The 72,089-nt window shown below is 39.8% G+C and overlaps 2 long non-coding RNA genes across 2 annotated transcripts; one reads left to right on the top strand and one right to left on the bottom strand.

Moving 5' to 3' along the window:
• Nucleotides 1-15,100: 15,100 nt before the first annotated feature.
• On the bottom strand, nt 15,101-21,391 carry LOC129449086 (uncharacterized). Its single transcript, XR_012359074.1, has 2 exons — nt 21,265-21,391; nt 15,101-15,273 (listed from the first exon to the last, which is right to left on the bottom strand). It is a non-coding gene; the product is annotated as an uncharacterized lncRNA (long non-coding RNA).
• Nucleotides 21,392-25,831: 4,440 nt separating this feature from the next.
• Nucleotides 25,832-29,945, top strand: LOC129438333 (uncharacterized). The gene is made up of 9 exons (XR_012359075.1): nt 25,832-26,640; nt 27,018-27,116; nt 27,206-27,260; nt 27,361-27,432; nt 27,560-27,640; nt 28,149-28,227; nt 28,380-28,443; nt 28,843-28,943; nt 29,316-29,945. It is a non-coding gene; the product is annotated as an uncharacterized lncRNA (long non-coding RNA).
• The last annotated feature ends 42,144 nt before the right edge of the window (nt 29,946-72,089 follow it).

Here is a 72,089-nt window from a genome sequence, read left to right on the forward strand (position 1 = left end):
AAAAAATTCTGTCAGTAATGTGATACTGAAGTATGACATCTGGCACTCTCATATCAGTTTATCATTTTAAAGAAAGTTGAAATACTGTATAGTTCAAAGTTAACTGCTGTCCAATTTAGACACCCAAATATAATCTGAGTATGGATCTCAATAATGGTGACCATAAAATGAAAAGCTTCATGCTGCAATGCATTCTGCGTATCAACAAATCTTATCCAGAACTCCCAGAATGCACTGCGGCATGAAAAAAAACATGAACATTTTGGCATTTTTCTTTGTCACCATTGTTGAGATTCATACTGTGAGACTTGATGTTCGTGTGTTTAAGTTACAGCATGGTTAATCTATGTACACATTGTTTCAAAATCTTCAGAATGACAAACCGCTTTGAGAGTGCCAGGTATAATACTGTAGCATCACACTACTGAGAGAGACCAATACATCTGCTAAATGAGCAAACAACAAATGAATAAATACATTTTCTTGATGTTCAACATTACATATCAACCACCATAACAGAATTGCAACATGGTCTCTTCTTTACCATGACAAATATAACACACAAAGTTATAACAGGCAGAAAAACTAAACAAAGAGTCAAGAGTCCAACTAAAACAACCAATGATCACAATAATGGTGACTTTAAAGTTAATAAATAACTCTACAAGCAAGATGCAAGATGCAAAACGCTTCAAGTGTTACTTTTTTAACACTCTGTAGTGTGGATCTATATAAACATTAAGCAGTGTTAATGTTAATTTAACATGGGGGATTTTGCAGTCTACATTAGCTCCACCAAGAAATGTTTATTTATTTTTTGTAGTTGTGGTTCTGCTGGTATTTTGTCTTTATTCTCTTCTTGTTCGTCTTTCTTTAGTGATTCTGTTTATTAACAGCAGGTGTTTATCATTAATGGTCAATCATCACTTCCTTCATCTCTTCATTATCTAATTAACTTCATCACTTCTTCAACCCAACCACACCCATACTTGACTTTGGTTTAGTCCACATTGGCTTTAGTTTCTACAGAAGGTTCATGTGGGCTAAGTCAGATGGGGCCAGCATAAAAGTCAATTCAATCGCTGTCAAGTCAATTAAACAAGAAAAGAAGAAGAGAGAGAGAAAACCATTCACTGCTCCCGACTGAGTAACTTCTTTAACTTTGTAGAGAAATATTAAATGTTTATTTTCTGCCAAAAATCCTTTGCGCTAAGCTCTGCTATTTGAAGAAAGTTTAAGGTTTATCACGGAATTCAGATTTCCTGAACCACTTTTTCGAAAGTTACTGCATTGGACATTTTGGCTCATTAACAGACAGTAAATCAGATGTTAGAAATAGACAGCTTTAAAATTCAACCCGTGTTAACATCTAGTAATGCGTGCAGTTAGGAATAAGTATCTTATATGAGGTGAATATGTTCATTCGTGCTTTTTTGATACATGGTTACACGTAGTTCATTTTCTTTCATGGACTTTGGACCACCTAAAGTACAGCCTTGGCCACCCGATTAAAAAACGCATGTTTCCGCCACCGCGCACGGTCTCCCATCCAGGTGCTAACCAGGCCAGAGCCTGCTTAGCTTCCGAGATCGAACAACCGCAGGGGTGCTCGTGGTGGTACGGACGCGGACGAAGGCGCCAGGCGAACTGCCGCCTTTTAAAGAATGCACGTTAGCTGAGCCAAGGCATGTACTGACCATCGGTCCACCGCTTGCCGCGTGGGCCGATGGGAATGTTAAAGGGGTCATATGATGAAAATGTTAGCATTGCCACTTTGTAGGTTTGAGCAAAAATGTGTCATTTTGGGTGTGTTTTTTAAAATGCAAATGAGCGGATGAAGTGCAAACACTGATCACAATGATGGTGGTTTGTTGTAATTGAAACTCTATTGTGCTGTCAAGTCCAAAAATGTGTCGTTTTGGGTGTGTTTTTTAAAATGCAAATGAGCGGATAAAGTGCAAACACTGATCACAATGATGGTGGTTTGTTGTAATTCAAACTCAATTGTGCTGTCAAGTCCTTCTTTTCTCTCTCTTTCTCTCTGCACTAAACGGCAGTGCAGTGGTTGGAGAGTTCAGATTAAGGAGGCGGTATTATTCTAATAAGATATCCTTATGACATCATAATGAAAGCCAAATTTCAATGACCTATTTTTGCTCACACCCAGCAAACATTGGTCGGACGGCAACGTCGTCTCCCTGGCCAAAAGAGGTGGCGGCAGGACGCCACAAATGGTGTACTATTGGTCCGAAATCAACGTCGTCTCCCCGTCCAAAATTAGTCGGTGCTGGACGGCACAAATGCACAACATGTCCTAAAATGCATTTATGTAGTCCTTGTGAAATATGCAAATGCTGTGCGTACACCTTGGTTAATACTGCAATAATTAATTTAAGTGAACAAAGTATATTTTTAAGCGGTTATGAATAGACGTCCACTCACGTCTTTTACACGTCTAGACTAGACCTCTAGGAAAAAAAACATAATAATCTTTATGAAATACACGATTTGTATGCAAAGTAAATATATTAACTTTATCTTGTTTAAATAAATTATAATCACAAAGTGCCCAGTGTGATTGCAAAGCCACACTGCATTTTAGTAATTATTTCACCTGTTTTATTATTGAATGTATGCAAATAAATGTAAAACAGATACATATCCGGTCACCATTTAGGTGTGAGTTGGATGTAATTTCAAAAACTGTGATTCCAATATTATTTTAAGAAATATATTACAAAATCCCGCGATAGGACAGATTATCTCGCAAGATAGTGGTCACGTCACGCGTTCTTCCGGAAGTTCACATTCAAACACGAGGAGCGATTACGAGGGAGTTTTGTCTATGTATTATGCAAAATCTACTGTTGGGTAAGTACTAGAGATGAGCCGGATACTCGGCTGAAACGAGTATCCGGTACGGATAAAGCACTTCTGCCGAGTACGAGTATTATACGAGTAATACGAGTCAATATCTGTGCTCGGATTAAATGAAAATCATCATTGGGTAGCTGATTGTGTCAGCGTTCTGTGATAGGCTAGTAGTAACAGCGCCGCCCCTCCCCTACACAAATACAGATGTATTGTGTTGCTGTGAGTCCCGCAGCCAGTGTTGCCAACTTGGCGACTTTGTCGCTAGATTTAGCGACTTTTCAGACCCCTTTAGCGACTTATTTTCAAAAAAGTGACTAGCGACAAATCTAGCGACTTTTTCTGGCGTTGCTGGAGACTTTTGGAGACTTTTTACGTGACATTCACTCTTCTCAATGAGCAGCTACCGCTGCTTCTGTGGGCTCCACCCCTGTCCCAAAGCATTCACAGGCGGTCTAGTCCTCGCGCAGCAGAGCAGAGTCTCTCCCAGTTGCAGTCAGGGCACGAGAAGTGGATTTATCGTGCACGCGGGAAGCCGGAGCAGGCGGATCCCGCGATGGCTTACATTAATGGCGAGATGTAATGTAAAATGGTCTTTGAATAAAATGAATCACTGTACATAAAATAAATGTACTTGAGGGAGCTGAGCAGCAGCACATTTAGAACAGACAAACTGTACGGAGCTGACGCGTTAATGGGCTATTTACCTACAAAACAACGTTTCCCATCATTTATCAGTGTATGTTTTGAACCTGGACTGTTTGGCCATATAAACATGAACATACACACATTTCGTTTTATGAGAACATAAGCAGATAAACAAAGAAAACATTTTCAAGCATTCATGTGTATTAAAATAACATTTTTGACAGTTCAGAGAGAAAGAGAAGCGTGAAATAATGTAGTAAGCCAATGTAGTAAAAATGCAAATGCGACGTGATGACGTCACTGTTATGCAAATGACGCAATGACGTAATCTAGCGACATTTAGCGACTTTCCAAGCAAGCCTTAGCTACTTTCCATTGAAAATAGTTGGCAACACTGCCCGCAGCTCCGATCTGGTCATTCACACACAGAAAAGCTCTCTGTCTCTCTCCCTCAGTCACTCGGGTTCGCGGTTCTTTTCTGTTAAAGTTTAGGGTTTCTTTAGCTTTTTACTTCGGGTTGTAACGTTCAAGTACGTACTAACCAGCAGAGTTCTGGTAAACGTGGGTTCGTTCAGACGTGAATGGGACGCGCATCGCGTCTCTGCCTGTCGGAGATTTTTTTTTTCTTTTTTTAAACCTTCAGCTGGGAGCTGTCTGTGTCCCGCTCTGCACACTCACACACAGAACAGCTTTCTGTCTCTCTCTCCCTCAGTCTCTCGGGTTCACGGTTCTTTTCCATTTAGGGTTTCTTCAGCTTTTTACTTCGGGTTGTAACGTTAATACATACTAACCAGCAGAGTTCTGGTAAACGTGGGTTCGTTCAGACGTGAATGCAACTCGCATCGCGTCTCTGCCTGTCGGAGAATTTTTTTCTTTTTTAAACCTTCAGCTGTCTCTAACCAGTAACCAGACACTGAGTGACTGACACGTATTTGCTGTATTTCATACAAAAATAAAGGTATTAAGCTAATATAAATATTACAAATTAATTTAAGCTACTCTCTCTCTCTCTCTCTCTCTCTCTCGTCAGTTTTTTCTCTCTGACACTTTTTTGCTGTATTTCATAAAAAATAAAGGTAGTAAGTTAAAGTTAGTGTTATAAATATTACAAATTAATTAAGCTACACACACTCTCCCTCTCTCTTCCTCTCTCTGCCAGTCATCTAAGTTTTTTCGTTTTAACCATCAGCTAGCTTTAACCAGTTTTTTTTTACGCTGACACTTTTTGCTGTATTTCACAAAATATAAAGGTAGTAGTGGTATAAATAATAAATAATATTACAAATTAAGCTACACACACAAACAAACACTCTCTCTCTCCCTCTTATGATCAGTGATACAGAAATATAACAATTTCTGATCAACCCATATATTAATTGCATGCTTAAAATAACATACCGGTTAAAGCCCCGCCCATTTCAAGACAAACCCGCCTACTTCCGGGTTAGGCCACACCCACTCCGAGTACAGATACAGATACAGATAATTCATATGGTTTACAGATACAGATACAGATACAGATAATGCTGTACTCGCCCATCCCTAGTAAGTACATTGTGTATTATTTAATTAACGTGCTTAAGTTTTACTTGTTTGACACGAAGGCTCCGAAATTAACGTTGCCAGAATTGTTGTCCACACTGAGTATGGCGAAAATTAGCTAGAAGGCTAAAAGCTAACGTACTTTGAAGTTATACATGGTATAAAGTATGTTTAAGGATACAGTCAAAGTTATTACTGTAACTTATTAATATAGCCTCTTGAAAGTCTCTTTCAGAAACTAATTTATCTGAAAAATAAAAGTTATTTGGCATTAATGGAATTACAATGATTTGATTGCATAAACATTGCACATGCAAAATATTAAATACTGTTTTGCATTAAAAGTTCAGCATAAGTGTTTGTTTGATTAACTTCCTTTAAATGTAATTATACTGTTGCATCAGTAAAACTTTATACCTTCGCGTCTCTCACCGGACAAAGGAATCTAATGCAAGCTGCCAGACCGACAGGTAAACAAGCGTGTTGATTGCATGACGAGGGCATGTGACACCGGCCAATCGGAATCAAGTTATTACAAACAGCTGGCCTGCCTTCTACTGAGATTGACAGGTGGATGACGTCATAGAACTGCTAGAACGATTCGAATGCGGTCCTCTCGCCCTATAGCTACAGCCGTTGCACTGCATGTAAAGTAGAGGAAAACACTGCGGAGCGAGCGCTGTTCAAAGACAGACATTTACTGAAACCTACTGACAACGTCTCTGAACATAATAACGGAGAAATGGAGAATAAATAAAAAGCCGTGCACTCGTGGTGTAAAGCTCCACATGTTTGGAAACCAAGATCATTTTTCCTCGACCGCTCAGACTACTTCAAAGCAGCTAGCGTGTGCTAAAGCCCTTGTAATTGGAAATAAAAAAGTGCCGCTTTTATTCATCTAGCTTGTTGACGTTTTAGATTTCATAGAAAACAACAACTATGCTGTGAAAATGATATACCCCAATGTATAAGGCCTTACTAAAACCTCGCTCGTTTCAAAGCTATAGGTCAGTGGTATTAGCCCAACAGGACTGTCAGTTCCCGGCGTATTCAATACAACGTATTTAAGTAAACGATTCACATAAATAAATAAATAAATAAATAAATAAATCAGTTGTAATTATTCACAATTAAGGCTGATTTTATTATGTTTATTCATAGAAAGTTTTCTCTGTTATTTTCACGTTGTAAAAAACTAATATTAAGTGAATATTAACGAACATTGCTAATACAACATGATTTCAGCGTAAGCTGGAAGTGTGAATGGCGGTAGGCTTATTGTCTTTCTGTGGACTGAACAAAGTCTGAGATTAGCCTGTCTTATCCTGATTTTGAGGTTTTTTTTACAACAAAACCCAACGCCGTGTTTTTGTTCTTGAAGTGATCTTTATAGGCTATATGGAACATGGCAGGCAGCTACTATTATAGAGCGATGGTATTAGCCGACGATCAGTTGCCAGCGGATTAAAAAAAATTAAAATAAAACCAATGATTCACATAAATGAATCAATAAATCATTTGATATTATTTACAAATTAAGACTGGTTACATTATATTTATTCACAGAACGTTTTCTTTTGTTAGTTTCACATTCTAAGAAACAAATGTTAAGTGAATATTAACGTGCATAGCTAATGCTGCATGATTTCAGCTTAAACTGGACGTGCGAATATAGTAACTTTCTTCTCTGGACTGAAATGCGTCTTAAGATTGGTCTGCCTTTTCCTGATTGCGCTGGTTTAACAACAAAACCCAACGCCGTGTTTTTATTCTTGAAGTGAACTTTATAGACCGTCCTGTCCCGTGCACAGCTAGAGCTTAAACAAGTTCGTGTTCGCGTCTTTTTTGGCTTAACTGAAAATGCTCACACGTCAAAATAGCTGTCTTTGTATACAACTGGTCACTGCATGTCTTAAACGAATAAACATTTTATTGCATTCGGTCTTCTAATACGCCCAACCCGCGGAAGTCTCTGTCATTAAAGTCAACTAAACAAGAAAAGAAGAAGAAGAGAGAGAGAAAACCATTCGCTGCTCCCGACTGAGTAACTCCTTTAACTTTGTAGAGAAATATTAATCCTAAATGTTTATTTTCTGCCAAAAATCCTTTGCGCTAAGCTCTGCTATTTGAAGAAAGTTTAAGGTTTATCACGGAATTCAGATTTCCCGAACCACTTTTTCGAAAGTTACTGCATTGGACATTTTGGCTCATTAACAGACAGTAAATCAGATGTTAGAAATAGACAGCTTTAAAATTCAACCCGTGTTTACATCTAGTAATGCGTGCAGTTAGGAATAAGTATCTTATGTGGGGTGAATATGTTCATTCGTGCTTTTTTGATACATGGTTACACGTAGTTCATTTTCTTTCGTGGACTTTGGACCACCTAAAGTACAGCCTTGGCCACCCGATTAAAAAACGCATGTTTCCGCCACCGCGCACGGTCTCCCATCCAGGTGCTAACCAGGCCAGACCCTGCTTAGCTTCCGAGATCGAACGACTGCAGGGCTGCTCGTGGTGGTACGGACGCGGACGAAGGCGCCGGCGAACTCCCGCCTTTTAAAGAATGCACGTTAGCTGAGCCAAGGCATGTACTGACCATCGGTCCACCGCTTGCCGCGTGGGCCGATGGTAATGTTAAAAGTGATTAAATGTAATTATACTGTTGCATCAGTAAAACTTTATACCTTCGCGTCTCTCACCGGACAAAGGAATCTAATGCAAGCTGCCAGACCGACAGGTAAACAAGCGTGTTGATTGCATGACGAGGGCATGTGACACCGGCCAATCGGAATCAAGTTATTACAAACAGCTGGGCTGCCTTCCACTGAGATTGACAGGTGGATGACGTCATAGAACTGCTAGAACGATTCGAATGCGGTCCTCTCGCCCTATAGCTACAGCCGTTGCACTGCATGTAAAGTAGAGGAAAACACTGCGGAGCGAGCGCTGTTCAAAGACAGACATTTACTGAAACCTACTGACAACGTCTCTGAACATAATAACGGAGAAATGGAGAATAAATAAAAAGCCGTGCACTCGTGGTGTAAAGCTCCACATGTTTGGAAACCAAGATCATTTTTCCTCGACCGCTCAGACTACTTCAAAGCAGCTAGCGTGTGCTAAAGCCCTTGTAATTGGAAATAAAAAAGTGCCGCTTTTATTCATCTAGCTTGTTGACGTTTTAGATTTCATAGAAAACAACAACTATGCTGTGAAAATGATATACCCCAATGTATAAGGCCTTACTAAAACCTCGCTCGTTTCAAAGCTATAGGTCAGTGGTATTAGCCCAACAGGACTGTCAGTTCCCGGCGTATTCAATACAACGTATTTAAGTAAACGATTCACATAAATAAATAAATAAATAAATAAATAAATCAGTTGTAATTATTCACAATTAAGGCTGATTTTATTATGTTTATTCATAGAAAGTTTTCTCTGTTATTTTCACGTTGTAAAAAACTAATATTAAGTGAATATTAACGAACATTGCTAATACAACATGATTTCAGCGTAAGCTGGAAGTGTGAATGGCGGTAGGCTTATTGTCTTTCTGTGGACTGAACAAAGTCTGAGATTAGCCTGTCTTATCCTGATTTTGAGGTTTTTTTTACAACAAAACCCAACGCCGTGTTTTTGTTCTTGAAGTGATCTTTATAGGCTATATGGAACATGGCAGGCAGCTACTATTATAGAGCGATGGTATTAGCCGACGATCAGTTGCCAGCGGATTAAAAAAAATTAAAATAAAACCAATGATTCACATAAATGAATCAATAAATCATTTGATATTATTTACAAATTAAGACTGGTTACATTATATTTATTCACAGAACGTTTTCTTTTGTTAGTTTCACATTCTAAGAAACAAATGTTAAGTGAATATTAACGTGCATTGCTAATGCTGCATGATTTCAGCTTAAACTGGACGTGCGAATATAGTAACTTTCTTCTCTGGACTGAAATGCGTCTTAAGATTGGTCTGCCTTTTCCTGATTGCGCTGGTTTAACAACAAAACCCAACGCCGTGTTTTTATTCTTGAAGTGAACTTTATAGACCGTCCTGTCCCGTGCACAGCTAGAGCTTAAACAAGTTCGTGTTCGCGTCTTTTTTGGCTTAACTGAAAATGCTCACACGTCAAAATAGCTGTCTTTGTATACAACTGGTCACTGCATGTCTTAAACGAATAAACATTTTATTGCATTCGGTCTTCTAATACGCCCAACCCGCGGAAGTCTCTGTCATTAAAGTCAATTAAACAAGAAAAGAAGAAGAAGAGAGAGAGAAAACCATTCGCTGCTCCCGACTGAGTAACTCCTTTAACTTTGTAGAGAAATATTAATCCTAAATGTTTATTTTCTGCCAAGATCCTTTGCGCTAAGCTCTGCTATTTGAAGAAAGTTTAAGGTTTATCACGGAATTCAGATTTCCCGAACCACTTTTTCGAAAGTTACTGCATTGGACATTTTGGCTCATTAACAGACAGTAAATCAGATGTTAGAAATAGACAGCTTTAAAATTCAACCCGTGTTTACATCTAGTAATGCGTGCAGTTAGGAATAAGTATCTTATGTGGGGTGAATATGTTCATTCGTGCTTTTTTGATACATGGTTACACGTAGTTCATTTTCTTTCGTGGACTTTGGACCACCTAAAGTACAGCCTTGGCCACCCGATTAAAAAACGCATGTTTCCGCCACCGCGCACGGTCTCCCATCCAGGTGCTAACCAGGCCAGACCCTGCTTAGCTTCCGAGATCGAACGACTGCAGGGCTGCTCGTGGTGGTACGGACGCGGACGAAGGCGCCGGCGAACTCCCGCCTTTTAAAGAATGCACGTTAGCTGAGCCAAGGCATGTACTGACCATCGGTCCACCGCTTGCCGCGTGGGCCGATGGTAATGTTAAAAGTGATTAAATGTAATTATACTGTTGCATCAGTAAAACGTTATACCTTCGCGTCTCTCACCGGACAAAGGAATCTAATGCAAGCTGCCAGACCGACAGGTAAACAAGCGTGTTGATTGCATGACGAGGGCATGTGACACCGGCCAATCGGAATCAAGTTATTACAAACAGCTGGGCTGCCTTCCACTGAGATTGACAGGTGGATGACGTCATAGAACTGCTAGAACGATTCGAATGCGGTCCTCTCGCCCTATAGCTACAGCCGTTGCACTGCATGTAAAGTAGAGGAAAACACTGCGGAGCGAGCGCTGTTCAAAGACAGACATTTACTGAAACCTACTGACAACGTCTCTGAACATAATAACGGAGAAATGGAGAATAAATAAAAAGCCGTGCACTCGTGGTGTAAAGCTCCACATGTTTGGAAACCAAGATCATTTTTCCTCGACCGCTCAGACTACTTCAAAGCAGCTAGCGTGTGCTAAAGCCCTTGTAATTGGAAATAAAAAAGTGCCGCTTTTATTCATCTAGCTTGTTGACGTTTTAGATTTCATAGAAAACAACAACTATGCTGTGAAAATGATATACCCCAATGTATAAGGCCTTACTAAAACCTCGCTCGTTTCAAAGCTATAGGTCAGTGGTATTAGCCCAACAGGACTGTCAGCTCCCGGCGTATTCAATACAACGTATTTAAGTAAACGATTCACATAAATAAATAAATAAATAAATCAGTTGTAATTATTCACAATTAAGGCTGATTTTATTATGTTTATTCATAGAAAGTTTTCTCTGTTATTTTCACGTTGTAAAAAACTAATATTAAGTGAATATTAACGAACATTGCTAATACAACATGATTTCAGCGTAAGCTGGAAGTGTGAATGGCGGTAGGCTTATTGTCTTTCTGTGGACTGAACAAAGTCTGAGATTAGCCTGTCTTATCCTGATTTTGAGGGTTTTTTTACAACAAAACCCAACGCCGTGTTTTTGTTCTTGAGGTGATCTTTATAGGCTATATGGAACATGGCAGGCAGCTACTATTATAGAGCGATGGTATTAGCCGACGATCAGTTGCCAGCGGATTAAAAAAAATTTAAATAAAACCAATGATTCACATAAATGAATCAATAAATCATTTGATATTATTTACAAATTAAGACTGGTTATATTATATTTATTCACAGAACGTTTTCTTTTGTTAGTTTCACATTCTAAGAAACAAATGTTAAGTGAATATTAACGTGCATTGCTAATGCTGCATGATTTCAGCTTAAACTGGACGTGCGAATATAGTAACTTTCTTCTCTGGACTGAAATGCGTCTTAAGATTGGTCTGCCTTTTCCTGATTGCGCTGGTTTAACAACAAAACCCAACGCCGTGTTTTTATTCTTGAAGTGAACTTTATAGACCGTCCTGTCCCGTGCACAGCTAGAGCTTAAACAAGTTCGTGTTCGCGTCTTTTTTGGCTTAACTGAAAATGCTCACACGTCAAAATAGCTGTCTTTGTATACAACTGGTCACTGCATGTCTTAAACGAATAAACATTTTATTGCATTCGGTCTTCTAATACGCCCAACCCGCGGAAGTCTCTGTCATTAAAGTCAATTAAACAAGAAAAGAAGAAGAAGAGAGAGAGAAAACCATTCGCTGCTCCCGACTGAGTAACTCCTTTAACTTTGTAGAGAAATATTAATCCTAAATGTTTATTTTCTGCCAAAAATCCTTTGCGCTAAGCTCTGCTATTTGAAGAAAGTTTAAGGTTTATCACGGAATTCAGATTTCCCGAACCACTTTTTCGAAAGTTACTGCATTGGACATTTTGGCTCATTAACAGACAGTAAATCAGATGTTAGAAATAGACAGCTTTAAAATTCAACCCGTGTTTACATCTAGTAATGCGTGCAGTTAGGAATAAGTATCTTATGTGGGGTGAATATGTTCATTCGTGCTTTTTTGATACATGGTTACACGTAGTTCATTTTCTTTCGTGGACTTTGGACCACCTAAAGTACAGCCTTGGCCACCCGATTAAAAAACGCATGTTTCCGCCACCGCGCACGGTCTCCCATCCAGGTGCTAACCAGGCCAGACCCTGCTTAGCTTCCGAGATCGAACGACTGCAGGGCTGCTCGTGGTGGTACGGACGCGGACGAAGGCGCCGGCGAACTCCCGCCTTTTAAAGAATGCACGTTAGCTGAGCCAAGGCATGTACTGACCATCGGTCCACCGCTTGCCGCGTGGGCCGATGGTAATGTTAAAAGTGATTAAATGTAATTATACTGTTGCATCAGTAAAACTTTATACCTTCGCGTCTCTCACCGGACAAAGGAATCTAATGCAAGCTGCCAGACCGACAGGTAAACAAGCGTGTTGATTGCATGACGAGGGCATGTGACACCGGCCAATCGGAATCAAGTTATTACAAACAGCTGGGCTGCCTTCCACTGAGATTGACAGGTGGATGACGTCATAGAACTGCTAGAACGATTCGAATGCGGTCCTCTCGCCCTATAGCTACAGCCGTTGCACTGCATGTAAAGTAGAGGAAAACACTGCGGAGCGAGCGCTGTTCAAAGACAGACATTTACTGAAACCTACTGACAACGTCTCTGAACATAATAACGGAGAAATGGAGAATAAATAAAAAGCCGTGCACTCGTGGTGTAAAGCTCCACATGTTTGGAAACCAAGATCATTTTTCCTCGACCGCTCAGACTACTTCAAAGCAGCTAGCGTGTGCTAAAGCCCTTGTAATTGGAAATAAAAAAGTGCCGCTTTTATTCATCTAGCTTGTTGACGTTTTAGATTTCATAGAAAACAACAACTATGCTGTGAAAATGATATACCCCAATGTATAAGGCCTTACTAAAACCTCGCTCGTTTCAAAGCTATAGGTCAGTGGTATTAGCCCAACAGGACTGTCAGTTCCCGGCGTATTCAATACAACGTATTTAAGTAAACGATTCACATAAATAAATAAATAAATCAGTTGTAATTATTCACAATTAAGGCTGATTTTATTATGTTTATTCATAGAGAGTTTTCTCTGTTATTTTCACGTTGTAAAAAACTAATATTAAGTGAATATTAACGAACATTGCTAATACAACATGATTTCAGCGTAAGCTGGAAGTGTGAATGGCGGTAGGCTTATTGTCTTTCTGTGGACTGAACAAAGTCTGAGATTAGCCTGTCTTATCCTGATTTTGAGGTTTTCTTTACAACAAACCCCATCGCCGTGTTTTTGTTCTTGAAGTGATCTTTATAGGCTATATGGAACATGGCAGGCAGCTACTATTATAGAGCGATGGTATTAGCCGACGATCAGTTGCCAGCGGATTAAAAAAAATTAAAATAAAATAAATGATTCACATAAATGAATCAATAAATCATTTGATATTATTTACAAATTAAGACTGGTTATATTATATTTATTCACAGAACGTTTTCTTTTGTTAGTTTCACATTCTAAGAAACAAATGTTAAGTGAATATTAACGTGCATTGCTAATACTGCATGATTTCAGCTTAAACTGGACGTGCGAATATAGTAACTTTCTTCTCTGGACTGAAATGCGTCTTAAGATCGGTCTGCCTTTTCCTGATTGCGTTGGTTTAACAACAAAACCCAACGCCGTGTTTTTATTCTTGAAGTGAACTTTATAGACCGTCCTGTCCCGTGCACAGCTAGAGCTTAAACAAGTTCGTGTTCGCGTCTTTTTTGGCTTAACTGAAAATGCTCACACGTCAAAATAGCTGTCTTTGTATACAACTGGTCACTGCATGTCTTAAACGAATAAACATTTTATTGCATTCGGTCTTCTAATACGCCCAACCCGCGGAAGTCTCTGTCATTAAAGTCAATTAAACAAGAAAAGAAGAAGAAGAGAGAGAGAAAACCATTCGCTGCTCCCGACTGAGTAACTCCTTTAACTTTGTAGAGAAATATTAATCCTGAATGTTTATTTTCTGCCAAAAATCCTTTGCGCTAAGCTCTGCTATTTGAAGAAAGTTTAAGGTTTATCACGGAATTCAGATTTCCCGAAGCACTTTTTCGAAAGTTACTGCATTGGACATTTTGGCTCATTAACAGACAGTAAATCAGATGTTAGAAAAGACAGCTTTAAAATTCAACCCGTGTTTACATCTAGTAATGCGTGCAGTTAGGAATAAGTATCTTATGTGGGGTGAATATGTTCATTCGTGCTTTTTTGATACGTGGTTACACGTAGTTCATTTTCTTTCATGGACTTTGGACCACCTAAAGTACAGCCTTGGCCACCCGATTAAAAAACGCATGTTTCCGCCACCGCGCACGGTCTCCCATCCAGGTGCTGGTGTAGAGGAATGGAATTTAGTTGCCTAGTACTTTATTTTATTTATGTTCAGCAGATATAAATATAAAGAATGTTTAGCTTTTTCACACTTGCTATTTGTGCATTTTAAAATATCATTGAGATCTGTGTGGGTTGGCGAGTGACGCTAGGGGGCGATAGAGAACAGCCTTATGCTTCATAAAACATATGAAGAAGTCACACTGCCAGCAGTATAGAAACATCCAACAACTCACAGTTTTGCCTTTGTGTTTATTGTTTCTACAGGTGAGATCTGTGATATATATCTGCACAAGTCATGGTTGAGATAACGTTCCTGTGTTTATATAATGTTTTACTGTGTATTAATATGTAAATTAGAGCGTAAATCTTCGCATCAGCGATTCAAAGCAATATCGCGTGTGAGTTGGCCACGAGCCAAGATCGCACGAGTGAGATGAAACAATGTAATGTGTTGGTATTTGAGAGTAAATATATATATGCAGTTCAGTATATATGTATACAGTTTAATTGTTAAATAATGGATGTTACAGTTAAGGATAAATATTATGCAACCATTAATTGTTTAATGGGTTTGAGTTGGAGGCTATGTAGCAACATAATATTAGTATGTGGCATATGCATTTCATACATTTAGTGAAAATACAAGTGTTTTTGTTTTTACTTTATCTATAATTTGTAAAATCAGTTTGTAATTAGTGAAATATATGCAACGTCTGTTGTGTAATATATGCTTCATAAAACATATGAAGAAGTCACACTGCCAGCAGTATAGAAACATCCAACAACTCACAGTTTTGCCTTTGTGTTTATTGTTTCTACAGCTGTGACAACAAAAATAAAAACTGCTTTATGTGACACCAGAAATCTCTCTTTTCTGTGTGGGTAACATAAACATGGCGAGCCAGCCAGGAGGCGCTGTTGAGTCAACAGTGAGAGGGAAACAGCTCCTCCTTGAGACGAACCTGTAAATAAGAGAAGATTCATCAATACAGAGAGCAGATTTAAACAGATAAGACGATTTAAAATCAAGATTGAATTTAACATAAAGAGAGAAAAATGGAACAACTTCAAGACTGTGTAAGCTCCAAGCTCCTAATATTAGACAAATCACAGCTCATTAAGGTATGCCTCTATCTAAAATGCAGTGAGCCAGCAGAAAAGGGATTTTCTGGCATCTCGAGGCGAGCATTGATACGACTAGCAGAGAGAACACTGGAGGAAATTGAGGAAGGTGAAACAGAAGAAAATTATGAAGGATTTCTAAATGAACTTCTGTGTTTCCTGGAGCAATATGAAAAGCCTGAAGACCCAGAGAACCCACCTGCAGAACCTGATGAAATCGGGGAACTGAAAAAGGAGTATGCAGAGCTACAAAAGAGACAAGATGATGTTCGACGTACGCTGGAGGAAAAGATTGTGGCCTTGGAGGCGAAACTTCAGAACAGCAGACAAGGAACAAGCAGGAGGGAGACCATACTCCGACAGTTTGATTCGATGCCTGAGATGACCCTGAGAAAAGAATTCAGAATATTTGGACAGATTGGAGAAGCAGGCCAAAAAGAGAAGCTGTCATACACCAGTCTGACCAATCAAATAGAGTCTGGATTAAAGAAGGGTTACTCGGAGGCTGAAATCATCGAAGCAGTCGTGAGAGCTGTGAGTCCGGGCCTCCACCTAAGAGAGCTGCTGGAGATAAAAAGAGACCTTACGCTCCCCACACTGAAGACGATTCTGAGAGGGCACTACAAAATTGACTCCTCATCAGACTTACTGCACAGGCTAATGAACATATCACAGGAACCCAAAGAGTCTGCCCAGAGTTATTTGTTTCGAGCTATAGAGCTGAGAGAGAAATTGCTTTGGAAGTCTGGAGATGAAAAGGATGGAGAACAGTTTAGCCCTGAACTCATTCAGCGAAAGTTCCTCCGTTCACTTGAGACTGGACTTTTTAGTGATGCTGTCAAGTTCCAGATCAAACCATACCTTGAAGATCCAAAAGTGACAGATGAGGTGTTAATTGAGAAGTTAGGTGAAGCTGCTAACTTAGAATTAGAAAGACAAACCAAATTGAGAAAGGCTGTGACACCAAAGCCCCTTAAGCTAAGTGAAATTCAGGCAGTCGAGCACCCTTGTGAAAGTAGGCAGTTTGGAAATGAGGTTGAAGTCAGGGAAAAAGATAACACAGTAGTCAGGGACAAAAAGAAACAAGGACGAGGTAAAGATGCTGACACTGATACTACCAAAGCCATTGAAGACCTCAAGGCAAACGTCATGGAAATGACAAAGATCTTTCGTGAGACAATGGAAGCAACCAGGTCACATTCACAATCAGCTGCATTACCACAAAGAGCTGAGAGGGCCAAGGGACTGCCAAGAGGTTGTCGGTCATGTCAGGAAGCACAGAGAGGTGAAGAATGCAGACACTGTTTCCGGTGCGGGCAAGAGGGACATCTGTCTCGAGGCTGCAGACAAAGACGACCAATGTCGGGAAATGGGGTGGGACTGCTGAACAGGGGCCCGCAGTAGTCCAGTCTCTTCCCGGGTCCCAACCAAGTCCAGTGATGAAGCAGGCTTTCAGACCCTTTCAAGTCCAACACTGTGAAAAGGTAAACAACAGTGAGTCCAGCATGCAAGTAGTTAAAATGACCCCTGATGGTAATGTACCAGTATGTTATCTGTCCCCCTCTGACCAAACAAAACTTCTTAAACTGATTGGAAGGAGATGCTTGGTTCACTGCCAACTGGATGACATCACAGTGGAGGCCTTGTGGGACACAGGAGCCCAAGCAAGTATTATCAATGCTGATTGGAGAAAACAATACTTACCACATGCCATCATCCGACCCATTGATGAACTCCTGGGCCCAGGAACACTCACAGGACTGGCTGCAAACAACACAGAGATCCCATTTGAAGGCTGGGTAGAGGTGAGATTTCGGCTTCCCAGTGATATTGACACAGAAGAAGCTCTTCAAGTACCCATTCTCGTGACAAATGACCCTAATGTGGCTGAAAACCCTATTATTGGCTTTAATGTCATTGAGGAGATGGTCAACAGGTGGGAAAAACGAAGATCTAAGCCAAACACAACACACATGATAAGCCAAGCCTTCTCTGTATCCATTACAACCGCAAAGTCAATGCTTAAGCTGTTAAAAACCACAAACTCCTACGTAAATGTCGGAACTGTTCGAGCCGGGAAACAAAGGGTACTGCTAAAAGCAGAACACATAACAACCATTAATGCACGGGTACGCATTGGGGCACAGGCTTCAGAACAAACCTTACTGTTTGTCCCCTGTGAGCCGTCACCGCTACCGGAGGGTATAGTGATCCAAGAAGGGTTAGTCAAAGTGACGGCAGGAAGGACAACCCAGGTACCAGTTGCTGTCACCAATACTACCAAACAGTGTCTCGAACTGACCCCACGTCTTATCCTGGGACATCTCCAAATGATAAAGACAGCCTATCCAGCCACAGCAGAGCCCTTACAAGCTTGTGAGACACACAAAACACCTGGGAGTGAACAAAACCCTCATCTCATGCAAACCTGTGAAGTGAGTGTAACATCAGGCCAAACAGAGAGACCCAATCAGTGGGATCCCCCAATAAAGCTTGAACACCTAACGGAGGAACAACAACAGGTAGTACGACAGTTATTAAGAGAAGAGTGTAATGCTTTTGCCGCCGATGATAATGATGTTGGTTGCATTCCCTCACTGCATATGCACATTACTCTGCACGACAAGACACCTGTGCAAAAGACGTACATCTCTGTGCCTAAACCCCTCTTACAGGAAGTGAAGGAGTACCTCCAGGACCTGCTGAACAAAGGGTGGATAAGCAAATCGAGATCCCCTTACTCCTCACCAGTGGTATGCGTGAGGAAAAAGGACGGTAGCCTGAGACTATGCTGCGACTATCGAGAGCTGAATCGCAAATCTGTACCTGATAGACACCCCATCCCAAGAATCCAGGACATGTTAGACTCCCTGAGTGGCAGCTCTTGGTTTTCGGTCTTGGACCAAGGTAAAGCCTACCACCAAGGTTTCCTTGACGCAGAGAGCCAACCATTGACAGCCTTTATTACACCATGGGGGCTATTCCAGTGGAACAGGATCCCGTTTGGCCTTAGTTCGGCCCCAGCTGAATTCCAGAGGAACATGGAAGCTTGTCTTGAAGGTCTACGTGATACCATCTGCCAACCCTACTTGGACGACAACCTTGTACATAGCTCTTCCTTTAATGACCATGTGAATCATGTTCGCACAGTACTCCAGAGATATCAAAAGCATGGAGTCAAGCTGAGTCCCCACAAATGTGAGCTGTTTAAAAAGAAAGTACGTTTCTTGGGCCGCATCGTGTCAGAAGAGGGATACTCGATGGATCCTGCTGAAATAGCACCTGTGCAGGCATTAAAGCTCAGGTCACCAGCTACAGTAGGGGAGTTGAGAAAGATGATGGGATTCCTTTCCTACTACAGAACATACATTCCTAATTTCTCCCGTCTGGCAAGACCTCTCTACCAGCTGATAGCCGCACCACCAAAAAGTATGCTACCTGTTGAAACAAAGGGAAAGAGAAAGAAAGCGAGTACAAAGTCAAAAGGACAGGTACCACCCAACACTCCCATAACCTGGACACAGACTCACCAAGATGCATTGAATAACTTGATAGATCACTTAACACAGCCACCAATCCTTGCATACCCTGACCTGACGCTGCCATTTGTCCTCCATTGCGATGCATCACAGGATGGTCTAGGAGCAGTCCTGTATCAGAAATGTAAAGAGAAGATGTCAGTGATTGCATATGGATCAAGAACACTTACACCACCAGAGAAAAACTACCACATGCATTCTGGAAAATTGGAGTTCCTGGCGTTAAAGTGGGCGATTTGTGAACGCTTCAGAGATTACCTGTTCCATGTTCCACATTTTGAAGTGTACACAGATAATAACCCCCTAACGTACATCCTCACAACAGCCAAACTTAATGCAACAGGACATCGCTGGGTCGCAGAGTTGGCTGACTTTAACTTTACCATCAAATATCGTCCAGGCAGATGCAATGCGGACGCAGACGGTCTTTCAAGAATGCCACTAAACATTGATCAGTACATGAAACTGTGCACAGAAGAGGTAAATCAAGATGTTATCAGTGCTACGATGCAAGGCGTAACATTACCTGTGAATGATGCTCCTCTATGGACAAATGGAATCGATGTGCAGGCCATGCAGTTGGTGGATGATGAAGTTTTACTGCCTTCTGAACAGTGTCTCTCTCTGGAACAAATAAAGCAATCTCAACAGCAGGATTCAGTCATTAGCCGTGTTTTGATGTTCAAAAGGAACAACAGTCGTCCATCTGGCCATACTCTCAGGAAAGAGCCGACGGATGTTAAGATGTTGCTGAAACAGTGGACAAGGCTTTATTTGGATGAGGGAGGGGTCCTCTACAGAAGAGCAGGAAAGAGAAACCAACTTGTTTTACCAAGAGAACATCACCAAACTGTCTATAAAGAGTTACATAAAGAGATGGGACATCTTGGAGTGGAGAGGACACTAGACTTAATACGTGAGAGATTCTACTGGCCTCAGATGCAAAAAGAAACGGAGAACTTTGTGATGCGCATATGTGAGTGCTTAAAAAAGAAGAAACCTCACAGGACTCCAAAAGCTCCATTGGTCCCAATTCAAACTACATACCCATTCCAGCTAGTGTCCATCGACTTTCTCCATCTCGAAACATGCAAGAATGGATATGAATACATACTTGTAGTGATGGACCATTTCACACGCTTTGCTCAGGCCTATGCCACAAGAAATAAATCAGCAAAAACTGTGGTGCAACATGTTTTTGGAGATTTTGCTCTCAAGTTTGGCTTTCCTGAGAAAATCCATCATGACATGGGGAGGGAATTCGAGAACCACCTGATGGATCAGCTCCAGAAGACTTGTGGTGTACGTGGATCTCACACAACGCCCTATCATCCTATGGGCAATGGACAAGTTGAAAGATTCAACAGGACACTCTTATCCATGCTCAGGACACTGGGTGATGTTGAGAAGGCTGACTGGAAAAATTCACTGTCTAAGGTGATTCATGCATACAATTGCACCCGCTGTGAAGCAACAGGGTTTTCCCCATATTACCTCTTATTTGGCCGCTCACCCAGACTTCCCATCGATCTCATGTTTAACTTGCCAATGGATGAAAAACACCAGAATTATGCAGATTATGTGAGAAACTGGCAGACCCGGATGCAGGAAGCCTACGGAATTGCATCAAGAACCGCAAACAAAGAGGCACAGAGAGGAAAACAATACTACGACAAGAAAGCCCAAGGTGTTGAACTATGGCCTGGCAACCGAGTGCTGCTTAGGAACCTCAGTCAAAGAGGAGGGCCAGGAAAACTACGTTCACATTGGGAAGATTGTGTATACACTGTGATCAGTAGGAAGAGCCCTGACAGTCCCGTGTACGAGATCAAGCCTGAAAACGGTGGACCAAGCAAGATAGTACACAGAAATCTTCTGCTACCTTGCGATAGTTTACCAGTAGAAAATCCTGTTAGTCAGAAACAGCAAAAGCGTAGGAGCGTGGGCAGAGCCAAGAAAAGTGAATCGCCAGAACAGTACAATGACTCAGACAGTGATGATGATGACAGATATGCACTACGCTATCGATTTCCACCTGGCTCAGACCAAAGTGAAACTCATACCACTCTAAATCCTGAGGCTGAACCATTCGAACCTATAGCACAGAGAACAGAATCCCCTGAGCACTTTTCTGTCCATGAAGAAATGGAACACCAGGAAATCCTGACGGCAGAGGAAGACAATATCTCACAGGCGGACAACATCTCTGAAGAAGAGGATCAAGAAACAGAGTGTGAACATGAGGATCGAGAAATGGAGTGTGAACAGGAGAGGACTCAATCATACACTTACCCTCAACGACAGAGACGCCAGCCAAAGATGTTGACTTATGATGCCCTGGGAGAACCGACGGTGGTACCAAGAACCTCAGAACTGAAAGAATTAAGTTTACATCCCACAGATGGACTGAACCTGTGGAGGCCCTGGGGATAAATGGAAGATATGACAGTAAATTAGAGACAAATAAAGGAATAAGAAGAAGAGGATATATATTGGTGACCTGTAAAGTAAGCAGAATAGAATAAAAGTTGACAAGATTTAGTGAATATGTGGCCGATACTGTTGGAGTCTAGATTTATGGTAAGATTGATCTATTATAGATATTACTGTTTATATGCTTTCATTATGGGTAGTAAGAGACAGAATAAATGCTAAAGTGCTTAGTCGAAAAACTTTACAATAGTAAATAACCCCCTTTATTTTTCTAGAAGTAAACCATGGTAAATAGGGGGCTGACTAAATGAATGCACTTTATTGATGCTTACTGATAACCTACCTTTTGTCTTGTAGCAGAAACCAGGTCGTCCAGGAAAAATAATCCTTTTGTGGTAAAATGTAGAAATACATTTTTTTTTTTTAAGTGGGGGAGGGTGTAGAGGAATGGAATTTAGTTGCCTAGTACTTTATTTTATTTATGTTCAGCAGAGATAAATATAAAGAATGTTTAGCTTTTTCACACTTGCTATTTGTGCATTTTAAAATATCATTGAGATCTGTGTGGGTTGGCGAGTGACGCTAGGGGGCGATAGAGAACAGCCTTATGCTTCATAAAACATATGAAGAAGTCACACTGCCAGCAGTATAGAAACATCCAACAACTCACAGTTTTGCCTTTGTGTTTATTGTTTCTACAGGTGAGATCTGTGATATATATCTGCACAAGTCATGGTTGAGATAACGTTCCTGTGTTTATATAATGTTTTACTGTGTATTAATATGTAAATTAGAGCGTAAATCTTCGCATCAGCGATTCAAAGCAATATCGCGTGTGAGTTGGCCACGAGCCAAGATCGCACGAGTGAGATGAAACAATGTAATGTGTTGGTATTTGAGAGTAAATATATATATGCAGTTCAGTATATATGTATACAGTTTAATTGTTAAATAATGGATGTTACAGTTAAGGATAAATATTATGCAACCATTAATTGTTTAATGGGTTTGAGTTGGAGGCTATGTAGCAACATAATATTAGTATGTGGCATATGCATTTCATACATTTAGTGAAAATACAAGTGTTTTTGTTTTTACTTTATCTATAATTTGTAAAATCAGTTTGTAATTAGTGAAATATATGCAACGTCTGTTGTGTAATATATGCTTCATAAAACATATGAAGAAGTCACACTGCCAGCAGTATAGAAACATCCAACAACTCACAGTTTTGCCTTTGTGTTTATTGTTTCTACAGCTGTGACAACAAAAATAAAAACTGCTTTATGTGACACCAGAAATCTCTCTTTTCTGTGTGGGTAACACTAACCAGGCCAGACCCTGCTTAGCTTCCGAGATCGAACGACTGCAGGGCTGCTCGTGGTGGTACGGACGCGGACGAAGGCGCCGGCGAACTCCCGCCTTTTAAAGAATGCACGTTAGCTGAGCCAAGGCATGTACTGACCATCGGTCCACCGCTTGCCGCGTGGGCCGATGGTAATGTTAAAAGTGATTAAATGTAATTATACTGTTGCATCAGTAAAACTTTATACCTTCGCGTCTCTCACCGGACAAAGGAATCTAATGCAAGCTGCCAGACCGACAGGTAAACAAGCGTGTTGATTGCATGACGAGGGCATGTGACACCGGCCAATCGGAATCAAGTTATTACAAACAGCTGGCCTGCCTTCTACTGAGATTGACAGGTGGATGACGTCATAGAACTGCTAGAACGATTCGAATGCGGTCCTCTCGCCCTATAGCTACAGCCGTTGCACTGCATGTAAAGTAGAGGAAAACACTGCGGAGCGAGCGCTGTTCAAAGACAGACATTTACTGAAACCTACTGACAACGTCTCTGAACATAATAACGGAGAAATGGAGAATAAATAAAAAGCCGTGCACTCGTGGTGTAAAGCTCCACATGTTTGGAAACCAAGATCATTTTTCCTCGACCGCTCAGACTACTTCAAAGCAGCTAGCGTGTGCTAAAGCCCTTGTAATTGGAAATAAAAAAGTGCCGCTTTTATTCATCTAGCTTGTTGACGTTTTAGATTTCATAGAAAACAACAACTATGCTGTGAAAATGATATACCCCAATGTATAAGGCCTTACTAAAACCTCGCTCGTTTCAAAGCTATAGGTCAGTGGTATTAGCCCAACAGGACTGTCAGTTCCCGGCGTATTCAATACAACGTATTTAAGTAAACGATTCACATAAATAAATAAATAAATAAATCAGTTGTAATTATTCACAATTAAGGCTGATTTTATTATGTTTATTCATAGAAAGTTTTCTCTGTTATTTTCACGTTGTAAAAAACTAATATTAAGTGAATATTAACGAACATTGCTAATACAACATGATTTCAGCGTAAGCTGGAAGTGTGAATGGCGGTAGGCTTATTGTCTTTCTGTGGACTGAACAAAGTCTGAGATTAGCCTGTCTTATCCTGATTTTGAGGTTTTCTTTACAACAAACCCCATCGCCGTGTTTTTGTTCTTGAAGTGATCTTTATAGGCTATATGGAACATGGCAGGCAGCTACTATTATAGAGCGATGGTATTAGCCGACGATCAGTTGCCAGCGGATTAAAAAAAATTAAAATAAAATAAATGATTCACATAAATGAATCAATAAATCATTTGATATTATTTACAAATTAAGACTGGTTATATTATATTTATTCACAGAACGTTTTCTTTTGTTAGTTTCACATTCTAAGAAACAAATGTTAAGTGAATATTAACGTGCATTGCTAATACTGCATGATTTCAGCTTAAACTGGACGTGCGAATATAGTAACTTTCTTCTCTGGACTGAAATGCGTCTTAAGATTGGTCTGCCTTTTCCTGATTGCGCTGGTTTAACAACAAAACCCAACGCCGTGTTTTTATTCTTGAAGTGAACTTTATAGACCGTCCTGTCCCGTGCACAGCTAGAGCTTAAACAAGTTCGTGTTCGCGTCTTATTTGGCTTAACTGCAAATGCTCACACGTCAAAATAGCTGTCTTTGTATACAACTGGTCACTGCATGCCTTAAACGAATAAACATTTTATTGCATTCGGTCTTCTAATACTCCCAACCCGCGGAAGTCTCTGTCATTAAAGTCAATTAAACAAGAAAAGAAGAAGAAGAGAGAGAGAAAACCATTCGCTGCTCCCGACTGAGTAACTCCTTTAACTTTGAAGAGAAATATTAATCCTAAATGTTTATTTTCTGCCAAAAATCCTTTGCGCTAAGCTCTGCTATTTGAAGAAAGTTTAAGGTTTATCACGGAATTCAGATTTCCCGAAGCACTTTTTCGAAAGTTACTGCATTGGACATTTTGGCTCATTAACAGACAGTAAATCAGATGTTAGAAATAGACAGCTTTAAAATTCAACCCGTGTTTACATCTAGTAATGCGTGCAGTTAGGAATAAGTATCTTATGTGGGGTGAATATGTTCATTCGTGCTTTTTTGATACGTGGTTACACGTAGTTCATTTTCTTTCATGGACTTTGGACCACCTAAAGTACAGCCTTGGCCACCCGATTAAAAAACGCATGTTTCCGCCACCGCGCACGGTCTCCCATCCAGGTGCTAACCAGGCCAGACCCTGCTTAGCTTCCGAGATCGAACGACTGCAGGGCTGCTCGTGGTGGTACGGACGCGGACGAAGGCGCCGGCGAACTCCCGCCTTTTAAAGAATGCACGTTAGCTGAGCCAAGGCATGTACTGACCATCGGTCCACCGCTTGCCGCGTGGGCCGATGGTAATGTTAAAAGTGATTAAATGTAATTATACTGTTGCATCAGTAAAACTTTATACCTTCGCGTCTCTCACCGGACAAAGGAATCTAATGCAAGCTGCCAGACCGACAGGTAAACAAGCGTGTTGATTGCATGACGAGGGCATGTGACACCGGCCAATCGGAATCAAGTTATTACAAACAGCTGGGCTGCCTTCTACTGAGATTGACAGGTGGATGACGTCATAGAACTGCTAGAACGATTCGAATGCGGTCCTCTCGCCCTATAGCTACAGCCGTTGCACTGCATGTAAAGTAGAGGAAAACACTGCGGAGCGAGCGCTGTTCAAAGACAGACATTTACTGAAACCTACTGACAACGTCTCTGAACATAATAACGGAGAAATGGAGAATAAATAAAAAGCCGTGCACTCGTGGTGTAAAGCTCCACATGTTTGGAAACCAAGATCATTTTTCCTCGACCGCTCAGACTACTTCAAAGCAGCTAGCGTGTGCTAAAGCCCTTGTAATTGGAAATAAAAAAGTGCCGCTTTTATTCATCTAGCTTGTTGACGTTTTAGATTTCATAGAAAACAACAACTATGCTGTGAAAATGATATACCCCAATGTATAAGGCCTTACTAAAACCTCGCTCGTTTCAAAGCTATCCCAGCAAACATTGGTCCGACCGCAACGTCGTGTCCCTGGCCAAAAATAGTCGCGGTATGACGGCACAAATCGGTGAAAATATGTAACACAGAACATTTCATAAACATGCATTCAGATACATTTGTACATGTCTATAGTTCTATGGGGTTGCATGTATAATTGTTACTTTGACTTTTACTACGCGTGCTTCAATATTTATACCCTGTTGTGAATCGGTTGTAAGAGGACGTCACTAGGTGACGTCTTTTACACGTGCATTTATAGTCCATCATGACCCTCTATAAAAAATCATAAACCTTCTATAAAGTCATTGTGAAATATGCAAATGCTGTGCTTACACCTTGGTTAATACTGCAATAATTAATTTAAGTGCAAAAAGTAGGTTTTTAAGAGGTTGTGAATAGACGTCCACTGACGTCTTTTACACGTCTAGACTAGACTAGTAGGAAAAAAACAGGATAATCTTTATGAAATACACGATTTGTATACAAAGTAAATATATTAACTTTATCTTGTTTAAATAAATTATAATCACAAAGTGCCCAGTGTCATTATTCCAACCTGTTTTTATTATGGAATGTATGCATATAAATGTAAAACAGATACATATCCGGTCACCATTTAGGTCTGAGTTGGATGTAATTTCAAAAACTGTGCTATTAATTTAAGAAATATAGTGATAAATCTGGGGATATTACAAAATCCCGCGATAGGACAGATTATCTCGCGAGATAGTGGTGACGTCACGCGTTCTTCCGGAAGTTCACATTCAAACACGAGGAGCGATTACGAGGGAGTTTTGTCTATATATCATTCAAAATCTACTGTTGGGTAAGTACATTGTGTATTATTTGATTAACGTGCTTAAGTTTTACTTGTTTGACACGAAGGCTCCGAAATAAACGTTGCCAGAATTGTCCACACTGAGTATTGCAATAATTAGCTAGAAGGCTAAAAGCTAACGTACTTTGAACTTATACATGGTATAAAGTATGTTTAAGGATACAGTCAAAGTAACTTATTAATGTAGCCTCTTGAAAGTCTCTTTCAGAAAGTAAATTATCTGAAAAATAAAAGTTATTTGGCATTAATGGAATTACAATGATTTGATTTCATTGCACATGCAAAATATTAAATACTGTTTTGCATTAAAAGTTTAGCAGAAGTGTTTGTTTGATTAACTTCCTTTGCTTTTGTTTTGTACAAAGGAAAAGCAGAACCTCATCCAAATAAAAATAAACAAGCTGTTAAAGGCACTGTGTCCTACACAGACCCTCCAAAATATAACCACCCAAAACCCAAGTCAGGTAAATGTCTCAGTTTGAAAATACATTAACAAATTTGAGTTGTTATTGTGGAGTTAATATCATTAATTACAATTTCGTTTTATTTACAGTTGAAGGTCAACACAAACCAAATAAAGATGTGCATTCTACAAACAATAAAAAAAGGTATGGAAAACTGTAGATATGAATTTTTGTAGATATGACTTAAACAGTCTACACATTTGTTAATGTTCTAATGTGTCATATGTCCTTGTTTGTGCTAAAGATCAAGTTTTGTGTCCACCACACTTAGATGAGGCGTGCCCGACCCCTGACTTTGTCTACCCTACATTAAGTTGTACGTTTTTGACTGCTTTTGCTTAATACTACGAAAAAACATGATTCTTTCAAAAATGACTTTTATATATTTTGATATGAAACTCAAAAATGTATATAAATTGTTTTGGTGTATTTTGTTTACACAGGCACACTTCATGACAGTAAACATCGGTATCACAATGGTGTGATTGATCTATACCCTAGAATAAGCTGTGACACTATGAGACGTACGTGCTACTGATGCTTTTTTTTTTGGTGCATTCCCACACTATACAAACACATTGCTTGGCTCCTAAGTGTATACACTTTTGCCTTTATAATGTCATTCTCATTTTTAGGTAAAAATGTATTCCATGAGTCAGGGTTTTGCCTGAATGTCAACATAATATCCAAAAACTTTGATATAAAAAGTGATTTATTTTAATATTTTACACTACTATGTATTTTTTAAAATACATTGTGCATGTGTATGTTTATTGTACTTAATGAAATTACATGCAAGGTGTCATGCAAGATTTTACATTAGTGACAACAAAGCTAAGAGTATAAACATATTTACATTTCTCTGAATCTGAGTTAATAGTTACAAATACAGAGCTTATAATATCTGTCATTGCTCAACCACAAAGACCTAAAAGTACAGCCAGCTAATTTCATAACTAATGCAGTATTACACTGTGAAGTGATTTACTGTTAATATTTTACACTACCATATAATTAACTCTATTTGTACAGGTGAGGTAACACAACGAAAAAATTACCAGATGGAGACTACCTGATTCTTCACCTATGGCCTCAGCTTCAAATGCAACATGTAAGAAATGCTATATGACTGTGTATTGTGCATTATGAATACATCAAATATGTTGATAACAAGGTGATCTGCGTAAGTTGTGACATAAAGAATATGTATATATATTTCCATCTATCTTTCTATTACATTATTTCAATTGTTTTCACATTTAGGTCCAGCAACTGTCTGAGTTGGTGGATATTCTGTCAGAGACTGCGTGAACAACGTTATAAACAGGTATGTATTTCTCTTGATTTGTGTAATCCTGCATAATATTTAAGGAATATATATTGATTACCACCATAATTAACCCAGCTATTTATATTACTTCAATTCAGGATTTAATCCGTCACACATCACTTGTTGAGAAGTTTTAATGTTCGTAATGACTTAAACAGTCAGCCATACTGAAAACAAGAAATTTCAGTGTAAGCCATTACTTGTCACCCAAAGTTAGGGATGAGGATATAGTTCATAGCACTTGTTACATGGTAGATGAAACAAGTGAAGTTGTGAAGTGTTAACACATAGTGTATGTTTAAACATTGTATGCAATTGCTCATTACTGTTAATTGTGATTTATTGACCTTTTAGGTTATTTGTCTAAGGTGAAGTAATCTTACATTTCTTTCACAGAATGATGTCAAATTGTCTTATGGCAAAGTTCAATATGAGGGGTGGTGGACATCTGGAAAAGAAGTCTTTTAAAGGCACACCTTTGTATTATGTTATTCAAGGTAATTTGGGGAATGTTGATCTAAAAAAACTTGTTCTTGTATATTGATTGTAATTTTATTGTTATGCTTGATCTATTCAGGGGACATCACAGCTCACCTGTCTTTATCAGAAATATCCTGTTCATTTTTTGACACACCTAGTTAAGGGTCTTTCTCAAGGGCACCACAGTGGTACTTTAGAGGGAGGGGACAAATGCTGTATCCCCCACAACTGATCTAACACTTATTTAAAGCAGAGCATATTTTGTACAATAATATTAATATATCATTTTAGCTGTAGACCATAAAGATTTTGAAAGTAAGTGCATGTCATTTACCTCAAATTTTAATTGTATTTATTTTAAAAAGAAACATATTCTTCTCTTCCTTCAGATGCTGTGAAGAGGTGGAGCCCAAATGCCACTGACTCGGAAATAGATGCAGCTATGGCAGACCACCTAAAGCACGCTCCAGGAAGAGCTGGGGGTGGTGGATACAAAAAAGCCAAACAGCTGTGATGTGTTAAAGAGAGAGTTCACCAGAAAAGGAAAATTGTTATAATTTTCTTATCCACATGTTTCAAACCTGTATACCTTTATATTTTCTGCTGAACACAAAGATTGAAGAATGTTTGTAACTTCACAACCAATTAACTGTCAATATTTTTTTTACAATTGTAGTAATGGGTTGTGGGATCTGCTTTGTTGAAAACATTCTTTCACATATCTTTGTGTTCAGCAGAACATAGAAGGGTATACAGGTTTGAAACATGAGAGGGAATAAATGACTAAATATTAATTTTTGGGTGAACTATCCCTTTATAGAAAGTGTTTTGAAGTTGTTATTATAGTTAAATGGTTAAAAAAATAAAAAGTGCTAAATCAGAACATGCTTCTTTTTTGGTTATGGCCACAAATAATGTATTCTTTAATGTGTTTGTGAAGTACACGTGGTTAAAACGTTTTATGGACGTTCAGGTCTGACTGGACCAATTTTGAACTGATTTTGAACCTTTGTGAATATGTGTTAAACCTCAATACAATTGATTGCCTTTCACGATGTTACACAATGGGTGTATATTCATTTTATATGCATACATTTAAACTATGCAGCAACACATTTAAACATCCAGAAGACGGCACATTTAGACGTCCAGGGACGGGCAGAAAAGACGTGTAATTCACGGCCAAATGACGTCAAAGACGTCCGCTCAACTTTAATTTAGGGTATTTTTCAACCGCGATGGGACGTGACGAAGGGTCGTCTTTTCAACGGTCATAAAACGTCCGCATGTTTGCTATATGAGGGCTTAAAACATATATTCTAACTATGCAGGAACACATTTAAACATCCAAAATACGGCGCATTTAGACGTCCAGGGACGTGCAGAAAAGACGTGTAATTCACGGCCAGATGACGTCAAAGACGTCGGCTCAACTTTCATTTTGGATATATTTTTCAACGCGGACGGGACGTGACGAACGGACGTCTTTTCAACGGTCATCACACGTCCAAATGTTTGTTGGGATAGGTCAGTGGTATTAGCCCAACAGGACTGTCAGTTCCCGGCGTATTCAATACAACGTATTTAAGTAAACGATTCACATAAATAAATAAATAAATAAATCAGTTGTAATTATTCACAATTAAGGCTGATTTTATTATGTTTATTCATAGAAAGTTTTCTCTGTCATTTTCACGTTGTAAAAAACTAATATTAAGTGAATATTAACGAACATTGCTAATAAAACATGATTTCAGCGTAAGCTGGAAGTGTGAATGGCGGTAGGCTTATTGTCTTTCTGTGGACTGAACAAAGTCTGAGATTAGCCTGTCTTATCCTGATTTTGAGGTTTTCTTTACAACAAACCCCATCGCCGTGTTTTTGTTCTTGAAGTGATCTTTATAGGCTATATGGAACATGGCAGGCAGCTACTATTATAGAGCGATGGTATTAGCCGACGATCAGTTGCCAGCGGATTAAAAAAAATTAAAATAAAATAAATGATTCACATAAATGAATCAATAAATCATTTGATATTATTTACAAATTAAGACTGGTTATATTATATTTATTCACAGAACGTTTTCTTTTGTTAGTTTCACATTCTAAGAAACAAATGTTAAGTGAATATTAACGTGCATTGCTAATACTGCATGATTTCAGCTTAAACTGGACGTGCGAATATAGTAACTTTCTTCTCTGGACTGAAATGCGTCTTAAGATTGGTCTGCCTTTTCCTGATTGCGCTGGTTTAACAACAAAACCCAACGCCGTGTTTTTATTCTTGAAGTGAACTTTATAGACCGTCCTGTCCCGTGCACAGCTAGAGCTTAAACAAGTTCGTGTTCGCGTCTTATTTGGCTTAACTGAAAATGCTCACACGTCAAAATAGCTGTCTTTGTATACAACTGGTCACTGCATGTCTTAAACGAATAAACATTTTATTGCATTCGGTCTTCTAATACTCCCAACCCGCGGAAGTCTCTGTCATTAAAGTCAATTAAACAAGAAAAGAAGAAGAAGAGAGAGAGAAAACCATTCGCTGCTCCCGACTGAGTAACTCCTTTAACTTTGTAGAGAAATATTAATCCTAAATGTTTATTTTCTGCCAAAAATCCTTTGCGCTAAGCTCTGCTATTTGAAGAAAGTTTAAGGTTTATCACGGAATTCAGATTTCCCGAAGCACTTTTTCGAAAGTTACTGCATTGGACATTTTGGCTCATTAACAGACAGTAAATCAGATGTTAGAAATAGACAGCTTTAAAATTCAACCCGTGTTTACATCTAGTAATGCGTGCAGTTAGGAATAAGTATCTTATGTGGGGTGAATATGTTCATTCGTGCTTTTTTGATACGTGGTTACACGTAGTTCATTTTCTTTCATGGACTTTGGACCACCTAAAGTACAGCCTTGGCCACCCGATTAAAAAACGCATGTTTCCGCCACCGCGCACGGTCTCCCATCCAGGTGCTAACCAGGCCAGACCCTGCTTAGCTTCCGAGATCGAACGACTGCAGGGCTGCTCGTGGTGGTACGGACGCGGACGAAGGCGCCGGCGAACTCCCGCCTTTTAAAGAATGCACGTTAGCTGAGCCAAGGCATGTACTGACCATCGGTCCACCGCTTGCCGCGTGGGCCGATGGTAATGTTAAAAGTGATTAAATGTAATTATACTGTTGCATCAGTAAAACTTTATACCTTCGCGTCTCTCACCGGACAAAGGAATCTAATGCAAGCTGCCAGACCGACAGGTAAACAAGCGTGTTGATTGCATGACGAGGGCATGTGACACCGGCCAATCGGAATCAAGTTATTACAAACAGCTGGGCTGCCTTCTACTGAGATTGACAGGTGGATGACGTCATAGAACTGCTAGAACGATTCGAATGCGGTCCTCTCGCCCTATAGCTACAGCCGTTGCACTGCATGTAAAGTAGAGGAAAACACTGCGGAGCGAGCGCTGTTCAAAGACAGACATTTACTGAAACCTACTGACAACGTCTCTGAACATAATAACGGAGAAATGGAGAATAAATAAAAAGCCGTGCACTCGTGGTGTAAAGCTCCACATGTTTGGAAACCAAGATCATTTTTCCTCGACCGCTCAGACTACTTCAAAGCAGCTAGCGTGTGCTAAAGCCCTTGTAATTGGAAATAAAAAAGTGCCGCTTTTATTCATCTAGCTTGTTGACGTTTTAGATTTCATAGAAAACAACAACTATGCTGTGAAAATGATATACCCCAATGTATAAGGCCTTACTAAAACCTCGCTCGTTTCAAAGCTATAGGTCAGTGGTATTAGCCCAACAGGACTGTCAGTTCCCGGCGTATTCAATACAACGTATTTAAGTAAACGATTCACATAAATAAATAAATAAATCAGTTGTAATTATTCACAATTAAGGCTGATTTTATTATGTTTATTCATAGAGAGTTTTCTCTGTTATTTTCACGTTGTAAAAAACTAATATTAAGTGAATATTAACGAACATTGCTAATACAACATGATTTCAGCGTAAGCTGGAAGTGTGAATGGCGGTAGACTTATTGTCTTTCTGTCGACTGAACAAAGTCTGAGATTAGCCTGTCTTATCCTGATTTTGAGGTTTTCTTTACAACAAACCCCATCGCCGTGTTTTTGTTCTTGAAGTGATCTTTATAGGCTATATGGAACATGGCAGGCAGCTACTATTATAGAGCGATGGTATTAGCCGACGATCAGTTGCCAGCGGATTAAAAAAAATTAAAATAAAATAAATGATTCACATAAATGAATCAATAAATCATTTGATATTATTTACAAATTAAGACTGGTTATATTATATTCATTCACAGAACGTTTTCTTTTGTTAGTTTCACATTCTAAGAAACAAATGTTAAGTGAATATTAACGTGCATTGCTAATACTGCATGATTTCAGCTTAAACTGGACGTGCGAATATGGTAACTTTCTTCTCTGGACTGAAATGCGTCTTAAGATTGGTCTGCCTTTTCCTGGCTGCGCTGGTTTAACAACAAAACCCAACGCCGTGTTTTTATTCTTGAAGTGAACTTTATAGACCGTCCTGTCCCGTGCACAGCTAGAGCTTAAACAAGTTCGTGTTCGCGTCTTTTTTGGCTTAACTGAAAATGCTCACACGTCAAAATAGCTGTCTTTGTATACAACTGGTCACTGCATGTCTTAAACGAATAAACATTTTATTGCATTCGGTCTTCTAATACGCCCAACCCGCGGAAGTCTCTGTCATTAAAGTCAATTAAACAAGAAAAGAAGAAGAAGAGAGAGAGAAAACCATTCGCTGCTCCCGACTGAGTAACTCCTTTAACTTTGTAGAGAAATATTAATCCTGAATGTTTATTTTCTGCCAAAAATCCTTTGCGCTAAGCTCTGCTATTTGAAGAAAGTTTAAGGTTTATCACGGAATTCAGATTTCCCGAAGCACTTTTTCGAAAGTTACTGCATTGGACATTTTGGCTCATTAACAGACAGTAAATCAGATGTTAGAAATAGACAGCTTTAAAATTCAACCCGTGTTTACATCTAGTAATGCGTGCAGTTAGGAATAAGTATCTTATGTGGGGTGAATATGTTCATTCGTGCTTTTTTGATACGTGGTTACACGTAGTTCATTTTCTTTCATGGACTTTGGACCACCTAAAGTACAGCCTTGGCCACCCGATTAAAAAACGCATGTTTCCGCCACCGCGCACGGTCTCCCATCCAGGTGCTAACCAGGCCAGACCCTGCTTAGCTTCCGAGATCGAACGACTGCAGGGCTGCTCGTGGTGGTACGGACGCGGACGAAGGCGCCGGCGAACTCCCGCCTTTTAAAGAATGCACGTTAGCTGAGCCAAGGCATGTACTGACCATCGGTCCACCGCTTGCCGCGTGGGCCGATGGTAATGTTAAAAGTGATTAAATGTAATTATACTGTTGCATCAGTAAAACTTTATACCTTCGCGTCTCTCACCGGACAAAGGAATCTAATGCAAGCTGCCAGACCGACAGGTAAACAAGCGTGTTGATTGCATGACGAGGGCATGTGACACCGGCCAATCGGAATCAAGTTATTACAAACAGCTGCATGGCTGCCTTCTACTGAGATTGACAGGTGGATGACGTCATAGAACTGCTAGAACGATTCGAATGCGGTCCTCTCGCCCTATAGCTACAGCCGTTGCACTGCATGTAAAGTAGAGGAAAACACTGCGGAGCGAGCGCTGTTCAAAGACAGACATTTACTGAAACCTACTGACAACGTCTCTGAACATAATAACGGAGAAATGGAGAATAAATAAAAAGCCGTGCACTCGTGGTGTAAAGCTCCACATGTTTGGAAACCAAGATCATTTTTCCTCGACCGCTCAGACTACTTCAAAGCAGCTAGCGTGTGCTAAAGCCCTTGTAATTGGAACCAGACAGGGATGTCCTCTCTCTCCTTCCTTATTTGCTATCTTTATAGAACCACTGGCGGCAGCAATTAGACAAAATATTAAAATTAAAGGAATACAAGATTTAAATACAGAACACAAGATATGTCTATATGCAGACGATCTATTATTATGTTTACAAGACCCGCATACCTCATTAGAAGAAACCTTTAAAATTATTAATACCTACTCCAAGATTTCCGATTACACAATTAACTGGACCAAATCAACCATACTACCTCTCTCCGAAGACGCATGGGATTCTACAGCTCATAATAAGTCTCTCCCGCTCCACACGGGCAACATTACATATTTGGGTATCAATATTTCGTCCAAACTGTCAGAGTTATTTAATCTTAATTATTCACCCATTTTAAAGAAAATTACTGATGATCTCAAACGCTGGACTAACCTCCCATTATCACTTATTGGCCGCATAGCTACAGTCAAAATGAAGATTTTACCACAAATGAACTATCTATTCTCAATGCTCCCAGTAACACCCACAGATAAATGGTTTAAAACATTAGATACATTAATTTCTCATTTTTACTGGAAAAACAAAACACCTAAAATATCGCTGGCAAAATTACAGAAAACAAAACTACAAGGTGGCCTAGAAGCTCCAAATTTTCAACATTACTTTTTAGCAAACCAATTACAATATATGATTAAATGGATTAACAAAAATAACTACACTAAATCATGGATAGATTTGGAACAAAATCAATGCAACAGCACATCAATAGCAGATCTTCCCTTTTTACCTACTTCAATTAAAAAATTGCATTATTTTAAAAATATCACAATCACTTCGACTCTAACAGCCTGGTGGAAAATTAATAAAATTACTAATTCATCACTAACACCATCGAGACATACTCCAATTTGGCACAACCCGGATTTTCAAATAAGTAATAAACCTATATATTTTCCCCTATGGCAACAAAAAGGAATTACTCATCTTAATCACTTATTTCAGGACAATAAATTCATATCATTTAAAATATTAACCCAGAGATACGGTATTGGAGTGGAACAATTCCTTCAGTATCAACAAGTTAAATCCATAATTAAATCGAAGATCAATATAACTAATAATCCACTTAACCCCTCTCAGGTAATGGAAGAAATCTTAAAAATTACAACATTCAAAAAATTAGTATCTAAACTTTATAAACTCATATCGGAAATAAAAAAGTGCCGCTTTTATTCATCTAGCTTGTTGACGTTTTAGATTTCATAGAAAACAACAACTATGCTGTGAAAATGATATACCCCAATGTATAAGGCCTTACTAAAACCTCGCTCGTTTCAAAGCTATAGGTCAGTGGTATTAGCCCAACAGGACTGTCAGCTCCCGGCGTATTCAATACAACGTATTTAAGTAAACGATTCACATAAATAAATAAATAAATAAATCAGTTGTAATTATTCACAATTAAGGCTGATTTTATTATGTTTATTCATAGAAAGTTTTCTCTGTTATTTTCACGTTGTAAAAAACTAATATTAAGTGAATATTAACGAACATTGCTAATACAACATGATTTCAGCGTAAGCTGGAAGTGTGAATGGCGGTAGGCTTATTGTCTTTCTGTGGACTGAACAAAGTCTGAGATTAGCCTGTCTTATCCTGATTTTGAGGTTTTTTTTACAACAAAACCCAACGCCGTGTTTTTGTTCTTGAAGTGATCTTTATAGGCTATATGGAACATGGCAGGCAGCTACTATTATAGAGCGATGGTATTAGCCGACGATCAGTTGCCAGCGGATTAAAAAAAATTAAAATAAAACCAATGATTCACATAAATGAATCAATAAATCATTTGATATTATTTACAAATTAAGACTGGTTATATTATATTTATTCACAGAACGTTTTCTTTTGTTAGTTTCACATTCTAAGAAACAAATGTTAAGTGAATATTAACGTGCATTGCTAATGCTGCATGATTTCAGCTTAAACTGGACGTGCGAATATAGTAACTTTCTTCTCTGGACTGAAATGCGTCTTAAGATTGGTCTGCCTTTTCCTGATTGCGCTGGTTTAACAACAAAACCCAACGCCGTGTTTTTATTCTTGAAGTGAACTTTATAGACCGTCCTGTCCCGTGCACAGCTAGAGCTTAAACAAGTTCGTGTTCGCGTCTTTTTTGGCTTAACTGAAAATGCTCACACGTCAAAATAGCTGTCTTTGTATACAACTGGTCACTGCATGTCTTAAACGAATAAACATTTTATTGCATTCGGTCTTCTAATACGCCCAACCCGCGGAAGTCTCTGTCATTAAAGTCAATTAAACAAGAAAAGAAGAAGAAGAGAGAGAGAAAACCATTCGCTGCTCCCGACTGAGTAACTCCTTTAACTTTGTAGAGAAATATTAATCCTAAATGTTTATTTTCTGCCAAAAATCCTTTGCGCTAAGCTCTGCTATTTGAAGAAAGTTTAAGGTTTATCACGGAATTCAGATTTCCCGAACCACTTTTTCGAAAGTTACTGCATTGGACATTTTGGCTCATTAACAGACAGTAAATCAGATGTTAGAAATAGACAGCTTTAAAGTTTACATCTAGTAATGCGTGCAGTTAGGAATAAGTATCTTATGTGGGGTGAATATGTTCATTCGTGCTTTTTTGATACATGGTTACACGTAGTTCATTTTCTTTCGTGGACTTTGGACCACCTAAAGTACAGCCTTGGCCACCCGATTAAAAAACGCATGTTTCCGCCACCGCGCACGGTCTCCCATCCAGGTGCTAACCAGGCCAGACCCTGCTTAGCTTCCGAGATCGAACGACTGCAGGGCTGCTCGTGGTGGTACGGACGCGGACGAAGGCGCCGGCGAACTCCCGCCTTTTAAAGAATGCACGTTAGCTGAGCCAAGGCATGTACTGACCATCGGTCCACCGCTTGCCGCGTGGGCCGATGGTAATGTTAAAAGTGATTAAATGTAATTATACTGTTGCATCAGTAAAACTTTATACCTTCGCGTCTCTCACCGGACAAAGGAATCTAATGCAAGCTGCCAGACCGACAGGTAAACAAGCGTGTTGATTGCATGACGAGGGCATGTGACACCGGCCAATCGGAATCAAGTTATTACAAACAGCTGGGCTGCCTTCCACTGAGATTGACAGGTGGATGACGTCATAGAACTGCTAGAACGATTCGAATGCGGTCCTCTCGCCCTATAGCTACAGCCGTTGCACTGCATGTAAAGTAGAGGAAAACACTGCGGAGCGAGCGCTGTTCAAAGACAGACATTTACTGAAACCTACTGACAACGTCTCTGAACATAATAACGGAGAAATGGAGAATAAATAAAAAGCCGTGCACTCGTGGTGTAAAGCTCCACATGTTTGGAAACCAAGATCATTTTTCCTCGACCGCTCAGACTACTTCAAAGCAGCTAGCGTGTGCTAAAGCCCTTGTAATTGGAAATAAAAAAGTGCCGCTTTTATTCATCTAGCTTGTTGACGTTTTAGATTTCATAGAAAACAACAACTATGCTGTGAAAATGATATACCCCAATGTATAAGGCCTTACTAAAACCTCGCTCGTTTCAAAGCTATAGGTCAGTGGTATTAGCCCAACAGGACTGTCAGTTCCCGGCGTGTTCAATACAACGTATTTAAGTAAACGATTCACATAAATAAATACATCAGTTGGAATTATTCACAATTAAGGCGGATTTTATTATGTTTATTCATAGAAAGTTTTCTGTTATTTTCACGTTGTAAAAAACTAATATTAAGTGAATATTAACGAACATTGCTAATACAACATGATTTCAGCGTTAAAGCTGGAAGTGTGAATGGTGGTAGGCTTATTGTCTTTCTGTGGACTGAACAAAGTCTGAGATTAGCCTGTCTTATCCTGATTTTGAGGTTTTCTTTACAACAAAACCCAACGCCGTGTTTTTGTTCTTGAAGTGATCTTTATAGGCTATATGGAACATGGCAGGCAGCTACTATTATAGAGCGATGGTATTAGCCGACGATCAGTTGCCAGCGGATTAAAAAAAATTAAAATAAAACCAATGATTCACATAAATGAATCAATAAATCATTTGATATTATTTACAAATTAAGACTGGTTATATTATATTTATTCACAGAACGTTTTCTTTTGTTAGTTTCACATTCTAAGAAACAAATGTTAAGTGAATATTAACGTGCATTGCTAATGCTGCATGATTTCAGCTTAAACTGGACGTGCGAATATAGTAACTTTCTTCTCTGGACTGAAATGCGTCTTAAGATTGGTCTGCCTTTTCCTGATTGCGCTGGTTTAACAACAAAACCCAACGCCGTGTTTTTATTCTTGAAGTGAACTTTATAGACCGTCCTGTCCCGTGCACAGCTAGAGCTTAAACAAGTTCGTGTTCGCGTCTTTTTTGGCTTAACTGAAAATGCTCACACGTCAAAATAGCTGTCTTTGTATACAACTGGTCACTGCATGTCTTAAACGAATAAACATTTTATTGCATTCGGTCTTCTAATACGCCCAACCCGCGGAAGTCTCTGTCATTAAAGTCAATTAAACAAGAAAAGAAGAAGAAGAGAGAGAGAAAACCATTCGCTGCTCCCGACTGAGTAACTCCTTTAACTTTGTAGAGAAATATTAATCCTAAATGTTTATTTTCTGCCAAAAATCCTTTGCGCTAAGCTCTGCTATTTGAAGAAAGTTTAAGGTTTATCACGGAATTCAGATTTCCCGAACCACTTTTTCGAAAGTTACTGCATTGGACATTTTGGCTCATTAACAGACAGTAAATCAGATGTTAGAAATAGACAGCTTTAAAATTCAACCCGTGTTTACATCTAGTAATGCGTGCAGTTAGGAATAAGTATCTTATGTGGGGTGAATATGTTCATTCGTGCTTTTTTGATACATGGTTACACGTAGTTCATTTTCTTTCGTGGACTTTGGACCACCTAAAGTACAGCCTTGGCCACCCGATTAAAAAACGCATGTTTCCGCCACCGCGCACGGTCTCCCATCCAGGTGCTAACCAGGCCAGACCCTGCTTAGCTTCCGAGATCGAACGACTGCAGGGCTGCTCGTGGTGGTACGGACGCGGACGAAGGCGCCGGCGAACTCCCGCCTTTTAAAGAATGCACGTTAGCTGAGCCAAGGCATGTACTGACCATCGGTCCACCGCTTGCCGCGTGGGCCGATGGTAATGTTAAAAGTGATTAAATGTAATTATACTGTTGCATCAGTAAAACTTGATACCTTCGCGTCTCTCACCGGACAAAGGAATCTAATGCAAGCTGCCAGACCGACAGGTAAACAAGCGTGTTGATTGCATGACGAGGGCATGTGACACCGGCCAATCGGAATCAAGTTATTACAAACAGCTGGGCTGCCTTCCACTGAGATTGACAGGTGGATGACGTCATAGAACTGCTAGAACGATTCGAATGCGGTCCTCTCGCCCTATAGCTACAGCCGTTGCACTGCATGTAAAGTAGAGGAAAACACTGCGGAGCGAGCGCTGTTCAAAGACAGACATTTACTGAAACCTACTGACAACGTCTCTGAACATAATAACGGAGAAATGGAGAATAAATAAAAAGCCGTGCACTCGTGGTGTAAAGCTCCACATGTTTGGAAACCAAGATCATTTTTCCTCGACCGCTCAGACTACTTCAAAGCAGCTAGCGTGTGCTAAAGCCCTTGTAATTGGAAATAAAAAAGTGCCGCTTTTATTCATCTAGCTTGTTGACGTTTTAGATTTCATAGAAAACAACAACTATGCTGTGAAAATGATATACCCCAATGTATAAGGCCTTACTAAAACCTCGCTCGTTTCAAAGCTATAGGTCAGTGGTATTAGCCCAACAGGACTGTCAGCTCCCGGCGTATTCAATACAACGTATTTAAGTAAACGATTCACATAAATAAATAAATAAATAAATCAGTTGTAATTATTCACAATTAAGGCTGATTTTATTATGTTTATTCATAGAAAGTTTTCTCTGTTATTTTCACGTTGTAAAAAACTAATATTAAGTGAATATTAACGAACATTGCTAATACAACATGATTTCAGCGTAAGCTGGAAGTGTGAATGGCGGTAGGCTTATTGTCTTTCTGTGGACTGAACAAAGTCTGAGATTAGCCTGTCTTATCCTGATTTTGAGTTTTTTTTTACAACAAAACCCAACGCCGTGTTTTTGTTCTTGAAGTGATCTTTATAGGCTATATGGAACATGGCAGGCAGCTACTATTATAGAGCGATGGTATTAGCCGACGATCAGTTGCCAGCGGATTAAAAAAAATTAAAATAAAACCAATGATTCACATAAATGAATCAATAAATCATTTGATATTATTTACAAATTAAGACTGGTTATATTATATTTATTCACAGAACGTTTTCTTTTGTTAGTTTCACATTCTAAGAAACAAATGTTAAGTGAATATTAACGTGCATTGCTAATGCTGCATGATTTCAGCTTAAACTGGACGTGCGAATATAGTAACTTTCTTCTCTGGACTGAAATGCGTCTTAAGATTGGTCTGCCTTTTCCTGATTGCGCTGGTTTAACAACAAAACCCAACGCCGTGTTTTTATTCTTGAAGTGAACTTTATAGACCGTCCTGTCCCGTGCACAGCTAGAGCTTAAACAAGTTCGTGTTCGCGTCTTTTTTGGCTTAACTGAAAATGCTCACACGTCAAAATAGCTGTCTTTGTATACAACTGGTCACTGCATGTCTTAAACGAATAAACATTTTATTGCATTCGGTCTTCTAATACGCCCAACCCGCGGAAGTCTCTGTCATTAAAGTCAATTAAACAAGAAAAGAAGAAGAAGAGAGAGAGAAAACCATTCGCTGCTCCCGACTGAGTAACTCCTTTAACTTTGTAGAGAAATATTAATCCTAAATGTTTATTTTCTGCCAAAAATCCTTTGCGCTAAGCTCTGCTATTTGAAGAAAGTTTAAGGTTTATCACGGAATTCAGATTTCCCGAACCACTTTTTCGAAAGTTACTGCATTGGACATTTTGGCTCATTAACAGACAGTAAATCAGATGTTAGAAATAGACAGCTTTAAAGTTTACATCTAGTAATGCGTGCAGTTAGGAATAAGTATCTTATGTGGGGTGAATATGTTCATTCGTGCTTTTTTGATACATGGTTACACGTAGTTCATTTTCTTTCGTGGACTTTGGACCACCTAAAGTACAGCCTTGGCCACCCGATTAAAAAACGCATGTTTCCGCCACCGCGCACGGTCTCCCATCCAGGTGCTAACCAGGCCAGACCCTGCTTAGCTTCCGAGATCGAACGACTGCAGGGCTGCTCGTGGTGGTACGGACGCGGACGAAGGCGCCGGCGAACTCCCGCCTTTTAAAGAATGCACGTTAGCTGAGCCAAGGCATGTACTGACCATCGGTCCACCGCTTGCCGCGTGGGCCGATGGTAATGTTAAAAGTGATTAAATGTAATTATACTGTTGCATCAGTAAAACTTGATACCTTCGCGTCTCTCACCGGACAAAGGAATCTAATGCAAGCTGCCAGACCGACAGGTAAACAAGCGTGTTGATTGCATGACGAGGGCATGTGACACCGGCCAATCGGAATCAAGTTATTACAAACAGCTGGGCTGCCTTCCACTGAGATTGACAGGTGGATGACGTCATAGAACTGCTAGAACGATTCGAATGCGGTCCTCTCGCCCTATAGCTACAGCCGTTGCACTGCATGTAAAGTAGAGGAAAACACTGCGGAGCGAGCGCTGTTCAAAGACAGACATTTACTGAAACCTACTGACAACGTCTCTGAACATAATAACGGAGAAATGGAGAATAAATAAAAAGCCGTGCACTCGTGGTGTAAAGCTCCACATGTTTGGAAACCAAGATCATTTTTCCTCGACCGCTCAGACTACTTCAAAGCAGCTAGCGTGTGCTAAAGCCCTTGTAATTGGAAATAAAAAAGTGCCGCTTTTATTCATCTAGCTTGTTGACGTTTTAGATTTCATAGAAAACAACAACTATGCTGTGAAAATGATATACCCCAATGTATAAGGCCTTACTAAAACCTCGCTCGTTTCAAAGCTATAGGTCAGTGGTATTAGCCCAACAGGACTGTCAGCTCCCGGCGTATTCAATACAACGTATTTAAGTAAACGATTCACATAAATAAATAAATAAATAAATCAGTTGTAATTATTCACAATTAAGGCTGATTTTATTATGTTTATTCATAGAAAGTTTTCTCTGTTATTTTCACGTTGTAAAAAACTAATATTAAGTGAATATTAACGAACATTGCTAATACAACATGATTTCAGCGTAAGCTGGAAGTGTGAATGGCGGTAGGCTTATTGTCTTTCTGTGGACTGAACAAAGTCTGAGATTAGCCTGTCTTATCCTGATTTTGAGGTTTTTTTTACAACAAAACCCAACGCCGTGTTTTTGTTCTTGAAGTGATCTTTATAGGCTATATGGAACATGGCAGGCAGCTACTATTATAGAGCGATGGTATTAGCCGACGATCAGTTGCCAGCGGATTAAAAAAAATTAAAATAAAACCAATGATTCACATAAATGAATCAATAAATCATTTGATATTATTTACAAATTAAGACTGGTTATATTATATTTATTCACAGAACGTTTTCTTTTGTTAGTTTCACATTCTAAGAAACAAATGTTAAGTGAATATTAACGTGCATTGCTAATGCTGCATGATTTCAGCTTAAACTGGACGTGCGAATATAGTAACTTTCTTCTCTGGACTGAAATGCGTCTTAAGATTGGTCTGCCTTTTCCTGATTGCGCTGGTTTAACAACAAAACCCAACGCCGTGTTTTTATTCTTGAAGTGAACTTTATAGACCGTCCTGTCCCGTGCACAGCTAGAGCTTAAACAAGTTCGTGTTCGCGTCTTTTTTGGCTTAACTGAAAATGCTCACACGTCAAAATAGCTGTCTTTGTATACAACTGGTCACTGCATGTCTTAAACGAATAAACATTTTATTGCATTCGGTCTTCTAATACGCCCAACCCGCGGAAGTCTCTGTCATTAAAGTCAATTAAACAAGAAAAGAAGAAGAAGAGAGAGAGAAAACCATTCGCTGCTCCCGACTGAGTAACTCCTTTAACTTTGTAGAGAAATATTAATCCTAAATGTTTATTTTCTGCCAAAAATCCTTTGCGCTAAGCTCTGCTATTTGAAGAAAGTTTAAGGTTTATCACGGAATTCAGATTTCCCGAACCACTTTTTCGAAAGTTACTGCATTGGACATTTTGGCTCATTAACAGACAGTAAATCAGATGTTAGAAATAGACAGCTTTAAAATTCAACCCGTGTTTACATCTAGTAATGCGTGCAGTTAGGAATAAGTATCTTATGTGGGGTGAATATGTTCATTCGTGCTTTTTTGATACATGGTTACACGTAGTTCATTTTCTTTCGTGGACTTTGGACCACCTAAAGTACAGCCTTGGCCACCCGATTAAAAAACGCATGTTTCCGCCACCGCGCACGGTCTCCCATCCAGGTGCTAACCAGGCCAGACCCTGCTTAGCTTCCGAGATCGAACGACTGCAGGGCTGCTCGTGGTGGTACGGACGCGGACGAAGGCGCCGGCGAACTCCCGCCTTTTAAAGAATGCACGTTAGCTGAGCCAAGGCATGTACTGACCATCGGTCCACCGCTTGCCGCGTGGGCCGATGGTAATGTTAAAAGTGATTAAATGTAATTATACTGTTGCATCAGTAAAACTTGATACCTTCGCGTCTCTCACCGGACAAAGGAATCTAATGCAAGCTGCCAGACCGACAGGTAAACAAGCGTGTTGATTGCATGACGAGGGCATGTGACACCGGCCAATCGGAATCAAGTTATTACAAACAGCTGGGCTGCCTTCCACTGAGATTGACAGGTGGATGACGTCATAGAACTGCTAGAACGATTCGAATGCGGTCCTCTCGCCCTATAGCTACAGCCGTTGCACTGCATGTAAAGTAGAGGAAAACACTGCGGAGCGAGCGCTGTTCAAAGACAGACATTTACTGAAACCTACTGACAACGTCTCTGAACATAATAACGGAGAAATGGAGAATAAATAAAAAGCCGTGCACTCGTGGTGTAAAGCTCCACATGTTTGGAAACCAAGATCATTTTTCCTCGACCGCTCAGACTACTTCAAAGCAGCTAGCGTGTGCTAAAGCCCTTGTAATTGGAAATAAAAAAGTGCCGCTTTTATTCATCTAGCTTGTTGACGTTTTAGATTTCATAGAAAACAACAACTATGCTGTGAAAATGATATACCCCAATGTATAAGGCCTTACTAAAACCTCGCTCGTTTCAAAGCTATAGGTCAGTGGTATTAGCCCAACAGGACTGTCAGCTCCCGGCGTATTCAATACAACGTATTTAAGTAAACGATTCACATAAATAAATAAATAAATAAATCAGTTGTAATTATTCACAATTAAGGCTGATTTTATTATGTTTATTCATAGAAAGTTTTCTCTGTTATTTTCACGTTGTAAAAAACTAATATTAAGTGAATATTAACGAACATTGCTAATACAACATGATTTCAGCGTAAGCTGGAAGTGTGAATGGCGGTAGGCTTATTGTCTTTCTGTGGACTGAACAAAGTCTGAGATTAGCCTGTCTTATCCTGAGGGCTATTTCATAAAACTCGCTTGGAAAAGCGAGGATTAAAGTTACAAACTCGACTTGAATTAACCTAACAAATGAGGCGAGGCTAAAGCGGTTTCAAAAAAGGCAAATGAAGCTTACGCAATCCAACTAATGTGATCCAGATTTCCCTAGTCAAGATAATTGCGCGTGCACGCTATTCTTGGGCAGCCCTAGAGGTCGAGCGTGGATCAAATCGATCAAAGTTAAAGAGAAAGCGGTCATTTTTGATAAAAATGTATGAAAATGTACTACTGACTGAAAATTATAATACTGCTGCAATAAACAAACCCATAAAATAGTTGAAAAGTCCTTATGGATTAAATCCCTGCACGCAGAAACTAAATTTAAATATATTGTCTTGTTGTTAAATGGATCACATTAAAAATAAGAAACACCGTTAGAAATGATGGCCCAGTGGTTAGTGCTCTCAGCAGCGCATGCGGGGATCCGGGTTCGATCCCCGTCAATGCTTTGCTAATTTTTATATGCTGTACTTTTAAAAAATAACACAAATCTTAACTTTTAAAAGACAATTTGTAGTTTACTAAGTAACCTATATAATACATATTTAGCAGATGAATGATTTTAATACATTTACAGTAACTTTAAATGTAACTTACATTTATTTTTTTTATTTGGGGGTACATTTCAAAAGCAGCAACTTGAGTGGATAATAAAGTAACAGGTGAAAATAAGATATAAATATATTGTTCATAAGAAGTGTAGTTGATTTAAGCATAATCATATGCTAGAAGAAGTGTCTAATCTCATAATGTTAGCTGCCAAAGATGTTAACTGGCAATGAGGAGAGCACTGGCATCTATCAGCAGCACAGCTTTTACTCCTGCAGATGAAGTGTGCTTGAAAGAAAAAAATGGGGTCACTGAGAGCATGGTGGGTGAACAGCATATGCATTTCTGAATTTACAGTAGTACAAGAAATGATTGTGTAAAATCATATATGTTACACATATTCTTGACCAATCATTATTACTTGACTTGACTTGATGTTACTTAAAACATTTTTGATGGCAAATTATGTGTGCGTTATAGAGCCACAAGTCATCATGTTAAACCCTGGGAGTATGAGAGATTTTAAACCACTGGTTTATTATCACACTGTTAAAAAATTAGCTGTAGTTATGCAGCTGTTTGCCAGTAACTTATGTAGATTTAAAGGTTTATTATTTACTGGCAACAGTTTGTTCAAAGGTAAATGAATATTAAACATTAACAAGTCTATGATTTTACAGCATAAAACTATAAAAAAACAGCCTCATGCAAAGCATTTTGTGAACCAGAAATCCTCATGAACCTTTTTCTGTTGTTTCCTTCATATTTTGGTTCCCAGAATGCTTTGCATGAGGCTGTTATTTGGTGGTTTTATTCTGTAGATAAAGAGACTTGTTAATGTTTGATGTTCATTTGGCTTTGAACGAGCTGTTGCCAGTGGATAACATACATATAGATCTACAGCAAGTTACTGGCAAACAGCTGACAGTAATACTGTAAGTTCTACATAATTTTTTAACAGTGATAGTGTTAGGTGTTGATAGATAAATAGAGTTTTATGAATGGTTACAGGGTGAGGATCAGTCGAAGAAAAGCCTGAGGTATAAGCACATTATACTGTAAGTCAGTACAAGCCTTGTGAGATGAAAAAATATTGTATGCAGGACACTAACAATCTTCTCTGTGATAAAAAAAAGAATTTTAACTCATTACAACAAAATGCCAAGAGCATACCATCACATAATTATATTGTATTCCTTCAGCCATGCAGACACCATATATTTTTTTTATTTCAAGAAAAATGTAACAACTAGAGAAAGATACAAATACTGTAGATCTTTAAAATAATGTGCATTTTTATGCACACCAACCATAAAAATTAAATGACTGTACTTGACTTTTGTGTGTTGTATATTTAAATTAAATTTCCTCTTTGTGTGACAGACAATCTTAAAAAAAAAAGATATATATATTTCATCAATACGTTGCAATTATATTAATTTAGATACATCTTAAATTTGTTAATGAACTATTATCCTTAGTTAAGATTATCATTTATATTCAACATTTGATAGGCCTATATACCATATTATGAAACACATGTCTATATTTTATTAATTATTATTGTAACAAAATGTATCAAATTTAATATATAAGTTGATTTTCTTTAATTGTTAGATTAATAGTGGTTAATAAAGTCAAATAAAATGTCAAAGAGTCAGCTGTAATATCATTGCATTTACATTTCAGTGTTAGTGGAAGTCTAGTTAAGCAACAACTGAGGCTTAGCCTGACAGTTAGCCTGCTCCGGACCAGGCTAGTTTGCAAGCATAAGTTTCCATAGTAACCGGGGTTGAGCTAGTTCAAGTTTGTTTTATGAAACGAAATCCACCGGCAATAAGCCAGACTTAACAAAATAAGCCTGGCTTATTCTGTAATCTAGTTTTATGAAACAGCCCTCAGATTTTGAGGTTTTTTTTACAACAAAACCCAACGCCGTGTTTTTGTTCTTGAAGTGATCTTTATAGGCTATATGGAACATGGCAGGCAGCTACTATTATAGAGCGATGGTATTAGCCGACGATCAGTTGCCAGCGGATTAAAAAAAATTAAAATAAAACCAATGATTCACATAAATGAATCAATAAATCATTTGATATTATTTACAAATTAAGACTGGTTATATTATATTTATTCACAGAACGTTTTCTTTTGTTAGTTTCACATTCTAAGAAACAAATGTTAAGTGAATATTAACGTGCATTGCTAATGCTGCATGATTTCAGCTTAAACTGGACGTGCGAATATAGTAACTTTCTTCTCTGGACTGAAATGCGTCTTAAGATTGGTCTGCCTTTTCCTGATTGCGCTGGTTTAACAACAAAACCCAACGCCGTGTTTTTATTCTTGAAGTGAACTTTATAGACCGTCCTGTCCCGTGCACAGCTAGAGCTTAAACAAGTTCGTGTTCGCGTCTTTTTTGGCTTAACTGAAAATGCTCACACGTCAAAATAGCTGTCTTTGTATACAACTGGTCACTGCATGTCTTAAACGAATAAACATTTTATTGCATTCGGTCTTCTAATACGCCCAACCCGCGGAAGTCTCTGTCATTAAAGTCAATTAAACAAGAAAAGAAGAAGAAGAGAGAGAGAAAACCATTCGCTGCTCCCGACTGAGTAACTCCTTTAACTTTGTAGAGAAATATTAATCCTAAATGTTTATTTTCTGCCAAAAATCCTTTGCGCTAAGCTCTGCTATTTGAAGAAAGTTTAAGGTTTATCACGGAATTCAGATTTCCCGAACCACTTTTTCGAAAGTTACTGCATTGGACATTTTGGCTCATTAACAGACAGTAAATCAGATGTTAGAAATAGACAGCTTTAAAATTCAACCCGTGTTTACATCTAGTAATGCGTGCAGTTAGGAATAAGTATCTTATGTGGGGTGAATATGTTCATTCGTGCTTTTTTGATACATGGTTACACGTAGTTCATTTTCTTTCGTGGACTTTGGACCACCTAAAGTACAGCCTTGGCCACCCGATTAAAAAACGCATGTTTCCGCCACTGCGCACGGTCTCCCATCCAGGTGCTAACCAGGCCAGACCCTGCTTAGCTTCCGAGATCGAACGACTGCAGGGCTGCTCGTGGTGGTACGGACGCGGACGAAGGCGCCGGCGAACTCCCGCCTTTTAAAGAATGCACGTTAGCTGAGCCAAGGCATGTACTGACCATCGGTCCACCGCTTGCCGCGTGGGCCGATGGTAATGTTAAAAGTGATTAAATGTAATTATACTGTTGCATCAGTAAAACTTTATACCTTCGCGTCTCTCACCGGACAAAGGAATCTAATGCAAGCTGCCAGACCGACAGGTAAACAAGCGTGTTGATTGCATGACGAGGGCATGTGACACCGGCCAATCGGAATCAAGTTATTACAAACAGCTGGGCTGCCTTCCACTGAGATTGACAGGTGGATGACGTCATAGAACTGCTAGAACGATTCGAATGCGGTCCTCTCGCCCTATAGCTACAGCCGTTGCACTGCATGTAAAGTAGAGGAAAACACTGCGGAGCGAGCGCTGTTCAAAGACAGACATTTACTGAAACCTACTGACAACGTCTCTGAACATAATAACGGAGAAATGGAGAATAAATAAAAAGCCGTGCACTCGTGGTGTAAAGCTCCACATGTTTGGAAACCAAGATCATTTTTCCTCGACCGCTCAGACTACTTCAAAGCAGCTAGCGTGTGCTAAAGCCCTTGTAATTGGAAATAAAAAAGTGCCGCTTTTATTCATCTAGCTTGTTGACGTTTTAGATTTCATAGAAAACAACAACTATGCTGTGAAAATGATATACCCCAATGTATAAGGCCTTACTAAAACCTCGCTCGTTTCAAAGCTATAGGTCAGTGGTATTAGCCCAACAGGACTGTCAGCTCCCGGCGTATTCAATACAACGTATTTAAGTAAACGATTCACATAAATAAATAAATAAATAAATCAGTTGTAATTATTCACAATTAAGGCTGATTTTATTATGTTTATTCATAGAAAGTTTTCTCTGTTATTTTCACGTTGTAAAAAACTAATATTAAGTGAATATTAACGAACATTGCTAATACAACATGATTTCAGCGTAAGCTGGAAGTGTGAATGGCGGTAGGCTTATTGTCTTTCTGTGGACTGAACAAAGTCTGAGATTAGCCTGTCTTATCCTGATTTTGAGGGTTTTTTTACAACAAAACCCAACGCCGTGTTTTTGTTCTTGAAGTGATCTTTATAGGCTATATGGAACATGGCAGGCAGCTACTATTATAGAGCGATGGTATTAGCCGACGATCAGTTGCCAGCGGATTAAAAAAAATTAAAATAAAACCAATGATTCACATAAATGAATCAATAAATCATTTGATATTATTTACAAATTAAGACTGGTTACATTATATTTATTCACAGAACGTTTTCTTTTGTTAGTTTCACATTCTAAGAAACAAATGTTAAGTGAATATTAACGTGCATTGCTAATGCTGCATGATTTCAGCTTAAACTGGACGTGCGAATATAGTAACTTTCTTCTCTGGACTGAAATGCGTCTTAAGATTGGTCTGCCTTTTCCTGATTGCGCTGGTTTAACAACAAAACCCAACGCCGTGTTTTTATTCTTGAAGTGAACTTTATAGACCGTCCTGTCCCGTGCACAGCTAGAGCTTAAACAAGTTCGTGTTCGCGTCTTTTTTGGCTTAACTGAAAATGCTCACACGTCAAAATAGCTGTCTTTGTATACAACTGGTCACTGCATGTCTTAAACGAATAAACATTTTATTGCATTCGGTCTTCTAATACGCCCAACCCGCGGAAGTCTCTGTCATTAAAGTCAATTAAACAAGAAAAGAAGAAGAAGAGAGAGAGAAAACCATTCGCTGCTCCCGACTGAGTAACTCCTTTAACTTTGTAGAGAAATATTAATCCTAAATGTTTATTTTCTGCCAAAAATCCTTTGCGCTAAGCTCTGCTATTTGAAGAAAGTTTAAGGTTTATCACGGAATTCAGATTTCCCGAACCACTTTTTCGAAAGTTACTGCATTGGACATTTTGGCTCATTAACAGACAGTAAATCAGATGTTAGAAATAGACAGCTTTAAAATTCAACCCGTGTTTACATCTAGTAATGCGTGCAGTTAGGAATAAGTATCTTATGTGGGGTGAATATGTTCATTCGTGCTTTTTTGATACATGGTTACACGTAGTTCATTTTCTTTCGTGGACTTTGGACCACCTAAAGTACAGCCTTGGCCACCCGATTAAAAAACGCATGTTTCCGCCACCGCGCACGGTCTCCCATCCAGGTGCTAACCAGGCCAGACCCTGCTTAGCTTCCGAGATCGAACGACTGCAGGGCTGCTCGTGGTGGTACGGACGCGGACGAAGGCGCCGGCGAACTCCCGCCTTTTAAAGAATGCACGTTAGCTGAGCCAAGGCATGTACTGACCATCGGTCCACCGCTTGCCGCGTGGGCCGATGGTAATGTTAAAAGTGATTAAATGTAATTATACTGTTGCATCAGTAAAACTTTATACCTTCGCGTCTCTCACCGGACAAAGGAATCTAATGCAAGCTGCCAGACCGACAGGTAAACAAGCGTGTTGATTGCATGACGAGGGCATGTGACACCGGCCAATCGGAATCAAGTTATTACAAACAGCTGGGCTGCCTTCCACTGAGATTGACAGGTGGATTACGTCATAGAACTGCTAGAACGATTCGAATGCGGTCCTCTCGCCCTATAGCTACAGCCGTTGCACTGCATGTAAAGTAGAGGAAAACACTGCGGAGCGAGCGCTGTTCAAAGACAGACATTTACTGAAACCTACTGACAACGTCTCTGAACATAATAACGGAGAAATGGAGAATAAATAAAAAGCCGTGCACTCGTGGTGTAAAGCTCCACATGTTTGGAAACCAAGATCATTTTTCCTCGACCGCTCAGACTACTTCAAAGCAGCTAGCGTGTGCTAAAGCCCTTGTAATTGGAAATAAAAAAGTGCCGCTTTTATTCATCTAGCTTGTTGACGTTTTAGATTTCATAGAAAACAACAACTATGCTGTGAAAATGATATACCCCAATGTATAAGGCCTTACTAAAACCTCGCTCGTTTCAAAGCTATAGGTCAGTGGTATTAGCCCAACAGGACTGTCAGCTCCCGGCGTATTCAATACAACGTATTTAAGTAAACGATTCACATAAATAAATAAATCAGTTGTAATTATTCACAATTAAGGCTGATTTTATTATGTTTATTCATAGAAAGTTTTCTCTGTTATTTTCACGTTGTAAAAAACTAATATTAAGTGAATATTAACGAACATTGCTAATACAACATGATTTCAGCGTAAGCTGGAAGTGTGAATGGCGGTAGGCTTATTGTCTTTCTGTGGACTGAACAAAGTCTGAGATTAGCCTGTCTTATCCTGATTTTGAGGTTTTTTTTTACAACTGTTAACAGAGTAGACGCAACGATGTGACTGACTTCAAACGCACAGCAGCAGCTGCGCTCACTCAAGGTGATTTTATTAACACTCCAATCACATTAGGTACACACCCACATTAACACTCACAGGTGTCTGTGTAGAATCATTCAATTAAATAAGCAAAACAAAACAAAAACATAATACAAGTTGAGAGCACACAGTTAACACCCCCACTTGCTCTCACATGACAATGAAAATAGTGCATTTAAAGCAGGGCTTGTTTGGTGTCACACAGTACATGATGGTAAATATATGCAACATCATTTCCCGAAAATAAATGCAGCAAACTTCATCAGCTTACACTTGGTTGCAGGCTTTGTCAATACATCTGCTACCATTTCATTAGATGGACAATACTCTAACAAGATTACACCATTATTTACAGTAGACCTAATAAAATGATACTTGATGTCTACATGTTTGCATCTTTGTCTGCTTACGGGATTTTTTGCTAAAGCTATTGTACCTTGGTTATCTTCATATACTTTAGGTGGTAAGTACTGACATTGATCAAGATTTTCTAACAGATGTTTAAGATAGAGACATTCTTGGATGGTTGTGGCTAGTGCTATATATTCTGCCTCACAAGTGGACAGTGCGACAGTGGGCTGTTTCTTGGTCTTCCATGAAATCAAAGCACCACATTTGGTTAGACTCACACAATAGCCTGTTGTACTACGTCTGTCATTACTAGCTGCCCAATCTGCATCACAGTATGCTTTTATTCCCAGTGTCTCATTACATTTTGTATAACACAGCTCTTTGTCAATTGTACCTTTAAGATACCTCAGTACATGTTTAACTGTGGCCCATTGCTCAACAGTTGGCTCTGTGAAATACTGTGCCAATTTGCTTACCACAAAGCTTATATCAGGTCTAGTACAGATGGTCAGATAGATAAGGCTTCCCACTGCCTCTCTATATTTTTTCACATCAGTCATCTTTTCGGCATACTCAGTATAGTCTAATTTTTGTTCACAGGGTGTCGATCTAGGTTTGCAATCCTGCATGTTAAACCTTTCCAATATTTTTCCCACATATTTTGTTTGTGACATTTTCACACAGTTTTCACTCTGGTTAAAATCAATTCCCAAAAAATGCCTGAGTTTGCCCAAGTCCTTCATTTTGAATTTTTCTGTAATCATGTCCTTCACATTTTTGAGTACATTTTCATTACTTGCAGCAATCAACAAATCATCAACCCATATAACAATTATCACTTTTTCATTTTCTGTTTCCCATGTGTAAACACAGTGGTCAGCTTGATTCTGCTCAAAATGGTTTTTGGTTAGGTACTCATGTAGTACTTTATTCCAATTTCTGCCAGATTGTTTTAGCCCGTACAAAGATCTTTCCAATTTACAAACCAATTTTTCATTTGTGTCTGATTTCACCTCATAGCCTTCTGGCTGTTCCATGTAAATTTCATGGTCTATTGGTGCGTTCAGGTAGGCAGTTTTTACATCCATTTGGTGCAGAATCAGGTTTTCTTGCGCTGCTTTTTGCATTATCACTCGGATACTTGTTAAATTAGCTGTAGGAGAAAATGTCTCCTCATAGTCTACACCTTTCTTCTGACTGTATCCTTTTGCTACATAACGTGCTTTGCACTTTTCAGAACCATCTATGTTGTTTTTGATTGCATAAACCCATCTACCCCCCACTACTTTCTTACACTCAGGCAATCTACTTAGGGTAAATGTGTTATTTTCTCTAAGTGACTGCATCTCCTCATCCATCGCAGCAACCCACTCTTTTGATCTGTCTGAGGTTACAGCTTCTGTGAAAGTTACAGGTATGTTAAATGTCACTCTATAACAGTAATCTATGTTAATCTGTACCTGATCAGTTTCCTCATCAGATGCCTGTTGAGAAACATAGTCATGGAGATAGGCTGGCCTCCTCCTCTCTCTAGAAGGGTACCTTGAAGGCTCAGGCATAGCTTCAACTGTCTGGGTCTGAGGACTGCTACTCACTTCTTCCTGTTTGACTGGAACCTGGTCATTTACTGTATTTGCATTCAAATTCTGCCTAGTCCTATTGGCCCTCTGCTCCAGATCATCATCATCTACAATGGTGGTCTGAGTATATTGCTCAACACAGGTCTTAGAAATAAACCTGACTAACCTGTGCTTTTGCACTTTCCTGCTGTCAGGGAAATAGATAATGTATGCTGGACTGCTTTTGTCATAACCAATAAAAACACCTTTTTCACATCTTGGATCCAGTTTTCTTTTATCTTGTTTATAAGTTAAACACTCTGAACCAAACTTTTGCATCTTGGAAAGATTGGGCCTTCTCCCTGTTAACATCTGTACTGGTGTCTGTTTGGTGCGTTTGTTAAAACACCTGTTCCTGATTATGGCTGCTGTCTGCACTGCGTAAGGCCACAAACCTTTAGGTAAACCACTCTCTATCAACATGCACCGTGCCATGTCAAACAGTGTGCGCCAATTACGCTCCGCTGTACCATTTTGATGGGGAGAATAAGGTGCGGAGGTTTCATGTTTAATACCATTCTTAACCAAAAGTGTTTTGTAATGTTTTCCAGTAAACTCAGTACCATTATCAGATCTAAGGCGTTGAATTTTACCATATGGGGCCATATCTGCAAGAAACCTCTCTGTTGCTTGCAGTGTGTCACTTTTATTCTTAAGGGCATATATAAACACTGCACTGGAAAAATCATCAGTGAATGATAAGACATATTTGTACCCCTCTCTTGAATCTGGGTGAATTGGACCTGCTAAATCTGTGTGCACTAACTCTAAAGGTCTTTTAGCCCTCACATCAGGTTTTCTGTTTCTAGTTTGTGTAAACTTGCCTTGGGTGCACACTTCACAAGATGGAGGTTTGTTCATTGGACCCTTAATTTTCATACCATCAACAATACCCTCTAAACTTTTAACATCATCAAAATTACAGTGTCCCAATATCTCATGCCATGTTTTAAAATCATAGCATCCCTTAACTCGGTCATCACATTCAACAGGTACTGTATGCAAGTAATATAGTCTATCATGTACATGTATTGGAAATTTTGTACCGTCTTTGTGCATCAGAATGTCCTCGCCTTTCTTGAAAGTCACCGTTGCTCCGCTGTCAGCCGCTGCTTGCACCGAGAATATATCTTGCGGGTAAGAGGGAATGTACAGCGCCCGTCTCAGCATAGTTTTGAGGTGGCGTCCTCTGCTGTCCATCAAGAAGACCTCTGCATCACCTCGGCGCTCTGCCACTCCTTTGCACTTTGTGCCGTCAGCCAACTCCATGCAATGTGTCCCGGCTTGGAAGTCATCATCAAACCTCTTGAATTTGGCGATATCTGTGACAATATGCGAGGTTGCACCGCAATCGACCATCAGGCCTCTCGTGTAGATACCCTGGCTCCGTGGCTGGGATCCTGCCGCCCCATCGGTCACCAGGAATACATACTCGTCTGTCCCTTCCTCTGCGGCCCTCCACGTTGCGTCCTGACGCCGTCTCCTTCTGCAGGTTGAGTCACGGTGAGTGTTGTTTTTGCAGTGACTGCACCACAGTTTGCGCTGGCAAGCGCGAGATATGTGTCCTTTCAGACCACACCTGTAGCACACCACGTCCGCTGCAGCCTGCTCAGCTCCACGTTCAGTTGAACTTGCGCTGGCAGGTCTCGCCATCCTTTGTCGCGCCCGCACTGACATTACGTTGTCCTCGGCGGCTGGGGCACGCATCTTCTCGATGTCCTCGTAGCTTCGAAGCTTAGTTTTGAATTCGGCAAATGTTATCGTCTCATCTGATTGCGTTACATGGATGGCAAATGGTTTAAAAGTCTCAGGAAGCCCCTTCAGAACCATAGCTATCAGCAGTCCGTCACTCAAAGTCTCTCCAGCATTTCGTAATGCCGTGATAGCGGTTTCCGCACGAATAACATATTCAGTCACACTCTCGCTGCTTGGTTTTTGAAGCGAGGTCAGTTCAGTATACAGGCTTATTACTCGTGGCTTTCCTTTACCTGCATAATAGTCTCTCAAAATCTTTAGCGCTGCACGCCCATCATCGGCTGCCTCCCGCATCACTAGCGATAAACTTTTATCGTCCAAGAATTGTATCAATTCTGCATATGCCTCAGCATTTGACGCCGCTTCCTCCGGTGTCTCAACACCTTCGGGCTCCGAAGTGATAATCCTTTTCAGTCCTTGCAGCCGGAGGTGACCCAAAAACTTTGTCTCCCAGAGTTCATAATTTTTCTCGTCCCCATCGAACAAAAGCCGCGACCAGCGACCGCTATGTTCTGACGATCTTCTCGCGTTACTCATGGTGCTACTTCAGCACACTATAAAACAAAAAACGCGGTGTATCTTGACTAACTCTGGGCCCATAACCTGTTAACAGAGTAGACGCAACGATGTGACTGACTTCAAACGCACAGCAGCAGCTGCGCTCACTCAAGGTGATTTTATTAACACTCCAATCACATTAGGTACACACCCACATTAACACTCACAGGTGTCTGTGTAGAATCATTCAATTAAATAAGCAAAACAAAACAAAAACATAATACAAGTTGAGAGCACACAGTTAACAACAACAAAACCCAACGCCGTGTTTTTGTTCTTGAAGTGATCTTTATAGGCTATATGGAACATGGCAGGCAGCTACTATTATAGAGCGATGGTATTAGCCGACGATCAGTTGCCAGCGGATTAAAAAAAATTAAAATAAAACCAATGATTCACATAAATGAATCAATAAATCATTTGATATTATTTACAAATTAAGACTGGTTACATTATATTTATTCACAGAACGTTTTCTTTTGTTAGTTTCACATTCTAAGAAACAAATGTTAAGTGAATATTAACGTGCATTGCTAATGCTGCATGATTTCAGCTTAAACTGGACGTGCGAATATAGTAACTTTCTTCTCTGGACTGAAATGCGTCTTAAGATTGGTCTGCCTTTTCCTGATTGCGCTGGTTTAACAACAAAACCCAACGCCGTGTTTTTATTCTTGAAGTGAACTTTATAGACCGTCCTGTCCCGTGCACAGCTAGAGCTTAAACAAGTTCGTGTTCGCGTCTTTTTTGGCTTAACTGAAAATGCTCACACGTCAAAATAGCTGTCTTTGTATACAACTGGTCACTGCATGTCTTAAACGAATAAACATTTTATTGCATTCGGTCTTCTAATACGCCCAACCCGCGGAAGTCTCTGTCATTAAAGTCAATTAAACAAGAAAAGAAGAAGAAGAGAGAGAGAAAACCATTCGCTGCTCCCGACTGAGTAACTCCTTTAACTTTGTAGAGAAATATTAATCCTAAATGTTTATTTTCTGCCAAAAATCCTTTGCGCTAAGCTCTGCTATTTGAAGAAAGTTTAAGGTTTATCACGGAATTCAGATTTCCCGAACCACTTTTTCGAAAGTTACTGCATTGGACATTTTGGCTCATTAACAGACAGTAAATCAGATGTTAGAAATAGACAGCTTTAAAATTCAACCCGTGTTTACATCTAGTAATGCGTGCAGTTAGGAATAAGTATCTTATGTGGGGTGAATATGTTCATTCGTGCTTTTTTGATACATGGTTACACGTAGTTCATTTTCTTTCGTGGACTTTGGACCACCTAAAGTACAGCCTTGGCCACCCGATTAAAAAACGCATGTTTCCGCCACCGCGCACGGTCTCCCATCCAGGTGCTAACCAGGCCAGACCCTGCTTAGCTTCCGAGATCGAACGACTGCAGGGCTGCTCGTGGTGGTACGGACGCGGACGAAGGCGCCGGCGAACTCCCGCCTTTTAAAGAATGCACGTTAGCTGAGCCAAGGCATGTACTGACCATCGGTCCACCGCTTGCCGCGTGGGCCGATGGTAATGTTAAAAGTGATTAAATGTAATTATACTGTTGCATCAGTAAAACTTTATACCTTCGCGTCTCTCACCGGACAAAGGAATCTAATGCAAGCTGCCAGACCGACAGGTAAACAAGCGTGTTGATTGCATGACGAGGGCATGTGACACCGGCCAATCGGAATCAAGTTATTACAAACAGCTGGGCTGCCTTCCACTGAGATTGACAGGTGGATGACGTCATAGAACTGCTAGAACGATTCGAATGCGGTCCTCTCGCCCTATAGCTACAGCCGTTGCACTGCATGTAAAGTAGAGGAAAACACTGCGGAGCGAGCGCTGTTCAAAGACAGACATTTACTGAAACCTACTGACAACGTCTCTGAACATAATAACGGAGAAATGGAGAATAAATAAAAAGCCGTGCACTCGTGGTGTAAAGCTCCACATGTTTGGAAACCAAGATCATTTTTCCTCGACCGCTCAGACTACTTCAAAGCAGCTAGCGTGTGCTAAAGCCCTTGTAATTGGAAATAAAAAAGTGCCGCTTTTATTCATCTAGCTTGTTGACGTTTTAGATTTCATAGAAAACAACAACTATGCTGTGAAAATGATATACCCCAATGTATAAGGCCTTACTAAAACCTCGCTCGATTCAAAGCTATAGGTCAGTGGTATTAGCCCAACAGGACTGTCAGTTCCCGGCGTATTCAATACAACGTATTTAAGTAAACGATTCACATAAATAAATAAATAAATAAATAAATAAATCAGTTGTAATTATTCACAATTAAGGGTGATTTTATTATGTTTATTCATAGAAAGTTTTCTCTGTTATTTTCACGTTGTAAAAAACTAATATTAAGTGAATATTAACGAACATTGCTAATACAACATGATTTCAGCGTAAGCTGGAAGTGTGAATGGCGGTAGGCTTATTGTCTTTCTGTGGACTGAACAAAGTCTGAGATTAGCCTGTCTTATCCTGATTTTGAGGTTTTTTTTACAACAAAACCCAACGCCGTGTTTTTGTTCTTGAAGTGATCTTTATAGGCTATATGGAACATGGCAGGCAGCTACTATTATAGAGCGATGGTATTAGCCGACGATCAGTTGCCAGCGGATTAAAAAAAATTAAAATAAAACCAATGATTCACATAAATGAATCAATAAATCATTTGATATTATTTACAAATTAAGACTGGTTATATTATATTTATTCACAGAACGTTTTCTTTTGTTAGTTTCACATTCTAAGAAACAAATGTTAAGTGAATATTAACGTGCATTGCTAATGCTGCATGATTTCAGCTTAAACTGGACGTGCGAATATAGTAACTTTCTTCTCTGGACTGAAATGCGTCTTAAGATTGGTCTGCCTTTTCCTGATTGCGCTGGTTTAACAACAAAACCCAACGCCGTGTTTTTATTCTTGAAGTGAACTTTATAGACCGTCCTGTCCCGTGCACAGCTAGAGCTTAAACAAGTTCGTGTTCGCGTCTTTTTTGGCTTAACTGAAAATGCTCACACGTCAAAATAGCTGTCTTTGTATACAACTGGTCACTGCATGTCTTAAACGAATAAACATTTTATTGCATTCGGTCTTCTAATACGCCCAACCCGCGGAAGTCTCTGTCATTAAAGTCAATTAAACAAGAAAAGAAGAAGAAGAGAGAGAGAAAACCATTCGCTGCTCCCGACTGAGTAACTCCTTTAACTTTGTAGAGAAATATTAATCCTAAATGTTTATTTTCTGCCAAAAATCCTTTGCGCTAAGCTCTGCTATTTGAAGAAAGTTTAAGGTTTATCACGGAATTCAGATTTCCCGAACCACTTTTTCGAAAGTTACTGCATTGGACATTTTGGCTCATTAACAGACAGTAAATCAGATGTTAGAAATAGACAGCTTTAAAGTTTACATCTAGTAATGCGTGCAGTTAGGAATAAGTATCTTATGTGGGGTGAATATGTTCATTCGTGCTTTTTTGATACATGGTTACACGTAGTTCATTTTCTTTCGTGGACTTTGGACCACCTAAAGTACAGCCTTGGCCACCCGATTAAAAAACGCATGTTTCCGCCACCGCGCACGGTCTCCCATCCAGGTGCTAACCAGGCCAGACCCTGCTTAGCTTCCGAGATCGAACGACTGCAGGGCTGCTCGTGGTGGTACGGACGCGGACGAAGGCGCCGGCGAACTCCCGCCTTTTAAAGAATGCACGTTAGCTGAGCCAAGGCATGTACTGACCATCGGTCCACCGCTTGCCGCGTGGGCCGATGGTAATGTTAAAAGTGATTAAATGTAATTATACTGTTGCATCAGTAAAACTTTATACCTTCGCGTCTCTCACCGGACAAAGGAATCTAATGCAAGCTGCCAGACCGACAGGTAAACAAGCGTGTTGATTGCATGACGAGGGCATGTGACACCGGCCAATCGGAATCAAGTTATTACAAACAGCTGGGCTGCCTTCCACTGAGATTGACAGGTGGATGACGTCATAGAACTGCTAGAACGATTCGAATGCGGTCCTCTCGCCCTATAGCTACAGCCGTTGCACTGCATGTAAAGTAGAGGAAAACACTGCGGAGCGAGCGCTGTTCAAAGACAGACATTTACTGAAACCTACTGACAACGTCTCTGAACATAATAACGGAGAAATGGAGAATAAATAAAAAGCCGTGCACTCGTGGTGTAAAGCTCCACATGTTTGGAAACCAAGATCATTTTTCCTCGACCGCTCAGACTACTTCAAAGCAGCTAGCGTGTGCTAAAGCCCTTGTAATTGGAAATAAAAAAGTGCCGCTTTTATTCATCTAGCTTGTTGACGTTTTAGATTTCATAGAAAACAACAACTATGCTGTGAAAATGATATACCCCAATGTATAAGGCCTTACTAAAACCTCGCTCGTTTCAAAGCTATAGGTCAGTGGTATTAGCCCAACAGGACTGTCAGCTCCCGGCGTATTCAATACAACGTATTTAAGTAAACGATTCACATAAATAAATAAATAAATAAATCAGTTGTAATTATTCACAATTAAGGCTGATTTTATTATGTTTATTCATAGAAAGTTTTCTCTGTTATTTTCACGTTGTAAAAAACTAATATTAAGTGAATATTAACGAACATTGCTAATACAACATGATTTCAGCGTAAGCTGGAAGTGTGAATGGCGGTAGGCTTATTGTCTTTCTGTGGACTGAACAAAGTCTGAGATTAGCCTGTCTTATCCTGATTTTGAGTTTTTTTTTTACAACTGTTAACAGAGTAGACGCAACGATGTGACTGACTTCAAACGCACAGCAGCAGCTGCGCTCACTCAATGTGATTTTATTAACACTCCAATCACATTAGGTACACACCCACATTAACACTCACAGGTGTCTGTGTAGAATCATTCAATTAAATAAGCAAAACAAAACAAAAACATAATACAAGTTGAGAGCACACAGTTAACACCCCCACTTGCTCTCACATGACAATGAAAATAGTGCATTTAAAGCAGGGCTTGTTTGGTGTCACACAGTACATGATGGTAAATATATGCAACATCATTTCCCGAAAATAAATGCAGCAAACTTCATCAGCTTACACTTGGTTGCAGGCTTTGTCAATACATCTGCTACCATTTCATTAGATGGACAATACTCTAACAAGATTACACCATTATTTACAGTAGACCTAATAAAATGATACTTGATGTCTACATGTTTGCATCTTTGTCTGCTTACGGGATTTTTTGCTAAAGCTATTGTACCTTGGTTATCTTCATATACTTTAGGTGGTAAGTACTGACATTGATCAAGATTTTCTAACAGATGTTTAAGATAGAGACATTCTTGGATGGTTGTGGCTAGTGCTATATATTCTGCCTCACAAGTGGACAGTGCGACAGTGGGCTGTTTCTTGGTCTTCCATGAAATCAAAGCACCACATTTTGTTAGACTCACACAATAGCCTGTTGTACTACGTCTGTCATTACTAGCTGCCCAATCTGCATCACAGTATGCTTTTATTCCCAGTGTCTCATTACATTTTGTATAACACAGCTCTTTGTCAATTGTACCTTTAAGATACCTCAGTACATGTTTAACTGTGGCCCATTGCTCAACAGTTGGCTCTGTGAAATACTGTGCCAATTTGCTTACCACAAAGCTTATATCAGGTCTAGTACAGATGGTCAGATAGATAAGGCTTCCCACTGCCTCTCTATATTTTTTCACATCAGTCATCTTTTCGGCATACTCAGTATAGTCTAATTTTTGTTCACAGGGTGTCGATCTAGGTTTGCAATCCTGCATGTTAAACCTTTCCAATATTTTTCCCACATATTTTGTTTGTGACATTTTCACACAGTTTTCACTCTGGTTAAAATCAATTCCCAAAAAATGCCTGAGTTTGCCCAAGTCCTTCATTTTGAATTTTTCTGTAATCATGTCCTTCACATTTTTGAGTACATTTTCATTACTTGCAGCAATCAACAAATCATCAACCCATATAACAATTATCACTTTTTCATTTTCTGTTTCCCATGTGTAAACACAGTGGTCAGCTTGATTCTGCTCAAAATGGTTTTTGGTTAGGTACTCATGTAGTACTTTATTCCAATTTCTGCCAGATTGTTTTAGCCCGTACAAAGATCTTTCCAATTTACAAACCAATTTTTCATTTGTGTCTGATTTCACCTCATAGCCTTCTGGCTGTTCCATGTAAATTTCATGGTCTATTGGTGCGTTCAGGTAGGCAGTTTTTACATCCATTTGGTGCAGAATCAGGTTTTCTTGCGCTGCTTTTTGCATTATCACTCGGATACTTGTTAAATTAGCTGTAGGAGAAAATGTCTCCTCATAGTCTACACCTTTCTTCTGACTGTATCCTTTTGCCACATAACGGGCTTTGCACTTTTAAGAACCATCTATGTTGTTTTTGATTGCGTAAACCCATCTACCCCCCACTAATTTCTTACACTCAGGCAATCTACTTAGGGTAAATGTGTTATTTTCTCTAAGTGACTGCATCTCCTCATCCATCGCAGCAACCCACTCTTTTGATCTGTCTGAGGTTACAGCTTCTGTGAAAGTTACAGGTATGTTAAATGTCACTCTATAACAGTAATCTATGTTAATCTGTACCTGATCAGTTTCCTCATCAGATGCCTGTTGAGAAACATAGTCATGGAGATAGGCTGGCCTCCTCCTCTCTCTAGAAGGGTACCTTGAAGGCTCAGGCATAGCTTCAACTGTCTGGGTCTGAGGACTGCTACTCACTTCTTCCTGTTTGACTGGAACCTGGTCATTTACTGTATTTGCATTCAAATTCTGCCTAGTCCTATTGGCCCTCTGCTCCAGATCATCATCATCTACAATGGTGGTCTGAGTATATTGCTCAACACAGGTCTTAGAAATAAACCTGACTAACCTGTGCTTTTGCACTTTCCTGCTGTCAGGGAAATAGATAATGTATGCTGGACTGCTTTTGTCATAACCAATAAAAACACCTTTTTCACATCTTGGATCCAGTTTTCTTTTATCTTGTTTATAAGTTAAACACTCTGAACCAAACTTTTGCATCTTGGAAAGATTGGGCCTTCTCCCTGTTAACATCTGTACTGGTGTCTGTTTGGTGCGTTTGTTAAAACACCTGTTCCTGATTATGGCTGCTGTCTGCACTGCGTAAGGCCACAAACCTTTAGGTAAACCACTCTCTATCAACATGCACCGTGCCATGTCAAACAGTGTGCGCCAATTACGCTCCGCTGTACCATTTTGATGGGGAGAATAAGGTGCGGAGGTTTCATGTTTAATACCATTCTTAACCAAAAGTGTTTTGTAATGTTTTCCAGTAAACTCAGTACCATTATCAGATCTAAGGCGTTGAATTTTACCATATGGGGCCATATCTGCAAGAAACCTCTCTGTTGCTTGCAGTGTGTCACTTTTATTCTTAAGGGCATATATAAACACTGCACTGGAAAAATCATCAGTGAATGATAAGACATATTTGTACCCCTCTCTTGAATCTGGGTGAATTGGACCTGCTAAATCTGTGTGCACTAACTCTAAAGGTCTTTTAGCCCTCACATCAGGTTTTCTGTTTCTAGTTTGTGTAAACTTGCCTTGGGTGCACACTTCACAAGATGGAGGTTTGTTCATTGGACCCTTAATTTTCATACCATCAACAATACCCTCTAAACTTTTAACATCATCAAAATTACAGTGTCCCAATATCTCATGCCATGTTTTAAAATCATAGCATCCCTTAACTCGGTCATCACATTCAACAGGTACTGTATGCAAGTAATATAGTCTATCATGTACATGTATTGGAAATTTTGTACCGTCTTTGTGCATCAGAATGTCCTCGCCTTTCTTGAAAGTCACCGTTGCTCCGCTGTCAGCCGCTGCTTGCACCGAGAATATATCTTGCGGGTAAGAGGGAATGTACAGCGCCCGTCTCAGCATAGTTTTGAGGTGGCGTCCTCTGCTGTCCATCAAGAAGACCTCTGCATCACCTCGGCGCTCTGCCACTCCTTTGCACTTTGTGCCGTCAGCCAACTCCATGCAATGTGTCCCGGCTTGGAAGTCATCATCAAACCTCTTGAATTTGGCGATATCTGTGACAATATGCGAGGTTGCACCGCAATCGACCATCAGGCCTCTCGTGTAGATACCCTGGCTCCGTGGCTGGGATCCTGCCGCCCCATCGGTCACCAGGAATACATACTCGTCTGTCCCTTCCTCTGCGGCCCTCCACGTTGCGTCCTGACGCCGTCTCCTTCTGCAGGTTGAGTCACGGTGAGTGTTGTTTTTGCAGTGACTGCACCACAGTTTGCGCTGGCAAGCGCGAGATATGTGTCCTTTCAGACCACACCTGTAGCACACCACGTCCGCTGCAGCCTGCTCAGCTCCACGTTCAGTTGAACTTGCGCTGGCAGGTCTCGCCATCCTTTGTCGCGCCCGCACTGACATTACGTTGTCCTCGGCGGCTGGGGCACGCATCTTCTCGATGTCCTCGTAGCTTCGAAGCTTAGTTTTGAATTCGGCAAATGTTATCGTCTCATCTGATTGCGTTACATGGATGGCAAATGGTTTAAAAGTCTCAGGAAGCCCCTTCAGAACCATAGCTATCAGCAGTCCGTCACTCAAAGTCTCTCCAGCATTTCGTAATGCCGTGATAGCGGTTTCCGCACGAATAACATATTCAGTCACACTCTCGCTGCTTGGTTTTTGAAGCGAGGTCAGTTCAGTATACAGGCTTATTACTCGTGGCTTTCCTTTACCTGCATAATAGTCTCTCAAAATCTTTAGCGCTGCACGCCCATCATCGGCTGCCTCCCGCATCACTAGCGATAAACTTTTATCGTCCAAGAATTGTATCAATTCTGCATATGCCTCAGCATTTGACGCCGCTTCCTCCGGTGTCTCAACACCTTCGGGCTCCGAAGTGATAATCCTTTTCAGTCCTTGCAGCCGGAGGTGACCCAAAAACTTTGTCTCCCAGAGTTCATAATTTTTCTCGTCCCCATCGAACAAAAGCCGCGACCAGCGACCGCTATGTTCTGACGATCTTCTCGCGTTACTCATGGTGCTACTTCAGCACACTATAAAACAAAAAACGCGGTGTATCTTGACTAACTCTGGGCCCATAACCTGTTAACAGAGTAGACGCAACGATGTGACTGACTTCAAACGCACAGCAGCAGCTGCGCTCACTCAAGGTGATTTTATTAACACTCCAATCACATTAGGTACACACCCACATTAACACTCACAGGTGTCTGTGTAGAATCATTCAATTAAATAAGCAAAACAAAACAAAAACATAATACAAGTTGAGAGCACACAGTTAACAACAACAAAACCCAACGCCGTGTTTTTGTTCTTGAAGTGATCTTTATAGGCTATATGGAACATGGCAGGCAGCTACTATTATAGAGCGATGGTATTAGCCGACGATCAGTTGCCAGCGGATTAAAAAAAATTAAAATAAAACCAATGATTCACATAAATGAATCAATAAATCATTTGATATTATTTACAAATTAAGACTGGTTACATTATATTTATTCACAGAACGTTTTCTTTTGTTAGTTTCACATTCTAAGAAACAAATGTTAAGTGAATATTAACGTGCATTGCTAATGCTGCATGATTTCAGCTTAAACTGGACGTGCGAATATAGTAACTTTCTTCTCTGGACTGAAATGCGTCTTAAGATTGGTCTGCCTTTTCCTGATTGCGCTGGTTTAACAACAAAACCCAACGCCGTGTTTTTATTCTTGAAGTGAACTTTATAGACCGTCCTGTCCCGTGCACAGCTAGAGCTTAAACAAGTTCGTGTTCGCGTCTTTTTTGGCTTAACTGAAAATGCTCACACGTCAAAATAGCTGTCTTTGTATACAACTGGTCACTGCATGTCTTAAACGAATAAACATTTTATTGCATTCGGTCTTCTAATACGCCCAACCCGCGGAAGTCTCTGTCATTAAAGTCAATTAAACAAGAAAAGAAGAAGAAGAGAGAGAGAAAACCATTCGCTGCTCCCGACTGAGTAACTCCTTTAACTTTGTAGAGAAATATTAATCCTAAATGTTTATTTTCTGCCAAAAATCCTTTGCGCTAAGCTCTGCTATTTGAAGAAAGTTTAAGGTTTATCACGGAATTCAGATTTCCCGAACCACTTTTTCGAAAGTTACTGCATTGGACATTTTGGCTCATTAACAGACAGTAAATCAGATGTTAGAAATAGACAGCTTTAAAATTCAACCCGTGTTTACATCTAGTAATGCGTGCAGTTAGGAATAAGTATCTTATGTGGGGTGAATATGTTCATTCGTGCTTTTTTGATACGTGGTTACACGTAGTTCATTTTCTTTCGTGGACTTTGGACCACCTAAAGTACAGCCTTGGCCACCCGATTAAAAAACGCATGTTTCCGCCACCGCGCACGGTCTCCCATCCAGGTGCTAACCAGGCCAGACCCTGCTTAGCTTCCGAGATCGAACGACTGCAGGGCTGCTCGTGGTGGTACGGACGCGGACGAAGGCGCCGGCGAACTCCCGCCTTTTAAAGAATGCACGTTAGCTGAGCCAAGGCATGTACTGACCATCGGTCCACCGCTTGCCGCGTGGGCCGATGGTAATGTTAAAAGTGATTAAATGTAATTATACTGTTGCATCAGTAAAACTTGATACCTTCGCGTCTCTCACCGGACAAAGGAATCTAATGCAAGCTGCCAGACCGACAGGTAAACAAGCGTGTTGATTGCATGACGAGGGCATGTGACACCGGCCAATCGGAATCAAGTTATTACAAACAGCTGGGCTGCCTTCCACTGAGATTGACAGGTGGATGACGTCATAGAACTGCTAGAACGATTCGAATGCGGTCCTCTCGCCCTATAGCTACAGCCGTTGCACTGCATGTAAAGTAGAGGAAAACACTGCGGAGCGAGCGCTGTTCAAAGACAGACATTTACTGAAACCTACTGACAACGTCTCTGAACATAATAACGGAGAAATGGAGAATAAATAAAAAGCCGTGCACTCGTGGTGTAAAGCTCCACATGTTTGGAAACCAAGATCATTTTTCCTCGACCGCTCAGACTACTTCAAAGCAGCTAGCGTGTGCTAAAGCCCTTGTAATTGGAAATAAAAAAGTGCCGCTTTTATTCATCTAGCTTGTTGACGTTTTAGATTTCATAGAAAACAACAACTATGCTGTGAAAATGATATACCCCAATGTATAAGGCCTTACTAAAACCTCGCTCGTTTCAAAGCTATAGGTCAGTGGTATTAGCCCAACAGGACTGTCAGCTCCCGGCGTATTCAATACAACGTATTTAAGTAAACGATTCACATAAATAAATAAATAAATAAATCAGTTGTAATTATTCACAATTAAGGCTGATTTTATTATGTTTATTCATAGAAAGTTTTCTCTGTTATTTTCACGTTGTAAAAAACTAATATTAAGTGAATATTAACGAACATTGCTAATACAACATGATTTCAGCGTAAGCTGGAAGTGTGAATGGCGGTAGGCTTATTGTCTTTCTGTGGACTGAACAAAGTCTGAGATTAGCCTGTCTTATCCTGATTTTGAGGTTTTTTTTACAACAAAACCCAACGCCGTGTTTTTGTTCTTGAAGTGATCTTTATAGGCTATATGGAACATGGCAGGCAGCTACTATTATAGAGCGATGGTATTAGCCGACGATCAGTTGCCAGCGGATTAAAAAAAATTAAAATAAAACCAATGATTCACATAAATGAATCAATAAATCATTTGATATTATTTACAAATTAAGACTGGTTATATTATATTTATTCACAGAACGTTTTCTTTTGTTAGTTTCACATTCTAAGAAACAAATGTTAAGTGAATATTAACGTGCATTGCTAATGCTGCATGATTTCAGCTTAAACTGGACGTGCGAATATAGTAACTTTCTTCTCTGGACTGAAATGCGTCTTAAGATTGGTCTGCCTTTTCCTGATTGCGCTGGTTTAACAACAAAACCCAACGCCGTGTTTTTATTCTTGAAGTGAACTTTATAGACCGTCCTGTCCCGTGCACAGCTAGAGCTTAAACAAGTTCGTGTTCGCGTCTTTTTTGGCTTAACTGAAAATGCTCACACGTCAAAATAGCTGTCTTTGTATACAACTGGTCACTGCATGTCTTAAACGAATAAACATTTTATTGCATTCGGTCTTCTAATACGCCCAACCCGCGGAAGTCTCTGTCATTAAAGTCAATTAAACAAGAAAAGAAGAAGAAGAGAGAGAGAAAACCATTCGCTGCTCCCGACTGAGTAACTCCTTTAACTTTGTAGAGAAATATTAATCCTAAATGTTTATTTTCTGCCAAAAATCCTTTGCGCTAAGCTCTGCTATTTGAAGAAAGTTTAAGGTTTATCACGGAATTCAGATTTCCCGAACCACTTTTTCGAAAGTTACTGCATTGGACATTTTGGCTCATTAACAGACAGTAAATCAGATGTTAGAAATAGACAGCTTTAAAGTTTACATCTAGTAATGCGTGCAGTTAGGAATAAGTATCTTATGTGGGGTGAATATGTTCATTCGTGCTTTTTTGATACATGGTTACACGTAGTTCATTTTCTTTCGTGGACTTTGGACCACCTAAAGTACAGCCTTGGCCACCCGATTAAAAAACGCATGTTTCCGCCACCGCGCACGGTCTCCCATCCAGGTGCTAACCAGGCCAGACCCTGCTTAGCTTCCGAGATCGAACGACTGCAGGGCTGCTCGTGGTGGTACGGACGCGGACGAAGGCGCCGGCGAACTCCCGCCTTTTAAAGAATGCACGTTAGCTGAGCCAAGGCATGTACTGACCATCGGTCCACCGCTTGCCGCGTGGGCCGATGGTAATGTTAAAAGTGATTAAATGTAATTATACTGTTGCATCAGTAAAACTTTATACCTTCGCGTCTCTCACCGGACAAAGGAATCTAATGCAAGCTGCCAGACCGACAGGTAAACAAGCGTGTTGATTGCATGACGAGGGCATGTGACACCGGCCAATCGGAATCAAGTTATTACAAACAGCTGGGCTGCCTTCCACTGAGATTGACAGGTGGATGACGTCATAGAACTGCTAGAACGATTCGAATGCGGTCCTCTCGCCCTATAGCTACAGCCGTTGCACTGCATGTAAAGTAGAGGAAAACACTGCGGAGCGAGCGCTGTTCAAAGACAGACATTTACTGAAACCTACTGACAACGTCTCTGAACATAATAACGGAGAAATGGAGAATAAATAAAAAGCCGTGCACTCGTGGTGTAAAGCTCCACATGTTTGGAAACCAAGATCATTTTTCCTCGACCGCTCAGACTACTTCAAAGCAGCTAGCGTGTGCTAAAGCCCTTGTAATTGGAAATAAAAAAGTGCCGCTTTTATTCATCTAGCTTGTTGACGTTTTAGATTTCATAGAAAACAACAACTATGCTGTGAAAATGATATACCCCAATGTATAAGGCCTTACTAAAACCTCGCTCGTTTCAAAGCTATAGGTCAGTGGTATTAGCCCAACAGGACTGTCAGCTCCCGGCGTATTCAATACAACGTATTTAAGTAAACGATTCACATAAATAAATAAATAAATAAATCAGTTGTAATTATTCACAATTAAGGCTGATTTTATTATGTTTATTCATAGAAAGTTTTCTCTGTTATTTTCACGTTGTAAAAAACTAATATTAAGTGAATATTAACGAACATTGCTAATACAACATGATTTCAGCGTAAGCTGGAAGTGTGAATGGCGGTAGGCTTATTGTCTTTCTGTGGACTGAACAAAGTCTGAGATTAGCCTGTCTTATCCTGATTTTGAGGTTTTTTTTTACAACTGTTAACAGAGTAGACGCAACGATGTGACTGACTTCAAACGCACAGCAGCAGCTGCGCTCACTCAAGGTGATTTTATTAACACTCCAATCACATTAGGTACACACCCACATTAACACTCACAGGTGTCTGTGTAGAATCATTCAATTAAATAAGCAAAACAAAACAAAAACATAATACAAGTTGAGAGCACACAGTTAACACCCCCACTTGCTCTCACATGACAATGAAAATAGTGCATTTAAAGCAGGGCTTGTTTGGTGTCACACAGTACATGATGGTAAATATATGCAACATCATTTCCCGAAAATAAATGCAGCAAACTTCATCAGCTTACACTTGGTTGCAGGCTTTGTCAATACATCTGCTACCATTTCATTAGATGGACAATACTCTAACAAGATTACACCATTATTTACAGTAGACCTAATAAAATGATACTTGATGTCTACATGTTTGCATCTTTGTCTGCTTACGGGATTTTTTGCTAAAGCTATTGTACCTTGGTTATCTTCATATACTTTAGGTGGTAAGTACTGACATTGATCAAGATTTTCTAACAGATGTTTAAGATAGAGACATTCTTGGATGGTTGTGGCTAGTGCTATATATTCTGCCTCACAAGTGGACAGTGCGACAGTGGGCTGTTTCTTGGTCTTCCATGAAATCAAAGCACCACATTTGGTTAGACTCACACAATAGCCTGTTGTACTACGTCTGTCATTACTAGCTGCCCAATCTGCATCACAGTATGCTTTTATTCCCAGTGTCTCATTACATTTTGTATAACACAGCTCTTTGTCAATTGTACCTTTAAGATACCTCAGTACATGTTTAACTGTGGCCCATTGCTCAACAGTTGGCTCTGTGAAATACTGTGCCAATTTGCTTACCACAAAGCTTATATCAGGTCTAGTACAGATGGTCAGATAGATAAGGCTTCCCACTGCCTCTCTATATTTTTTCACATCAGTCATCTTTTCGGCATACTCAGTATAGTCTAATTTTTGTTCACAGGGTGTCGATCTAGGTTTGCAATCCTGCATGTTAAACCTTTCCAATATTTTTCCCACATATTTTGTTTGTGACATTTTCACACAGTTTTCACTCTGGTTAAAATCAATTCCCAAAAAATGCCTGAGTTTGCCCAAGTCCTTCATTTTGAATTTTTCTGTAATCATGTCCTTCACATTTTTGAGTACATTTTCATTACTTGCAGCAATCAACAAATCATCAACCCATATAACAATTATCACTTTTTCATTTTCTGTTTCCCATGTGTAAACACAGTGGTCAGCTTGATTCTGCT

Source organism: Misgurnus anguillicaudatus, chromosome 19 (genome assembly GCF_027580225.2).
Source record: "Misgurnus anguillicaudatus chromosome 19, ASM2758022v2, whole genome shotgun sequence".
NCBI classification, from domain to species: Eukaryota; Metazoa; Chordata; class Actinopteri; order Cypriniformes; family Cobitidae; genus Misgurnus; species Misgurnus anguillicaudatus.